General features: G+C 39.3%; 2 protein-coding genes and 1 long non-coding RNA gene across 4 annotated transcripts; 2 read left to right on the forward strand and 1 right to left on the reverse strand.

Annotated features, from left to right (window-relative positions):
• Window positions 1-25259: 25259 nt before the first annotated feature.
• On the reverse strand, window positions 25260-28906 carry LOC111877259 (uncharacterized). Its single transcript, XR_006192825.1, has 3 exons — window positions 28414-28906; window positions 27448-27497; window positions 25260-25658 (listed from the first exon to the last, which is right to left on the reverse strand). It is a non-coding gene; the product is annotated as an uncharacterized LOC111877259 (long non-coding RNA).
• Window positions 28907-50132: 21226 nt separating this feature from the next.
• On the forward strand, window positions 50133-51685 carry LOC111877271 (reticulon-like protein B11). Of its 2 annotated transcripts, XM_023873795.3 has the most exons (6): window positions 50133-50291; window positions 50515-50695; window positions 50911-51052; window positions 51133-51202; window positions 51282-51458; window positions 51594-51685. In XM_023873795.3, the coding sequence occupies exons 1-5, from the start codon at window positions 50240-50242 to the stop codon at window positions 51446-51448; spliced, it is 612 nt and encodes a 203-aa protein (XP_023729563.1). In that variant the 5' UTR covers window positions 50133-50239; the 3' UTR covers window positions 51449-51458; window positions 51594-51685. The 2 variants fall into 2 exon arrangements, with proteins under 2 accessions (XP_023729563.1, XP_042758775.1); XM_042902841.2 differs by having other exon boundaries at window positions 51282-51685.
• Window positions 51686-56182: 4497 nt separating this feature from the next.
• LOC111877278 (protein TIC 21, chloroplastic) lies at window positions 56183-57911 on the forward strand. Its single transcript, XM_023873803.3, has 4 exons — window positions 56183-56543; window positions 56997-57254; window positions 57348-57551; window positions 57622-57911. Exons 1-4 carry the CDS (start codon window positions 56274-56276, stop codon window positions 57727-57729), a joined length of 840 nt encoding a protein of 279 aa, XP_023729571.1. The 5' UTR covers window positions 56183-56273; the 3' UTR covers window positions 57730-57911.
• The last annotated feature ends 14178 nt before the right edge of the window (window positions 57912-72089 follow it).

The raw sequence follows: 72089 nt of genomic DNA on the forward strand, positions 1-72089 counted from the left end.
AGGGTTTGCTATGGGGGTCTTCTGGGAGCAAATAGGACGAAGGAGGCCGCGTTAAGGTGTTTAAATAGGGTGCAAACCCTCGGGTTAGGGTTTTTGTCCAAACAGGGCCTACTCGCCGAGTCTAGGACCCGACTCGTCGAGTCCACAACTTAAACCTCGCGTCTCATCCTGCTTCTACTCGGCGAGTTGGTCCTTCAACTCGTCGAGTCCAAGGCCAAAATGCAAAACATTTTAAAGAATTAATAAAAGAATACGTACCAAGAACCAGGTGCTACAAATCTCCCCCACTTATTTTAGACTTTGTCCTTGAAGTCTGCTGCTCGATCCTGAAACAGCTCGGGGTAATGCCCCATCATCTCTTCCGCCGGCTCCCAAGTCCACTCCGACCCCTTCCGGTGCTGCCATTGCACCTTCACGAGTTCCACTCTTTTGTTCCTCAAATCCTTCGACTTCCGGTCGAGGATTGCCACCGGTTGCTCAATGTAGTTCAGGCTGTCATCAACCTGAATGTCCTCTAAGGTTTCCACTGCTGAGGCGTTCACCAAGCACTTTCGCAGATGAGAGACATGGAAAGTGTTGTGTATCTGACTGAGTTCGGCTGGCAAATCCAACCTATACGCCACCTTGCCCACTCGGGCTATAACCCTGAACGGTCCAATGTATCTGGGGCCCAACTTGCCCCGCTTCCTGAATCGGATAACGCCTTTTCATGGCGACACCTTCAGGAGAACCATATCCCCGTCCTGAAACTCCAGTTCTGATCGGCGCTTATCGGCATAGCTTTTCTGCCGACTCTGAGCAGTCTGAAGCCTGCTCTGGACCTGCTGGATCTTTTCTGTCGTCTTGAGCACTACCTCAGTTCTCCCTATTAGCCTCTGGCCAACCTCGCCCCAACATATCGGGGTCCTGCACTTCCTCCCATATAGCATCTTGAAGGGAGGACGATCAATGCTCGCATGATAACTATTGTTATAGGAGAACTCTGTCAATGGAAGGTAGGTATCCCAACTACCTCCGAAATCTAATACGCAAGCTCGCAGCATATCCTCCAAGGTCTGGATGGTCTGCTCGCTCTGACCATCCGTCTGCGGGTGAAAGGCAGTGCTAAAATGCAGACGAGTACCCAGCTTGTCATGAAACTTCTTCCAAAACGTGGAAGTGAACCGCACATCCCTATCTAAAATCAAAGAAACTGGCACACCGTGCCGCGCCACCACCTCCCGGATATAGATGTCGGCCAACTTCTAGGCCGAGATGCTCTCCTGGATTGGGATAAGATGGGCGCTCTTGGTCAATCGGTCAATGATGACCCAGATCGAATCCACTCCCCGTGCGGTCCTGGGAAGCTTTGTGATAAAATCCATCGTGATGTCTTCCCATTTCCATAGCGGAATATCCAACGGCTGCATCTTGCCTTGAGGTCTCTAATGCTCAACCTTGACCTTCCTGCAGGTCAAGCACCGCTCCACGAACCATGCCACATCCCGCTTCATGCATGGCCACCAATAGTCCAGATGAAGATCCCTATACATCTTCGTCGCCCCGGGATGAATGGAGAACCAAGATTTGTGTGCCTCCTCCATCAGAACCTGGCACACACCCCCGAGGTATGGCACCCACACCCTACGGTGTAGTGTCAGCGATCCTCGGCTGTCATAGTCGAAGGAGGAAACCTGCCCCACGATCCGCTCGCTCTTCCGATGTTCCTCCTTCATGGCCTCCTGCTAGGCCTCCCGAATCCGCTCCAACAGCGGAGTCACCACTGTCATCCTCAGATAGATATCCCTGATCGGCGCTGCCTTGCGGCTAAGCACATCGGCCAACACATTGGCCTTACCCGGGTGATAAAGGATCTCGCAATCGTAATCCTTCACCACGTCCATCCACCGACGCTGCCTCAAGTTTAGATTCGGCTGATCCATGAGGTACCTCAAACTCTTATGGTCCGTGTAGATGGTACAGTGAACCCAATAGAGGTAATGACGCCAAATCTTGAGTGCGAATACAACATCCCCCAACTCTAAATCATGTGTCGGCTAGTTCGCCTTGTGAGGCTTTAGCTGCCTCGACGCGTAGGCGATGACATGCCCTCTCTACATCAATACTACGCCCAAACCTGAGATGGACGCATCGCAATACACAACAAGATCCTCCATGCCCTCTGGCAGGGCTAAGATTGGCGCATTGCACAATCTCTGTCTCAGTCTCTCGAACGCGGACTGCTGCTCAGGCCCCCAACGAAAGACAATGGCCTTCCTTGTTAGCCTGGTCAGGGGTACGACTATCTTGGAGAAATCCTGGATGAATCTCCGATAGTAACCAGCTAATCCTAGGAAACTCCGAATCTCAGATGGAGACTTCGGAACCTCCCATCTCATCACGACCTCCACTTTGGCCGGGTCCACTGAGATTCCGTCCTGGTTGACGAGATATCCAAGGAACTGCACCTCACGCAACCAGAACTCACACTTGGAGAACTTAGCATACAAGTTCTCCTTCCTCAAACTCTCTAGAACCTCTCGTAGATGCTCCTCCTGCGTCTTGGAGTAAACCAAGATATCATCAATAAACACTATCACAGACCGATCTAACATCGGTCTACACACGCGTTACATGAGGTCCATGAACGCGGAAAGAGCATTGGTGAGCCCGAAGGGCATCACCACAAACTCGTGTTGGATAAGGTGTCTAAATCCATAACTATTTCTGGGTGTACTTGACCCGACCCGGCATGGTCCATTTGGGTTGCATGGCACCATGCAATTGGATAGACTAAATGAGAGGAATAACACTTAGAGATTATTAATATATTATAAGTTCTAATATATTAATAATATTATTTGATTAGTTTGATCAAAGAATTAATTTGGAATTAATTAAGTGATCAAAGGATAACTAATTAAATATATGGGTTGATTATGTAAATCATTCATATCTTGTATAATGGGCTAAGAGGCTCCATGGATTATCAAGTTGGGTTCTACCCATAGGATGTTCCATGGGAGTTACAAACCCATGGGTCATGTAAATGAAGAGTCATGACACATTAGGGTTTACATGGTGTAACCCTAGATGTGTCAACACTATATAAGGATCCCATTCTCCACCAAAATCGGCTACACATAAGAAACTAGAGGGCTTGGCCGATTTCAAGAAGTGTGTATTCTCTCAAAAAGTCTTTCCAAGAGCATTTGGTGTTGTGTGAAGCATTTGAGGCATCACACTTGGGGTGCTAGGCTCACAAGGTTTCAAGGAACATAAGCAACAACAAGGTAAGTTATTCTATCTTTCATTCAAGTTAAAATTGTCCCCCATGTATGCTAGATAGGAATATAACCTTGGAAATTCAACTTTGCATGATAATTAGACAAACATAGATCCAAGGTTATTAGGGTTGCATGTACACTTAGGAAGTGTTAGAATGCTCAAAACCCATCAGTGGTATCAGAGCCTAGGCTTGTTTGTTTGTTATTTGTGCTAAAAAAGTTGAAGAAAGTCGAAAAACTTGCTGTCTGACTGCTGGACTCGTCGAGTCCATGGGGGGACTCGTCGAGTTCACTTGTATCTTCAACCTACTCGTCGAGTAGGTTAATGCACTCGGCGAGTAGGGTCGACAGAGTGCAGATTTTCAACTTTAGTTGCTGGAAATGGATTAGAAACATTACCCTAAACTGTTTTTGGTACTTGAAAACTTGTTTTAGATGGTGTAATGTCTTGCTAATTCATTTACAACAACTAGTTATCAAAATTACAAAGTTTTAAGTGTAGTTTTGATTCATGAAAGTGCTTATGTTCATGTTCTTGATCTTATGATGTTTAGATGATCATAGGAATTATTTGTAACCTATGTGGTAGTTTAATTCTTGATCATAATGTGTTTTAATGGAGTCCATAACTTGTCCTCAAGTTATGGAAAACCAAAAGTCACTTGGATTAAAAACCATTAAAAGAACACAAGAGTTAGAAAAATGGAGAGTCTTCATTTTATTACTCTATTAAACTCATAAGTTACAAGAAATGAAAAGTTTTGAAAGTTTACAAAACTTGCCCTCAAGTTTTGGAACAAGTAAAGTCAAGTTAAAACTTTAGTTCCAACCCTTAGAATTTTAAAAGTTAAAATTCAACCCTTATACTTATATTATTATGATTTAATAATTATATATATATATATATATATATATATATATATATGTATATGTATAAGAACAAAGTCGTCTTACCGCTAGTACGCCTCATTCACGAAGCCGGTGTATAAGGTGGGTATAAGGTTGTTGCCTATAAAATGGCAACTTAATGGGTGTCCACTCTCACCCACCGCTTGCTTGATCGGTGGAGGGTCGTTAGCCGAACGGGTAAGACAAGGACTTATAAATTCTCATTAAAAGTATGATGAATATTATAAAGTAACTAAATGTTTTATTAAATTCCCAATCTTAGTTACTTTAGGAAAAATGTGAATAAGGTGCTAATCCATGAAATTACACTTTACACTTTGTTTAAGTCGTTGGTGGAGCGTGTGTGGTTAACCGGCACACTAACTTGGACTTAACAAGGTAGGTAAAGGGTGACTTAAGGTTTATTATAGTATCGGTGGAGCGTGTGTGGTTTACCGGCACATCGATTGAGTGATAAACTTTAAGGGTACCAAGTGATTTGCATGGTTACTTCACACCTCGTTTTGTGATGCTCGGTATCCCAGTCACAAAACTTGGAGGGCACACTCGAGATTGAAACATGCCTTTGAAAAGTTCATTGAATCTCAAAGAATCTAGGAATTTCTAAGAACCAAATCAAAAACCTAATATTTAATATTTCGGTTTTCGTGGTGGAAATTGGTGAATCGTCATTCACCTACCTTTCAAATATGTTATAGCTTGGATTACGGCATACCTCTTCTAAGTTATAATATATTGTGATTAGGTCCTAGCCTTAATATTACATTTGGGAGTTTTATTAAGTACTCTCTTAATATCTAAACTAATCTTGTCCTTTTCTTTCAGATGCCTTCAAACAATGTTGCTTCTGGCTCTAACCCTTATAGCTCCTTTACCCTTATGAACTTGTGTGGGAAAGTCACTTTTGATGGATCCAACTTCAATGAGTGGATCAGAAACATCAGGATGATTACCCGCTACGAGGACAAAGAATATGTCCTTGACAAGGAGCTTAAGGAAATTGATGAGACCACTGCAACTCCCCAGGAGATCGCTGACTTTCAGGCACATGAAAGGGATGCTACGAAAGTGGCTTGCATCATGATGGCCACGATGACAACGGAACTCCAAAAGTCTTATGAGGATTTCTACCCTTATGAAATGCACCAAGATTTGATGGAAAGATACCATCAAAGTGCACGACAAGAGAGGTATGAAATCATCTGCTCCATGATAACAACCATGATGAAGGACAGGGAATCCGTCACGAGCCACATGCAGAAAATGCAAAGGTATGTGGATCGATTGCTGAAGCTTAATGTGAACTTCCCTGAGGAGCTTGCAATAGATATCATTTTGCACTCCCTACCATCGTGCTATGATCAATTCCGCATGACATATCACATGAATAAGGAAGAGGTCACACTCAGCAAACTTCAGGGACTTCTCAAGACTGCAGAAACAGGTCTTAAGGGGAAGTCGGTTGTTAACATTCCTACTCCAAACTCTACTCCGGTTTTGGCAATCGGGAAAAGTCGAGGGAAGAAGAGAAAGAGCTCTTCTAAGGGTACCAAGGCTCAGACCCTTGATGGCTCTTCTTCAAGTGGAACCAAGAAAGGTTCCATCACTCCTTCTTCTGACCCAAAAGAGGCTGAATGTTTCTATTGCCATGAAAAATCTCATTGGAAGCGGAACTGCCCAAAATACCTGCAAGATGTGAAGGATGGGAAAGTTAAACCCAACCATGCAGGTATTTACACTATCATTTCTAATAACTCACCCCATTCTAAATCTTGGGTCCTTGATACCGGTTGTGGTATTCATATTTGTTGTGACTTGCAGGGACTAAGAAGAAGTGAGAATGTGGAGCAAGGAAGAATAAACTTAATCATGGGGAATAGGAAAGTTACACCTGTCACCAAGATTGGAGTTTATACTTTATCGCTAAGTAGTGGGTTAAATTTAGATTTGAATAAATGTTGTTATTCACCAGGAATGGAAAGAAATATTATTTCCTTTCATGCTTTGTAAAAACAAGGGTTTACCTTTTCATTTAACAATGAAGTTGGTTCTATTGATGCTTTCTTTAATAATGTTCTTTATTTTAAAGCATTACCTTGTGATGGTGTGTATCAAGCTGTATTTGTTGTAGATAACTTAGGAAATAATGTTTTGTGTATTGATTATATTAATAATAATAACTTGGATAAAGCATCATTATGGCATTGTCGTCTTGGACATATAAGCAAGAAACGCATAGGCCAACTCCAAAAGGATGGAGTCTTGGAGTCATTTGACCTAAAGTCAGATGATAGTTGCGAATCATGCTTACTTGGAAAAATGACAAAGTCACTCTTCATAGGTTCTTGTGAGAGAGGTGAAGGTTTGTTGGACCTTGTACACACGGATGTGTGTGGACCATTCAAACATGCCACAAGGGATGCTAATCATTATTATTTGACTTTTACTAATGATTACAGTAGATATGGATATGTCTACTTGATCAAGCATAACTTAGAGACTTTCGAAAGGTTTAAGGAATTTAAACAGGAAGTCGAGAATCAATTGGGCAGGAACATTAAGATGCTTCGATCCGATCGTGGTGGTGAGTATCTTAGTTCAGAGTTCCTTGACTATCTAAGGGAATGTGGGATAGTCTCACAATTGACACCTCCCAGGACACCACAGTTGAATGGTGTGGCTGAGAGGCGTAATCGAACCTTGTTGGATATGGTTCGTTCCATGATGAGTCGAGCTTCGCTACCAATCTCATTCTGGGGGTATGCCTTAGAGACTGCCACCCATATCCTTAATCTAGTCCCTACAAAGAAAGTTTCCAAAACTCCTCACGAGATGTGGACTGGTAAAGTACCCAAACTAGACCACATCAAGATTTGGGGTTGCAAGGCTTTCGTGAGACGCGAGACTCATGATAAGCTCGAACCTCGAAGCGAGAGGTGTATTTTCATCGGCTACCCACAGCAATCCTTTGGTTACCTCTTCTACAGACCTAGTGAAAATGTGGTCTTTGTAGCTAGGAGGGCTTTCTTTAGAGAGAGAGAGAGAGAGAGAGTTTATAAGCCAAGGAAACAGTGGGAGGCAAGTTGATCTTTAAGAAATTCAAGAGTCAAGCGGTGAAGGAACTTCAAACCCTAGCACTCAACTTGAGGAGGAAACTCCTGTTGAGCCAATTGACAAGTCTATACCTCTGAGGCGTTCCACAAGGGTTAGGAATGCTCCTGAGCATTACTATGGATTCCATATTACTGCAGAAGGAGATACACTTATCAGTGATGAGACACTGATAGGTCTGGATGAACCTAACAGTTACGTGGAAGCCATGGCAGGCCCTGATTCAGCCAAGTGGAAAGAGGCAATGGACAGCGAAATACAGTCCATGTATGACAGTCAAGTTTGGAACTTGGTTGAGAATGTACCAGGTCGTAAGACAGTAGGGTGCAAATGGGTCTTCAAGAAGAAGACCGACATAGATGGTAAAGTACAAACTTATAAGGCTAGACTGGTTGCAAAGGGCTTCTCTCAAATTCCTGGAGTGGACTATGATGAGACCTTTTCTCCAGTAGCCAAGATTAAGTCTATTCGGGTTCTGTTAGCCATAGCTGCATTTCATGACTATGAAATATGGCAAATGGATGTCAAAACCGCTTTCCTTAATGGAAAGTTGGCTGAAGATGTTTACATGAGTCAGCCAGAGGGTTTTGTCAGCAACGAGTACCCTAATAGAGTGTGTAAGCTTGAGAAATTCATTTATGGATTGAAGCAAGCACCTCGTAGATGGAATCTTTGCTTTGATGAAAAGGTCAAGGAATTTGGCTTTTCTAGGAGTGAAGATGAGTCTCGCGTGTATGTCAAGGCTAGTGGGAGTATAGTTAGCTTTTTGGTGTTGTATGTGGATGACATACTACTCATAGGAAATGACATCCCAACTCTGCAGGAAGTTAAGTCCTGGCTTAGGAAGTGTTTCTCTATGAAGGACCTAGGAGAAGCTACCTGTATTCTAGGGATAAGGATCTTGAGAGATCGGAGTAAAAGACTAATTGGACTTAGTCAAAGTACCTATTTGGATAAGGTGTTGAAGAAATTCAGCATGCAGGACTCCAAGAAAGGAGAGTTACCCATCCAGAGTAACGCTAGATTGAGTAAGACACAAAGCCCTAGCACTGAGGCTGAGATAGCAGAAATGATTCGAATACCTTATGCTTCGGCTGTAGGATCGATCATGTATGCTATGACGTGTACTCGACCTGGTGTAGCCTTTGCCCTGAGCATGGTTAGCAGGTATCAGGCGAACCCTGGCAAGGCACACTGGACTGCGGTAAAGAATATCCTCAAGTACCTACGGAGGACTAAGGACTGGGTCCTTACCCTCGGTGGGAGTGATGACTTGAGAGTTGTAGGGTATAGTGATGCTAGCTTCCAGACTGATAGGGATAATTTCCGCTCTCAGTCGGGCTGGGTCTTTACCCTAAACGGAGGAGCAATTTCTTGGAAGAATTCCAAGCAAGAGACAGTGGCTGATTCAACTTGTGAATCAGAGTATATTGCAGCTAGCGAGGCGGCAAAGGAGGCGATATGGCTGAAGAACTTCATTGGAGACTTGGAGTTGTACCAGCTATTAAAGACCCAATGGAAATTTTATGTGATAGTGAAAGCGCTGTTGCCTTAGCCAAAGAACCAAGGGATCACGGGAGATCCAGACACATCGACAAAAAATACCATTTTATTAGACATCGAATAGAAGAAGGACTCCTCGTGGCAAAGAGGGTATCATCGGATGAGAATCCGGCAGATCCCCTCACGAAGGGACTGACTCGGGTTAAGCATCTCCAGCATGCTCGGAGCATAGGGCTGAAGGATGATATTAGATTTAGTAGTTAGATAACCTCGAAATTTGTAAAGTGTAATTGACATTAGATGATGAATAAAAGGTGTTTTATTTATGAGTAAAGTGTTGCTATCTCTTTTCGATCTTTTACTAAATTTCTTTTGCATGTTTTGACTTCCAGAATAATTTTGTTTGGTATAACATATTATTCAAACCTCCACAGTCGGTCATATGTCGGAAGTAGGTATGAATCAAGACTGTCATGATTGGTTGTAGAGGTCTAAGGTGTTGGACAAGGTTACAACAATCATGAGTGCTCATAAGTTCTGAGCATTGGACTCAACCCACGCTCACTGGAATCACTTCATGGAATTCTATCTCGAGTGATCGTGAGACGGTAATATCATATAAGTCTTCAAACCTAGAGATATGATTTGTTACTTACAAGTTGGTTATGCATTGATTGTACGAAAACGCATTGGTAACTCGATGTTATAAAACGTGCCTTTGTGTATAATTCAATGAGTGGTAGAACAAACATATGAGTCAAAGTTTATCTGTTCCTTCTTGGATTAGAAGCTGATATCTGGGCCCCTCGATGATTTTGTTTTGACCTATGTACCAGGCCCGGTCAGAACTAAGTTGATGTGTTCAATTAAGTTCTGTGTCAAACAAATCGGAAATCGGGAAACAAACTGCTGGACAATAAGTAAGACATTGTTCCATGTATTTGTCCGGCTGATATCTAGAACGGAGGATTATATGATCCCTTATCTTAAATGGCGTACCATCATCTTCTCAGTTCCGAGAAACCTTGAAAGAGCTATGATTGCCGATCGGTTCCTAAAGTACTAGAGCTATAGTTATTAGACTTATCCAAGTGGGAGACTGTTGGATAAGGTGTCTAAGTCCATAACTATTTCTGGGTGTACTTGACCCAACCCGGCATGGTCCATTTGGGTTGCATGGCACCATGCAATTGGATAGACTAAATGAGAGGAATAACACTTGGAGATTATTAATATATTATAAGTTCTAATATATTAATAATATTATTTGATTAGTTTGATCAAAGAATTAATTTGGAATTAATTAAGTGATCAAAGGATAACTAATTACATATATGGGTTGATTATGTAAATCATTCATATCTTGTATAGTGGGCTAAGAGGCTCCATGGATTATCAAGTTGGGTTCTACCCATAGGATGCTCCATGGATGCTCCATGGGAGTTACAAACCCATGGGTCATGGAAATGAAGAGTCATGACACATTAGGGTTTACATGGTGTAACCCTAGATGTGTCAACACTATATAAGGATCCCGTTCTCCACCAAAATCGGCTACACATAAGAAACTAGAGGGCTTGGTTGATTTCAAGAAGTGTGTATTCTCTCAAAAAGTCTTTCCAAGAGCATTTGGTGTTGTGTGAAGCATTTGAGGCATCACCCTTGGGGTGCTAGGCTCACAAGGTTTCAAGGAACATAAGCAACAACAAGGTAAGTTATTCTATCTTTCATTCAAGTTAAAATTGTTCCCCATGTATGCTAGATAGGAATATAACCTTGGAAATTCAACTTTGCATGATAATTAGACAAACATAGATCCAAGGTTATTAGGGTTGCATGTACACTTAGGAAGTGTTAGAATGCTCAAAACCCATCAACTCTTAGTGGCCATAGCGCATCCAAATCGCAGTCTTCTGTACATCCTCCTCTCTGACCCTCATCTAATGATATCCTGAACGCAGATCAATCTTGGAGAACCAAGATGCTCCCTGTAGCTGGTCAAAGAGGTCATCAATCCTCGGGAGTGGGTAACGGTTCTTCACTGTTACCTTGCTCAGCTCCCGGTAATCTATATACATCCGATCCGACCCGTCCTTCTTTCTCACAAACAGAATCGGGGCTCCCCAGGGTGAGCTACTCGGTCTAATGAATCCCTTGTCTAACAGCTCCTGTAGCTATGTAGACAACTCCTGCATCTCAGGAGGAGCCAACCGATACGGTGCCTTGGCTATCGGAGCCACACCAGGGACTAGGTTGATCCTGAACTCCACCTGCCTCTCCGGAGGTATCCCTGGCAACTCCTCGGGAATACATCTGTAAACTCTCGCACTACGGGCACACTGCCCACCGTTGCCTTACCCGCCTCCCGGGTGTCCATAACATAAGCGACATATCCTGCGCAACCCTGCTGAGGGTAACGCCTAGCCCTCGCTGCTGAACATACCGCTGGTCCTTGATGTGGCCTCTCGTCCTGAACTACCAACTCTCCCCCACTTGGGGTCCTGATCCAAACCATCTAATGTGCGCAATCTATCACTGCCCCATTGGGGCTCAACCAATCCATGCATATAATCACCTTGTTCCCTCTCAACGGGATAAGAACCAGGTCCACCAGATAATGCTCCTCGAATAATCTTAGCACACAGTCTCGGAATACCGCCGATGCTCACACCGATCTGTCATCTGCAATCTCTACCTCTAAAGGGCAATCCAACATGCCCGAAGACTCAGGGAACTTCTTGCTAAGCGCAAGAGAGACAAACGATTAGTAGCACCCGAATCAAACAATACCTGAACTGGAATACCGTTCACATGGAACGATCCTAAACATAGCACATACATAACATATCAAAATCACAACAGCATATCATAATAGCATAAATAAGAAGTCATACCCATCACCACATTGGGTGCATCGCGTGCCTCCTCAGTAGTCAACTGGAAGGCCCGACTCCTCACCATTAGAGCCTCAGTCTTGGCCTGCCGTCCATCAGTAATCCGCAGGGTTGTTGGGGCTAGCGCCTTCACCGGCTCTGCTGCTGTCAAATGGGGGCAGTTGGCCTTCTTGTGGCCCCTCTGGTTGCATTGGAAACACAACAACTCATATGTATGAATAACCGGTGCAGGGGCGGTACAATCCTTGTTGAAGTGCCCCGTCTTGCCGCACTTGTAGCAACCCGACGATCCCAATCTACACGCCCCCTCATGTGGCCTGTCGCATTTTCCGCAGCGGACTGGTCCTGACTAGCCTTTTGGCCTACCATCTGATCCCTTAGGCTTCTTCCCTAAAGCCTCAGTCATTTGCCCCTCCTCTACCTTTCTCTTCCAGACATGCTCCAGATCGATCTCCCTCTCCCTTTCCCTGGCAATCATGTAATCCAGGGTAGGGCAAGCTGAAAAACTAACATGCCCCCGAATGTCGGCTCGCAGCATGTCATGATAGCGGGTCCTCCTCATATCCTCATCTCCCGCATACTGGGGCACCAACAATGCCCTCTCCCGGAACTTGGCGGTGATCTCCGCTAAAGTCTCCGTAGTCTGTCTCATGTCCAAAAACTCTTTGGCCAGCTATTGAAGCTCTACAGCTGGCGCAAACTCCGCCCTGAATCTGGCCACAAAGTCTGACCAGGTCATAGCCTCCACAACCCAGGCTCCCAATGAGTCACCAACAGACTCCTACCAGTCTCTAGCTTTGTCTCTGAAACACCCTGCTGCATATCTCACCTTCGACCCCTCGGGGCAGAAGCTGGTCAGCTGTGCAGACTCAATATCTACAACCCATCGTCTGGCAGCAATGGGGTCCTTCGCCCCAAGGAATTCAGGCGCACCACTGCCCCTGAAGTCCTTAAAGGACATTGTGCGAGATCCTGACTGGCTGGATGCCATATCACTCCTGAACGCCCTGAGGTGATCCTCCGTCAGCTCAACTATCCCTTCCTTGATCGACCCGAAGATGATGTGGTCGACTCAAGGATGCCTTTGGTGATCTCGGACGCGATGAACTCGCGTAACCTCTCATCCACTGGTTCGGAGCCTGAACCTGAACCCAAACCCAATCCCTCTCCGGAACTGCCAACTGCTGGCCTAGAATGTAGTACCACCATTCTGCAATACACCATGACAACCATTAGTGATACTAGTACATCTAGAGGGATCACACCCATCACAAGTTCCTTGGTCTTGCCTCAGCCCTCCATAATTCGAGTACGGATCCTCTGCTTTCAGTAGTACGGGCCCATACTACCTTCCACATCTATCCATTCTTTCCTCAAGGACTACCTTGACTCCACCAAGTCCCTTTATCCCGTGCTGATCTCTGCTTTTCTAATCCTAGGCTTACCCTAGGGAATTCTCTGACTCCATCCTAACCGGTCCTCAGCTGCCGAAGGCCTCCTAGTAATGCCAATTAGCCATTACCTAACTACCATCACATGTGATGAGGCTCAGATAATCCTTCAAGTAAAAGACTCATCCCTACAACGGTTAGACTCAAACGAGAGTTGCGCAATAGGGCCAAATTCAGCACTCTGGGATTATTCAATCCTAATCACATTTGACGCGACGTACTCACCTAATGGCTAACTCCCATCACTCAGAGCCCTACAAGCACAAAGCAAGCAACATTCGGACACAGGACACTACTCAAGCGACTCTATTCTCCTAACGCGAAACTGTACCAGCATACAATGTTGTGCTCATACTACCAGGCATAACCTAACACGCTATCCTTTTATTGTCTACTCAATACTATCATGCAATTCTCATAAGCTGAAGCACAAAAAGCAGGCACATAAGGCATCATTCCTAGATCATTAGTCCTATTCTAGCATTTTGTTCTACTGCAACTGATAAACATAATATAAACTTGTATGGGTACTTTGGGGAATACTTACTTGAGCTCGGCCGGTTGCACACATCACACACTTTGATCTTTCTTAAAACTCTTTACTCAAAGTCATTTTCTTTGTAAGAAATCTTTTAATCCCTCGATTTGATTCCAGACACCCCCAAGGGTGTGTCTGAATCCCTCAAACCAAGGCTCTGATACCAACTTGTAACGACACAATTTTCACGTCCAAAATTTTCATTTTTGATTAAGTGTTTTGCAAAACATTTGTAACAAAATATAATCCGATCATATCATTTAATAAAAACATGTCTTGTATCTAAAAATCGAATCGTAATAACATAATAATGTCAGAGTACAAATCCCATAATAACTCATAGTGAGGAAAACAAAGAGTGTCTGTATGATGTGCTGCTACCGCGCCAGCTCCTTCCCCTTCGCTGAAGAGGTACCTGAAACCAAAACTGTAAACTGTAAGCAAGAAGCTTAGTGAGTTCCCCCATCGTACCACAAAACATACAATCTCATAGCATATATACTGTCGGGCAATTCTAGGGTGCCCGACCTACACGGTACGGCCATTCTGGGGTGCTGACCTACCCGTACAACCATTCTGGGGTGCCGACCTACCAGTGCGGCCATTCTGGGGTGTCGTCTTACCCGTGTCAGGCCATTCTTGGGTGCTGACCTACCCATGTCAACCCATTCTGGGGTGCTGACCTACCCGTCGGTCCTAACAACCGACCCTCAGGGACTATTCCACCCCCTACTGCTACTATCACATATAACATATCATGCCAGCATATAAACATATCATCACATACTGTCAGACATATCTGGGGTGTCTGACCTACCCTTCGGTCCTGACAACCGAACTCTACTACTATCACATATAACATATCATGCCAGCATATAACATATCAGGTAGTAGCAAACCTAGATGATATCACAAAGACAATCATCTAACATACAACTCCAACTGGTGGGCCGGCATTGTGGCCGTAGACCCACCGCTACTGGAAGGTAACTCACCTCGAACAAGTAGCTGCTGATAATCCGTGTGGGAAGTCTCTGTCTGCTGCTGCTCTGGAAATCCTCCGGCTACAATCCCCACAAACACTTAGTCAGAAACTGACATCTACTCTTAGGGTAAAATGACTATTCTACCCCCAACCAAGTCCACGTCAAAGTCAACTTCAAGTTGACCCAACTCGCCGAGTTGGGCCATCAACTCGTCGAGTCCCTGACCCTTTACTCGTCCTCATCTATGACCCCACTCGTCGAGTTGGGTCGTCAACTCGACGAGTTCTTCTCTCATATGAACATCACATGAAAAATCATCCGACTCGCCGAGTTGATGAACAACTCGTCGAGTTCACCTTCATCTGATGAACAAGTTCTGTCCTCGACTCGCCGAGTTGATGAACAACTCGTCGAATCCATCTTCATCCTTAAGAAGATTGTCTTGGAATCGTCGAGTCTGCTCATGCACTCTCTGAGTCCCATGAATTTCCTGAACAATGGCTTAGTCCAGAACGTTGGGTCACTCCCCGGGACCCCCTTAAAACCTTTACACACTCAACTGGGTCCTTTTGACCCACGACTGATATGGGATAGAAACCTTGGACTCGCCGAGCCCAAGAATGGACTCATCGAGTTGGTCACATCCTCTCACTAAATCTTCGATTTCTGATGTACAACGCTTGATCAAAAGATAGATCTATGCCTCTACAATCAATCTAGCACGTAAAGTTACAACCTTTACGTGCTTGCATGGGACTTTGAGCTCAAAAGGTCCTAAAACAAGCTCTTATAATGCATGGGGTCTTCTTTGAGTGCAAGAGCCACTCCTTTCTGCCTTGTAACCCCTCTAAGGACCTAGATCCGAAACATCAACCCCAAACCATGCTTGCAATCATGGTTGCTGACCAAAATTGCTTAGAAAAGCCCTAAAACTCCACAAAATGGGATCTATCAAAAGAACAAACGAGGTATAGACATTATACCTTCTGTAGACTGCAAATGATGCTCAAAATCGGATCCTTCTAGCCTCCTCTTGATCCTTCAAGCTTCTCCTTACTTCCTTGGGTCACAAAAGCACCAAAATCACTCCAAATGCCTTAGATTGCTTCAATAACGGCTAGAGTTTGCTATGGGGGTCTTCTGGGAGCAAATGGGACGAATGAGGCCGAGTTAAGGTGTTTAAATAGGGTGCAAACCCTTAGGTTAGGGTTTTTGTCCGAACAGGGCCTACTCGCCGAGTCCGGGACCCGACTCGTCGAGTCCACAACTTAAACCTCGCATCTCATCCTGCTTCTACTCGGCGAGCTGGTCCTTCAACTCGCCGAGTCCAAGGCCAAAATGCAAAACATTTTAAAGAATTAATAAAAGAATACGTACCAAGAACCAGGTGCTACATATGATATGAATGGTCAATTGAAAATTAGTATCTCATACCATCAGGCTTGGCGTGCGAAGCAATATGCACTGGTGTTAAAGGGTACGAAAGAGGATTCTTTTACCAAACTTCCTGCTTATTTCCCCAATTTGGTCAAACATAATCCCGGCACGGTGACACATATTCGAATAGATGGTGAAGTTCAGTTTGATTTCTTGTATGTCTCACTTGGTTGCTCGGTTAGTATTACAATATTTTATTATTATTTTTTATTTTGGTGTTGATGGGATATGGTCCACTAGCGTGGCCTAGACTGCTCTAGCGCGCCAGCTTGGCCTGGCGCGCTCCTGCCAGCCCTGCCTGGCGTTCCCTTGCTGGGGACTCCCTTGCCAGCCCTTGCTGAGGACTCCCTTGCCAGCCCTGCTGGGGACTCTCCTGCCGGCACGGCCAGGTGCTCCCTCGCCTGGCACTCCCTTGCCATCCTTTCCTGGTGCGCACCCGCCAGCCTTTCCTGGTGCGCGCCCGGCGCCTCCGGGCGGCCTCGCCCAACTCCTTGCTAGTTGGGCCTGAATGGGGCTGGCCCAAGGCCTAACCTAATTGTCCCCTATATAATGAACAGTACTTCCTCCATGGAGAGGGACCTTCCCCGAGACTCTTCCCCCATGGCTCAGCCGCCACTACACTCCGGCCGGGTGGCTCAGCCGCCACCCGCCGCCGTTAGCCACCACTAGCACCAAGATGGTTCTCTCCAGCTATGAAGGGCCATCTCAGATTTTCTAGCTGATCTAACTTGACCGTCAGAGCCCGCTCCCGGGGCACAGTCCCTGGGGCGGCTCTAACGCCTCTCTCTGATGGTGACTCGCAGATCTCCGCCGTAGCAGAAGACCCGAAGAACCGCCAGAGGTCCATGTTCCATCATTTGGCGCCATCCCGGACTAGAACAAGTGGCAAAAGCCTCAGTCGGTTTCAAGCTCGTTCTTGCCAATATCTGTTCAGATTTGTTGTGCCTCAGCTTAGGTTCTTTTCAGATCTATTCATTTCTAGCACCACTTGGTTCAGATCCTTTTGGCTTTGGCCAAGATCTGTCCAGATCCGTTTGGATCTTGCCAAGGACTTTTCAGATCTGTTTTGCCATATTTTAGATCTCAAAGATCTACTTCGTATTCAGATCAGATTTGTAGAATTTTTCGTTTTTCAGTTCAAATCTCCAAATTTGTTTTCATTTTTAGGATCTGATCTCAAGATTTGTTCAAGTTTTTAGCTCATGAAGCTTGCAAAGAGATCTTGGATCTATTTTCGTTTTTATATTTGAGTGAATATTTCAGCAACTTGATGGAGAAGACAAGAAACTTTTACAAGTTTTATTCATTTAATCAAGTTCATGTTATCAAAAAATCGAGTTTTTCTGCATTTTTTGTTCATACTTTCAAATTTTACTCAGCAAGTTGAAGAACAAACAATATTTTACAAGTATCATCTCTCGTGTTTGCTCATTACCAAGAAAATCGGTTTTTGGTTCCTGATTTCTCATGTTCAACTTCATTCAATTTGTTTATTTGATGCTTCCTATGGAAGCTTAGAGATGGGAAACAAAAGATTTTTAGGTCTGTGAAGCAAACTGAAGAGTAAGGAAGGTTTAATGAGAAGAACACTTGGTTAGATTCGTTTTTGTTTAAAATGGTGAGGATTTTTATGAGTTTCTCACCATCTTTGTTCACATTTTTGACGTTTTTTGCAAGCAACCTGAGAGTTGAAGAAATTTTGGTAAATATTTACTTCATTTTCAGTTTATGTTGCAAAGAAATTATTTTCAGTTTATGTTTTTCTTTGCAAAACTTCCTTGAAGTTATTTATTTAAGTGTTTTCTCTTAAGCTTGGGAAAAGAAAAAAAACGAAAATCTTCTCAGATGTAGTTCTTGTTCATATTCTGAGGATTGGTTCAGCAAATGGGGAGGAAAAGAAGTTTTTAAGAGTTTGTATCTCATTTTCAGTTCATGTATTACCAAAAATCGTTTTTAGATATGATTTGTTATGTGCAATCCCATCTTTGCAACAATTGTCTGTACACCTAGTTGTGTTGCTTGTACATACCTCAAAGCTTTTAAAAAAAATGAGAAGAAGAGATGAGCTTTCACGGGTTTTTAGAAAATCACATTTGATGTATGATTTTCAAGTTTATTCAACTTATTTAAAAGCTTGAAAGTAGAAATAAGTTTTTGTGAAATTTTATCTTCTCAGATTTCAAGAAACTCATTATCCATTAGAATATTCTTATATATTCTCAGTTTAGATACTAGGAGCTGCTGAGATTTTTTAGCATGTTTGAAAGGATTTGTTCAAATCTATTTCTGTTTATATTTTGATGGTTTTATTTAGCTTTGAGAAGAAAAAAAAAACTTTTATGATTTTTTACCATCTTTTAACTCATATATTAAAAAGTTATCTCAGGAAGTTGTGTTGTAATTTTTGTACATTCCAAAACACTAGTGAAAGTTATTTTTACTTTACAGTGTTACCATTTTATTTAATGGTTTTCAAAAAAAAAAAAAAAAAAAAAAAAAAAAAAAAAAAAAAAAAAAGGAAGTAGAAGAGGACTATCGGGTGTTGTGTACATAAAAACGGTTAAAATACAAAATACTCCATGTGGACCCAGCTGGTCCAATTTTTGCGTAAAAAAAACAGGGAAGAAAGTAGTGTATATAGTATACTAAATGTCATCCAACTCTCCACATATAGAAAAGAGAAAGGAATTGGGACCCACCGGGTCATCTCACGTTCTCGGGCAATCAAATACTTCCCCAAATCCCAATCTTCTCTCGCCGGAATCACAACACCACCAATCGCTCCACCATAGCCGCGACACCGTCCGATGTCCATCACGGTTGCATCACCTAGCACTTTCAGACTTCAGCGGATAGTGCCCAGTCGTAGTCTCCGGTCATCTCCGATTCAAACTACAACTCGCAACCCCTCGTAACCTCCCCAGCAACGCCGCCAACTAGAGCCAAGGCTCCGCCAGTCAATCAAATCAAGATATGAGCAAAGTCGCATCTCCGCTCCGATCTCCCTCCACGGCTCCACGAAATAGCTCCAACAACCACTGCACCTCAGCCCTGAGTAAAGCTCCAACCACAGTGCCCATCCCTTCTAAATTGACGACGACTTCCTTCAAAAATCAGCGCCACCAACAATGAAGTTAATATTCTGACCTCCTTCCCCAGTCGGTGATTCTCAGGCGGGGAACCACCTAAATTATCACTACTGTTATCACCTAATCGCCTTCCAGCGATGACCTAAACAGTCCATCACCGGCGAAGACCTTCCTCCTCCGATCTTCTTCTACACCCAACGACTCCAACGGAGGGGCCACCGAGACCTTTCGTCATCTACCCAAATGATGAGAGTCCAGATGTAATTTGTGCCCGTGTGAACCAGCTGCCGACGGATACCATCTATTTGTTCAAGAATGATAAAAAAAAAAAAAAAAAAAAAAAAAAAAAAAACTAGGGTGGACCACCAGGTGTTATACGTTCAAACCAAAATCAGCATTGGGCTGGTCACTTACTATGGACTACTAACTACGATTTGGGCCTTCCACACATCTATATATGGAGTATGAACTGCTGAATCCATTTTAGCATTTTAGGCTTCTCTTAAGCTAGATTCTTAGTTATGTGAGGCTAAAAGAAAATGATGGGCTTGTTTTTGCAAAATAGATCCAGTCAACTAGACGTCCAAATTCCTTGTGTTGCAATTAGCCCAACAAAGCCCAACTTAAGAAGACGAGTTGCATTCAAGAGCATTCGGATTTAAAGAAAAAAAGAATCAAAGCTGGTGTGCTCCAATCTAGTCAAGCTAAATCTGATTCTATAAGATGTGGTTTGACATCTACAAAAAAAAGGGGGGGAGGAGAAGAGTAGTACATTACTACTACTACTCGTGAAGCGTTTCGAAATAGCCATCAGTAACTGCGCTGCGCGGTCATCAGTAGCCGTGTTGACCGCTCCCAGGAAATCTAGCTACTTCGCTCTCACCATCCATGTTGACCGGCCCCCACTAGTCTCGCTACCCAGCTCTTGTCAACACTTGCATCGCCTAACTCTTTCCAGCAGCTATGTATATCAGCCTTCAGCAGCTATACATCCATATTTTCCCTTTCTTCGCCTCCTCCAAAGAAAAAAAGGGGGAGAATAGGTTTGGTACGACACCATGCAGAAGTGATTATATTCCCAGGGGAAAGAGTTAAAGTACACAAAGAGCTGACACCATGAATGATGGTGTATCCCCGAGGTGAAGTTGATATTCCGGATCGAAAGAGCAGCCCCGTGGTTCAACCCTCGGTAGTCGCGTTGCCCACCTATCACTAGCAGCTCGCTATCCAGCTCTCGATGGCGGTCTCGCTACGCACCACTTGACGGTAGCTACACTATCAAGCTCTAAGTAGCACCGCCACATAGCTCTCCGCAAACAGCCAAGGCACCGAGACACCAATTATTAGTGCGACTAGCGATGCAGCAAAGCATCAGGGTACAATTCCACTTTAACTCAAACTTATCACACGAGCTAGACACACAGATTGTAGGGTGCTATGCCCAATCATGCGGGGTTCAGTACCCTCGCCTCGAGTCGCCTGGCTTCTCAGCCCGACTCCATTACAGCGGCACGCTCCGCAGGCGAGGTTCAGCACCCTCGCCCCGAGTCGCCTGGCTTCTCAGCCCGACTCCATTATAGTGGTAAGCTCCGCATGCAAGGTTCAGTACCCTCACCTCGAGTCGCCTGGCTTTCTCAGCCCGACTCCATTATAGCGATAAGCTCCGCATGCGAGGTTCAGTACCCTCGCCTCGAGTCGCCTGTCTTTCTCAGCCCGACTCCATTACAGCGGTAAGCTCCGCATGCGAGGTTCAGTACCCTCGCCTCGAGTCGCCTGTCTTTCTCAGCCCGACTCCATTACAGCGGTAAGCTCCGCATGCGAGGTTCAGTACCCTCGCCTCGAGTCGCCCTGGCTTTCTCATCCCGACTCCATTACAGCGGTAAGCTCCGCATGCGAGGTTCAGTACCCTCGCCTCGAGTCGCTCTGGCTTTCTCATCCCGACTCCATTACAGCGGTAAGCTCCGCATGCGAGGTTCAGCACCCTCGCCTCGAGTCGCTCTGGCTTTCTCAGCCCGACTCCATTACAGCGGCAAGCTCCGCATGCGAGGTTCAGTACCCTCGCCTCGAGTCGCCTGGCTTCTTAGCCCGACTCCATTATAGCGGTAAGCTCCGCATGCGATGTTCAGTACCCTTGCCTCGAGTCGCCTGGCTTTCTCAGCCCGAATCCATTATAGCGGCAAGCTCCGCATGCGAGGTTCAGTACCCTTGCCTCGAGTCGCCTGGCTTCTCAGCCCGACTCCAGTATAGCAACATGCCCCGACCATTCCACACGATGCTCTTCCGTGTGATTTATCTACGATCATCAGCAGCCAAGCCCGATCCATTCCACGTGAGGCTTTCCCGCACGACACCTCCATGATCATTGGCTGCTAAGCCCAAGCTATTCTCATAAGTCGTGCATCACAAGCTTCTTCCACACCATGATCTTGGTGCTTCCCCTCTCACAGTCATCATGGTTCTCTTGTGCTTGGACGATCGATGAAGTGTTATTCACATTACAACCTGCTATAGTGAGGATACTCTCCAGCAATAAGGTCATCCCGACAGCGGCCCTGCTACCTACGACCCCACAACACTTCTGTTTCCTGGCTCTCGGAAACAGTCCTGCTGCGTAACCCTGCCTGTAGCCTCATCGCGTATCCCACGGCACCTCTGTTTCCTGGCTCTCGGAAACGGTCTTGCTATGCAGCCCCACCCTATAGCCTCACTGTCTATCCCTCAACACTTATGTTGTCTGGCTATCGACAATAGTCTTACCACGTGACCCTCGCTAGCAACCTAGTCGCCCAGCTCACAGAATCTATTCCTCGCCTCCTCTAAGAAAGGGGGGGGGGGAATAGGGTTGGTACGCCGCAATGCAGACTATATAGATGGTTACTGGTGACATCTCATCTCACATGGCTACCACAACAATCACGTCGGGTAACAGTCTCCGGGACTGAATGGCAAGCTTACGGTTCTTAGTTACCCCGCCCCGATGCCTTGCCGACATCAGTGTCGCGTAACACTCTTTAGCAGCCTCGGTCTGCATGATCGCAGCAATAGTTAAGTTGCATCTCACCGACCGGCTCGCACTCCTCTCAATGAAGGAGTATCAAGTCAACTCAAGCAGCGTTTGGCTCATCGCATAACCCCACAGCCTTCGTGGGCAAGGTTCGGTCATTTCTCTTTATTATTTAAATGCTTTGGTGCCTTATCTAGTCCGATCTGATTGTCAGCAACCCAATCGCATCAGACTAGGGGAACTTGACGACGCACAGTTTATATGACTAAGTCCGGTCCGATGTCACTGGTCACATACCAATAACACCAGACTGGGGGGACTTGATGAGAAATGGTCCATTAGCACGGCCCAGACTGCTCTAGCGTGCCAGCCTAGCCTGGTGCGCTCCCGCCAGCCTTGCCTGGCGTTCTCCTGCCGACCTTGCTGGGGACTCCCTTGCCAGCCTCGCTGGGGACTCTCCTGCGGGTTTATATGACTAGTTCCAGTCCGATGTCATTGGCCGCGTACCAATAACACCAGACTGGGGGGGGACTTGATGGGATATGGTCCACTAGCGTGGCCTAGACTGCTCTAGCGCGCCAGCTTGGCCTGGCGCGCTCCTGCCAGCCCTGCCTGGCGTTCCCTTTCTGGGGACTCCCTTGCCAGCCCTTGCTGAGGACTCCCTTGCCAACCCTGTTGAGGACTCCCTTGCCAGCCCTGCTGGGGACTCTCCTGCCGGAATGGCCAGGCGCTCCCTCGCTTGGCACTCCCTTGCCATCCTTTCCTGGTGCACGCCCACCAGCCTCCCCCCGCGCCTCCGGGCGGCCTCGCCCAACTCCTTGCTAGTTGGGCCTGAATGGGGCTGGCCCAAGGTCTAACCTAATTGTCCCCTATATAATGAACAGTACCTCCTCCATGGAGAGGGACCTTCCCCGAGACTCTTCCCCCATAGCTCAGCCGCCACTACACTCCGGCCGGGTGGCTCAGCCGCCACCCGCCGCCGTCAGCCACCACTAGCACCAAGATGGTTCTCTCCAGCTATGGAGGGCTATCTCAGATCTTCTAGCTGATCTAACTTGACCGTCGGAGCCCACTCCCGGGGCACAGTCCCTAGGGCGGCTCTAACGCGTCTCTCTGATGGTGACTCGCAGATCTCCGCCGTAGTAGAAGACTCGAAGAACCACCGGAGGTCCATGTTCCATCAGGTGTACCTAACTATATTTAGTGTATTTGAATAGATATACAATGTATTGTAGGTACGCGCTTTTATCAATTGTTGTAAGCCGACCCTTGTGGTAGATGGAGCCCACCTAAAGGGCGAGTTCAAAGGTACCATGTTACTTGTAGTTACTAAGGATGGAAAAGATCAAATATTATCGGTTGCATATGGTATATGCAAAAATGAGTGTATATATTCTTGGACATGGTTTTTTCAAAACTACATGATTGCATAGGCAATATGGAGGATCTTACAATTATATATGATAGGTCTCCATCTATAGCGACATTTGTTTTCAACATTTTTCCTCATGCTCATCACGGAATATGTGGTCTCCATTTGTATTTCAACATAGTAGCTAGATACGGGAAAAGTAAGACAGTTAAAGGAACTTTTTGGGAGGCTTGTAGATCCTATATAGTTGATGATTTTAATGTTGCCATAGACCTTATGCAAAAGACAAAAGAACTAGTGTGGGAATACTTACAAAGTATAAATCCTGAAACTTGGTCTATGGCACATTTTAGAGGCAACCGATACAATCTTATGTCGTCCAATAGTGCGGAGTCTATAAATGCATTATCGAGACATGCACGTAAGGTGTCGATACTCATGTTGATCGACTTTTTTCATGCAACAATGCAACAGTGGTGGTTTCAAATACGTAACTTTGCAAGTAGTAAGTTGTAATATTAATGTTTGTGTTAAATGTTGTTGATCTTAACTGTGTAATTTTCTCTATTTTTTAGCGGAAGCAACGACAACACTCACCCCTTGTACCGATGATATTGTAAAATAAAATAAAAATACTTTTAGTAATTAGGATGTTTGCATGATCTTAAGTAAGAAATGTGAGGTCAAAAATGGGACACAAAACGTCATTGTTGATTTCCAACAAATGACATGTACATGTAGGCATTGACAACTTGACGGAATACCTTGTGGTTATGTCATAAGAGTGATAACAATCAACAATTACCGAGACTGCTCGATGTATGCATTAAAAGCTTACCATACCGAAACATTAAGGAGAACATATGATGAATCATTAAACCCTTTTCCAAAGGCATCGAATGGGAGATCCCCGATGATTTGATGACTGTTAGGCCACCTATAATGGATAAACGTCAACCAGGCAGGCCAAGAAACATAGATTGTATTCCATCCCAAGGCGAGGATCCAATAAGAAAAGAGTGTTCTGCATGCAGTCAAGAAGGACACAGAAGAAAAAATTGTTCGGGAAGGGCGTCCGACAGTGGAGCAATTCGCATGAGAATTCCTACTATGGAGACGAAATTTAATATTAGGGCTTCTGCGAGTTGTTCATAGAGCTATAACACCAATTATGATTTAAAACTACCTTGAATTGAAGATTTGTTAATTTATTATCTATTGTAAGGCTGGACGGTATCATAGCGGGAAACGGGTGAAGGAAGCTTCCCTCACTCTGGAACATCATCCCTTGGGTGAGGGAAGTAACCTGTGGGAAAAAGGTGGGGGGAGGGGGTGCCGCACTCTCTCTCTCTTCATGCTATTCGACAGTTTTTTTATTTTATCTTTTTTAATATTTATAAAATTATATACCTACTAAAAATATATAAAAAAATATATCAAAATTCATGGTTTTTAATTCCCTATAATATGAGTATAATATATGTATGAAATATATTTTAAAAAATAATAAAAAAAATAGTGAGGGGAGCCCACCCATTCCTTGAGTTTTAAGTGAGGGAAAGGAAAATGAGGGAAAGGATGGTGTGGCCCACAAAAAATGAGGGAAACATCCATCCCATACCCTCCACTCTAATGTTTTTATTAATTTCTAAGATTTTGTTCTTATGCTTTTATATTTTAATTTAGTTTGAACATCAGAAGAGCAAATGAAGTTTTTATACATGATCTTTAAAAATACTTGGGTATTAACGGTAAACAAGCATATTAATCTAAAAAAAACATATAGCAAACCCTAGACATGCTGATCTTACAACAATTTTTAACTAGTTATTAACCTCAGGGAACTGCAATGGGTACTTCTCTTTCTCGATTTTCATATACCCATCCCTAATTCTCATTTCATCTTCGAAACGATCATTTTGTCACATGTCACCCCTTTAATCCACCTTCTTGCCACGTGTCACTCCTCTAGCATTTTACTCCCTAATTTTCCCGCCCATACCTCATTGCTTCAATGTTCAATCGACCAATCATGTCCTAGAAATCAGCTTTTCAGTTTTCAGTATTTAAAGGGATTTGATATTATATCCAAAAATACCTACAATCAAAACCATAATAATAATTATAAATAAGTCAAACGCATTTAATCTGAAAATATCCTTTAAATCTTTCCTATATTCAATCACGGTATCCTTTAAACCAGCAATTCAGTTTTCAAACATATTTACTCTATCCCTTAAAATCTGCATTTATTTTTTGAATTTATTTATGTTATACCGAATATACATCCTTTTGATATCATTTATAAAAGCCTAACCCCAAAACAAGTTTATTTTGTTTGGAATTTCATCTTCATTTTGCGTCTTTATCTTCTGATTCCAATCACGGTCTGCACCAGTGGAAAATACCATATTCATTCACAGGAGTTCAATCATTCCCGTAAGTTTATAAAAAAAACTACTTTCAAATTATTTGTTTCTTCTTGTGTTGTTCTTTTTCTATGTGTGTTTTTTTTTTCACATTAGTTTCTATATTGTAGTGTATGTCTGTGTGTGTGTGTGTGTTTATGTTCCTGTTTATGCATGTCTATGTTACTATGTGTGTTGCTTTTTTCTGAAATAAATTATTATGTTTGATGGTCAATTTCCGTTCCTGTTTAGATATGTTGCTTTTTTTATGAAAATAAAATGAAAACTTTATTTTATAGCATCTTACATTCACAATCATCCCATGTATAGCATTGTACTTTAAAAGTTGTTGTGTTTGAGTTTGTGTCATGGTCGATTTCTGTTCCGATTTGTGTGTATATGTTACTGTGTTTGTATCTATGTTCTTAATATATTTCCTCATAACTTATGATATTTTTTTACACGTATAACAACCTACTTTGACTGAAAATCTTATCACTTATTGTTATTTTCTTGAATTAACTTATTATACTTCAATTTACATGTATAGCAACCTACTATGACTGAAAATTACAATATAAGAATTCCATTTTATACCAACTTTCTTCTGAAGTCAAAAGTGTGTGTGTTTCGGATCCTATATGATGTTTATTTGTGTTTTTCTTTGTGTTATTCTGTTATTTTCAACTGTGATGTTTATCTATGTTTTTCTATTTTTCTGTAAAAGGTTGATCTGGTATGACGAAATGTAATTAGAAAAAAAGATATGGAATGGTCTGTTATTATATTATGTTTGTGTTAATGTATTTATGTACTAAAATGGCTTAATAAGAAAAAACAAAAAATGATTTTGCTTTGGAAAAAAATCAATTTATGACAATTATAGCAACGTACCTTCAAAACACACTGTTATAAATTTAACTCGAAGTTTGATTTTTTTACTATTAAATTACGCATTAAACACAAATCAATTCATTTTCAATTTTTTTTCTTATTAAGGAATTGTGGTATAGAAATACAGTAAGACATTTTCCCAATTGTAACAATGTGCTTTGAAAGTACATTGCTATAATTTGTATAAATCAATTTTTTTCCAAAAAAAAAAAATTAAAATCATTCATTTTTGGTTTTTTCTTTTTTAGACATTGCAGTGCATCAACAAATTATAACAAACCTAAAAATGATAACAGGTCATTCCATTCATTTATTTATTCAATTAATTTCATTTTGAAAATGAATCTATCCAATTATTCCTCTAAGCCAACATAATATGATAACAGACCATTCCATTCCTTTTTCTGATTCCATTCCATCAAACCAAAACAACCTTTATACAAATGAATGCTTTTAAACAAAAATAAACCAGGAAATAATGTGTTAAATCTGTAATTAAATCAGGTAATTGGCTACATGAAATAAATGTGTAAGTTTTTTTAGTAAATTTAATGCGTTTAGAGCAAATAAAAAGTATACACATACCTTGAGTTTAAAACTTCCAACATCTTTTCCTGATATTTATTGCCAAGAACCTGTAAAAGACATTAATGCCCCCTCATCCACAAAATTGAAAATAGCTTACAAAGCAATGAAAATGAAGTAAAATGGTTTGAAAAGATGAGTATGTTAAAGTATATATTTCTCTTTGTTGTTGTTCTTGGATCAAGAAACCCTTTTGCTGTATTCCATAGTAATTTAAATCCACTACCAGTATTTACTATGAACATCTCATGCAGTGTCTTATTAGAAAAAATCACTAAAAAAACCAATAAATGTAATTTTTTTTAATAAACTCCCCATACACATCACACAGTTCATTAAATGACACCTTATTCATCATATCTAGAATGAACTTCTACCCGTCAAAGCCAAGTTCCACATTCATAACAAGATCCATTCCAACAATATTTTCATCTCCAATCTATGAACCAGTGAAAAAATATATATAGTTTAGTGATTGCATCCAACAAAACATCCTACACATGGTAATTTATATCCCCCAAAATCATATTTACATAAAGAAAAACAAAATAATAGTTTAATTGTCCATCAATAAACATAAATGTACATTAGTTTTCTTTAAAACTCTTTGGAGTGTGTAAATAATCAAAACAAATCCTAACCGTGTACCAACATAATCATGTATGCTGTTAAATAAATAAAAATCAACCTTTTTTACAACAATGTATTACCCAAACATTTGGCAGTAATACATTGCAAAAATATCGCATTTTAAATTTTCAAAATTTGAACTTATGTTACTGTAAATACGTCTAACTAGCCAAATTTCCACCACTCTCAAGTATTTGCTATTTCATTGCTTTCTACATATCCGACTGGCTATCATCTCTACCAAATTTTTGCACATTAAACAAGCAAACTCATTTTCTTATGTCAAAAATAATGAAGAATGAGGAATATAAGCTTTTCTTCTATGTTGAATCTTACCGTCTTTTATGTTGTACATTTGTTGCTTCAAATTGACAGCTCCAATGACCGATTGCATCAGCTAAGCAGAAATATTTATTTAATTTTCTTCTATCTCCATCTTCATACTACAAATGGAACCTACTTTACACCATACCTTTATTCAGCATCTACCAATTCCAACTGTACGGTTGAATCCAACTCAATACCACAATCTGAGATTTTCGTTCTGCTTTTAATCGACATGGATCAATTTCCAAAAGGGATTCACTGAATATTATGATGTAATCGATTGCAACTGATGCTTCTGTGATTATATTGACGGATTTGGAGATAAATATTTTCATAAAAATCAACACGAAGGAAAGTAGGTTGGTGATGATAGATAAACAAAACCCCAATTCAATTAGGGCAAAAAACCCTTCATATGTCGATTAATAGGAAGAAAAAGTTGGGAGAGACGGAGTGAGGTTTTGCTGACAAGAGGGTGGTGGGTATGTTGGAACTAATTAAAAGATTGGCAGACTTTTTTTAAAAATAAAAATAGAAATAATAACTTTTATAGTATATTATTATTAATATTAAAAGGGTGAAAAGTTTGTATGGATTGAATAGAAAAAATAAACAATACATTTGAAGTTAATAATTATTCAAAAAAATATATTTAAATGCACATATTTATTTTTCCTTTTAAACAAAGTAATGTTAATTCTATGACTGTTTGTTTTAGTTTTTTTTTTTTCGGTTTATATAACTTTTCTATTTCATAATCATATTAATTTAAAATAATCTTAATACATTTACCCGGTTAAATCATCAAACATTGATCATATCATTATATGTTATTTTTTTCCTTTGCTTCATACAAACTATTATTTTGTATCATATTATTGTACATCTAATTACTTTTTTTAGTTCAGATTCCGATAATATAATAGACTCATGTAAGTTTAAACAGAAGATAAAATTAAATAACTTATATCTGCATAATAACAAAAACATTAATTTGTCTACAACATCGATTAATCAAAGTTCATCGACTACAAATGTTACTAACCCAACTTCTAAATATTTGAATAGCCATATATGATTTAGATTTATGAAATGCATTTTTCTTTATAGATTATTATTTAAAAACATATATGCTTTTAAGTTTATAAAAAATTTCTTATTATTGGTCAATCATTACCTTATGATTTATTTATGTATATTTTTTTCCTTTCTCATCTGTGGTATCCACGGGTTATAACCTAGTTTCTTTATATAATCGATTACAATTTTATGGAATTTTATTAAGAACATGGAAATCCTTAAAAAATGACAAATGGAAAATAAAAATTCTAAAAATCTCACAAAATGATAAGTGTCAAAATAAAGGAGAAGATGACATATGGCAAAAAAACCTTCATTTATTAAAAAGGATAACACTGATTAAAAATTACGATCCCCACATCCTCACATTGGACTGCTTGTATCTGACTTCATGTTCGACGGTTTGGAGTATGCCATTTGGATCCATTTTCTTTAACGACGTAACTTTTCCAGGAAACACATATACCCTTTGCAATCATCCATAGATTCTTCTTTAGTTTAACTTTGTTCATCATCCTCATGAACAAAATTTCTTTTATTCAAAAAACCCTCCTCATTGCCTCTTTATTTCATCATTAATCTCCTTAATTCTAATTTCCCTTGTAAGTTTTCTTGTTCCCTTTTGATGCTCTATTTCTTCATATAATCTTAACCCTGTAAACAGAAGAAGTGTGACGTGCGATCACGGGCAAGTATGTGGGTAGTGTAGATGGATTTAATTAGGTAACGCTCTTTGATTTCGTTCAAGATTATTTTGCTTTGATTAGTACCTAATTCCCACCTTTATTTTATAGTTGTTCAACTCAAATCTTCAGATGGATTTATTTGTTTATTTCCCTTTTAGAAAGAGTTAAAAGTTGTTATAATACTTGAATTCACGTGCGGTGCAAGAGAGATGATATTGTTGCATTCTTTTTCTATTGATTATGTTGTATTTTTTTTATTGTTGTAGAAAGATATTCATTGTATCACATCATGTTAATGTTTTCTATGAAATATTTTGTTTGTTTGTTATCATTCAAAATTTTATATTTCCATATTAATTTTTCTATGAAATATTCTGTTTCTTTATTATTATTCAAATATTTACATTTACTCCTTCCTCTTTTTATTAAACATTAAGAAGCATCCAAACTTGAAAAAAAAACTTGCATGTGATTAATCGTGAATGTATTCAGAGGTTAAGATTTAGAAATTTTCAAAGCAGCCATCATATCCAAGTTCCATATGTATAGAGTTATTTTTTAGATGATCCACTCTTTTGATATTGTAAAGTCATGAGCATCTATCGAGTATGAGTCAAAAATGCACCTTGAGACCATGATAGATGGTACGTTGGCCCAGTAACGTAAGCACAAAATGTTGAAAATCAAACGAATAGACATGCAAGGAAACCGATAAATAATATTGAGAATTATATGTCGATTAGTTGCGAAATACAGATCCAATTATTATTATTATTATTAGATTTACCAAGTTTCGTCCAAAACCAGATCAATCCTTCACGATTTGATCTGATTATAAGAAAGGAAGAAGAAGACTCTCCTGTAATACAGGGTGTTATTTTGTATCATAATTGCCCATTTTATGGTCTGATTCTGTTTCCTTTTCTTTAGACCTGGTTGTTATAGTTTCCTTGTTTTCTCTACCTAATCTGTATTTGTATTGACGGTTCCTTAGTATTCAATAGAAGTCTTTTTACCAATTTCTTCATGGTATCAGAGTGGATACTTTTCTTATATTCAAAACCCTAAAATCACAATTTCACCATGACCAGCGGTGAGCAGAGTAAATAGAAGAATGAGGGGGAGTCCATAGACTCAAACTCACCATTCTACATACACGTTTCCGATTATCCTAAACAGATGCAAGTAAACGAGGTGCTGACCAATTCCAACTACAATGATTGGGCACAAGAGATGACAAATTTCTTGTTTGCCAAGAACAAGATTGGTTTTATCAATGGCTCGATAAAGAAACCAGAAAAAATGAATCTACTTACATGGCCTGGATGCGTTGCGATGCAATGATAAAGGGTTGGCTCACCACAACCATGGAGAAGGAAATATGTAGCAGTGTCAAGTATGCTAACAGTGCTGCTGAGATCTGGGATGATCTAAAGGAGAGGTTTGGCTAGGAAAGTGCACCGAGAGTTTACGAGTTGAAACAGTCACTCACGGGTACTCGACAAGATGGGACTTCCGTCTCAACCTACTACACAAATTTACGAGGACTATAGGATGAAATTCAATCTGTATTACCGATTCCCCATTGCACGTGTGAAGGATGTAAGTGCGAGCTTGGAAGAAAACTTGTTGAACTCAAAGAGAAGGAGAGAATGTACGAGTTCTTGATGGGTCTTGACAGCGAGTTTTCTGTGATACGGACCCAGATCTTAGCAACAAAATCAGCACCAAGTTTAGGGACGGCTTACCACCTGGTTGTGGAAGATGAACAACAAAGAGCTGCTTCCTTTAACAAGAAGACGATCCAAGAGGCGGCTGCCAGTCAAGCTTTTGTTCCAGCCAAACGTGAAGGACAACAACAAAAGAAAGGGGCACAAAGGACCAATAAAGGTGCTCTTGATAACAAAACTGAACATTGCACCTTCTGTGGGAGAGATGGGCAAAACCGGGAAGGGTGTTTCAAACGAATCGGATACCCTGATTGGTGGCCTGGAAAAGTAAAGGGAGATATGACAAAACCTAAAGCAGCTGTGGTTCAAACGAGTTCAAGTCCCATTCCTGGAATAACAGAAGAACAATACAAGATGTTCGTTAAACACTTCAGTGGTAACAACAACGTCAATGACTCTGAAACGAAACAGGAGGCAAATATGGCAGGTAGTTTTGATTTAAATTATGAGTGGATCGTTGACTCAGGAGCAACTGATCATATAACCTGTCAAAATAAATTGTTCAAGAACATAACTACAGGTGTTAACGAGGCTCCTATCACCATTCCTAATGGCGATGTCATTCCTGTAAAAGGGAAAGGTGAACTTTTTTTAAGGGAAGCGATAATGTTGAAAGGCATACTATTTGCACCAAACCTCAAATGCAATCTTTTGTCCGTTCATCAGCTAACAAAAGATCTTCATTGTGCCATAACCTTTTTCCCTGATTTCTTTGTCATACAGGGATTGGAGTCGAGGAACTTGCTTGGAGTGGGTAGGTGTAGCGGAGGTCTTTACCGATTAAAGGGGATAAAGGATGAAAGAAAGGCGATGGTGGTTACTGCTGATATATGGCATAAAAGGCTGGGTCATGCTTCCAACATGAAATTGTCTCTGGTTAATTCGCTTAGAAACATCTCTTTTGATTCTGAAAATAAGACTTGCGATTCTTGTTTTAAGGCAAAGTTTGCCAGAATGCCTTTTCCAATTAGTTCAATAAAAACTAAAGAATGTTTTGATTTGATTCATTGTGGTGTGTGGGGGCATATATAACACCTTCTTTTTCGAGGTCGGCGTCCTTTTTAACCATTGTTGATGATTATAGCAGAGCTGTTTGGATTTACTTAATCAGGCAAAAGGATGAGGCCAGTGCTTGCCTAGTTGATTTTTACTACTTGATCAAAACTCAATTTGGAAAAGCCATCAAAGCTATCCGATGTGATAATGGAGGGGAATTTACTTCAAATTACATGCATGATTTCTACACTAAACATGGAATAATTTTAGAAACTACATGTCCCCACATCCTACAACAAAATGGGGTGGTCGAACGAAAACATCGACATCTACTTGAAATTGCACGGGCTTTGAGATTTGAAGCAAGTTTACCGACCAGATTTTGGGGTGAATGTGTTTTAACAGCAGCCTATATAATAAATAGACTACCGTCTCGGGTTTTAAACAACAAAACACCCTTCGAAATACTTTTTAAAAGAATTCCTAACTATGAGCACATGAAGGTCCTTGGGTGTTTGGTTTATTATAGGAACACTAACACAAAGGGTGATAAATTCGAACCAAGAGGGAAACCTGGTGTTTTCATGGGCTATCCCTATGGTACTAAAGGGTACAAGGTATATGATATTGGACAAAGGAAAATGATTACATCAAGAGATGTAAGATTTATGGAAGAAGTGTTTCCCTTTTCCAACATAGAACAAAAGGAAAACGTCAAAGACAATGATTTTCTCAAGGACATGGTTGAAACTGGAATGAATAAAGAGGATCAAGTGACAGAGGGAGTTAATGATTAGGCCTTCCCAGTTGAACCTAATTACATTGAAAGCAATGAGGTTGATCCCACTCAAGGCTATAGGCAAAGTGAATCACAAGAAGTTAGTAATGACCATGAAGGAGACCTTGATTTGCATGAAACAAATACCAACTTGCATGAAACCATCCAACGTGAAGACGTCTTGAGTCATGATGATGAGGTGCAAAATGTTAGGGAAAAGAGAAACAAGTCTCGACCAAGACATCTAAATGACTATGTTGTTAATCTTCCCCCTTCGGTAGACCACACGCAACCTCCTGCTGATCAAGCGTCCTCGACGGTACACCCTCTTGCTCATTATCTTTCTTATGATAAATTTTCTGAATCTCACAAAGCCTTTCTGGCGGCCATCAATTCTCACGATGAGCCAAAAAGCTTTTATCGGGCTTCACAAGATCATGAATGGAGGGAAGCCATGAAAAGGGAGATTCGTGCTCTCGAGCAAAATGATATGTGGGTTCTTCAAGACTTACCATCGAGAAAGAAGGCCATAGATTCCAAGTGGGTCTATAAGGTGAAGTACAAACCAAATGGAGATGTCGAACGATACAAGGCGAGACTTGTTGCGAAGGGTTTCACTCAAATGGAGGGTGTGGATTATCATGATACATTTGCCCCAGTTGCGAATTTGGTGACCGTAAGAACGCTTCTTGCTCTTGAGGTCAATAGAAATTGGATTATTCATCAACTTGATGTGAATAATGCATTCTTGCATGGTGATCTAGAAGAGGAAGTGTACATGAAAATTCCTCAATGTTTCTCCACCAAAGAGGAAACAAGAGTGTGCAGATTAAAGAAATCGATATATGGCCTGAAACAAGCTTCACGTAATTGGTACCAAAAATTTACTACATCCCTTATTAAACTTGGATATCGTGACTGCAAAGCAGATCATTCCTTATTTTTATATAAGGTGGATGACATTTATGTTGTTGCGTCAATATATGTTGACGATGTTATAATCGTTGGCAACAACACTGAAAAGATACAACACACGAAAACCCAGTTGGACGAGATGTTCAACATTAAGGACCTCGGGAACTTAAAGTATTTTCTGGGAATTGAAGTAGCTCGCACATCGAAGGGCCTAGTTCTTAGTCAAAGGAAATACACTTTGGACATTCTTGAAGATAGCGGTTTTCAAGGATGTCGACCAAGTTCATTTCCCATGGAACAAAATCTCAAGCTTGATAAAGGAGATGAACAAGGGAAGGTTGATGAAAATCAATACAGAAGATTAGTAGGGAGACTTCTCTACTTACAATCCACAAGACCGAACATAGCCTATTCAGTTAATGTCCTAAGCCAATTTGTTTCTGATCCTAGACAAAACCATATGGATGCTGTCACTAGAGTGCTTCGCTATCTCAAGTCCACACCTGGGCAAGGTATCCTGTTGCCAAAGGATGGAGGAACCAATTTGGTTACATATTGTGATTCGGATTGGCTTGGGTGTCCTTAATCTCGACGTTCAAGAACAGGCTACTTGCTTCTTCTAGGAGGAGCTCCAATATCATGGAAGTCCAAGAAACAATATGTGGTCTCTCGTGCTTCGGCTGAGGCAGAATACCGTGCCATGGCAACAATCGTAAGTGAACTTTTGTGGGTTCGTTGGTTACTCTGTGAGCTCGATGCATAGCCTATTGGTCTGACTCCCCTCTTTCGTGACAATCAAGCGGCCAGGCATATTGCTAACAATCAGTGTTCCATGAACGGACCAAGCATGTTGAAATGGACTGTCATTTTGTTCGTGAGCGAGTTGAAACTAAGGAAGTTAAACCTTTATACATCAACACCAAACATCAAATCGCAGACCTGGTTACCAAGCCTTTAGGTGCTCAACAACTTCAATCTCTTCTGGTTAAGTTAGATTCTGTAAACCTACACACTCCAACTTGAGGGGGGAGTATTACATGGTGTTATTTTGTATCATAATTGCCCATTTTATGGTCTGATCCTGTTTCCTTTCTTTTGACCTGGTTGTTATAGTTTCCTTGTTTCTCTACCTAATTTGTATTTGTATTGACGGTTCCTTAGTATTCAATAGAAGTCTTTTTACCAATTTCTTCAGACGACTGATCTTGAACTTCAAGCAACTACACGGATCGGACTCCTATCCTTAAAGTTTTTTACTTCGCTTCTACTGGCTATAAGCAATAGAGTAAAACCCCAGGATTTAATGCAGATCTATCGATCTTCCAACAGCACTGGAAATCGACAAACACAAAGCGAATACTCGGAAACGGAAGAAAAACGCAGAGAGTGGGAGGGAGCTCTAAATTTCATGAGTGCGTCAAATGGCTCCTAGGGAGCAGTATTTATGGGTATCGGAACCCTAGAAGGCATGAAACGGGCCCCCATAGGCCGGCCCCAGAAACCCTAGGGCGATGACTTTCTCTCCAAGCAAGTTGTTTCCTGATCCTTCTAGAATACCCTGATGACTTATCCTCCACGAAGTCAACGTCGGTCAACCATTTGACCAGATCGGTCAAATCGGCTTGACCTGCACTCATTAAAAATAAAAGTTTCTCAGCTCCCAGCGACCGATGTGTCATGCGAAGTGCCAAGTGCGCCTAAATCGCGCCATTTCGTGCACTTGTGGCATCGGCTAGTGCTAGGCTAGGCTAGGCTAGGCGCACGCGTGGGCTTGGCCTATTCCTTTGATCCACTAAAGCCTTTGAAGGCCTATCAAGGGAATAAGCTTATAAACCCACAAAAGTTTCTTCCCCCCACCAATGTGGGATACAATGAAATTGCCAACTTGCAATTCCTTTATATATATATATATATATATATATATATATATATATATATATATATATATAAAGTTCCAACAATCCGCCACCAAGTTGGTATGTTTCCTTTCACTCAGACAGATGATGTCACTTGGGTGTCACGAAGATTAAACCCTAGTTTAATGAGAACAAACAAGAAGAGACCGATTCAATGGTATCCTTATAGGTTTAAACCATGAACCTTAATGACCTCTCCGGTTTACCCCCACACATCACAAGTCATCTTTGTGTTCTCCCTGAGCGCTAATATGGCCATGCGCTATAACCCCTTTTCATAATCCCTTAGAAGATAAACCACTAATCTTCACTTGAAGCGGCACCACCTCTAGATCATATAGGCAAAGTTTTACAACATCTTTGTTGCTTATATGTCTCCAAAACTTTGTTAAGAGTCGAAACTCAACCTCGTTCTCGGCAACGACGTATTATCCTACCTCACATGGATCTATCAATAATGATAGTACCTTCTATCGTTAGTGACTTCGTTGTTACCCTTTAAACTTGAGAATTAGGAGCACTGATGTCAAGTTGGGTTTCCATCACTAAGCGATTCTATTGTGGTTTTAGACCCATGACTTTCGTGGTAGATGAAACCAAATCTCTCGTCAGAGGTTTGGTAAACGGATCTGCCAAGTTCCTACTTGTCTTGACATAGACAAACTTGATGGTACCACTTTCAATTAGTTGTCTCACAAAATTGTGTCGCACACCTACATGTCTCGACTTCCCATTATAGACCGCATTATATAATTTAGACAGTGTGGCCTCACTGTCACAGTACATGGGTTTTGAAGGCATAGGGATATCCCACAAACGGATATCTATAAGTAGATCTCGAATCCACTCTGCCTCTTTGCCCACTGCTGCTAAGGCAATTAACTCTACTTCCATCATTGAATGAGCTATGCATGTCTATTTCTTGCTCGCCCAAGAAATAGCACCACCAGCTAGAGTATAAATCCACCCACTTGTGGATTTTGAATCACTAGTGTGATCAATCCAGTTGGCATCAGAATAACCTTCAAGCATTCATTAGATGATGAATACGTCAAATCAAAAGAACTTGTCCTTTTCAGGTATCCTAGTACTCTACCCACTGCCTTCCAGTGCTCCGTCCCTGGATTAACAGTATACTGACTCAGTTTTCTTACATCGAATGCGATGTTAGGTCGAGTGCAGTGAGTAGCATACATCATGCTTCCAACTGCACTAGCATATTCTAGTTGAGCCACTGCTCTACCAGAATTCACCTTTAGTTTCACACTTGAATCAAAAGGAGTGTTGAATTCTTTAATGTTCAAATGTTGAAACTTTGTTAGAATTTTCTCTATGTAATGAGATTGACTCAGAGAAATCTGACCACGAGTCCTTTTCACCTTGATACCAAGAATTGTATCAATTTCTCCAAGATCTTTCATCTTAAAGTTCAAGGATAGATATTTCTTCGTCTCAAGAATACATTCTAGGTGAGTGCCAATGATCAACATATCATCAACATAAAGACATATAACTACTATGTAATCGGATGTATGTTTAGAATAAATACATATGTCAGCACTATTATGCTAAAAACCAAAGGCAGTCACAGTGGTGACAAATCTCTCATGCCACTGTTTAGGAGCTTGCTTCAACCCGTACAAGGATTTAACAAGTCTACACACTTTATTTTCCTGTCTAGGTATCACGAAACCTTCAGGTTGCTCCAAGTAAATCTCCTCCTTGAGATAACCATTTAGAAAGGTTGTCTTCGCATCCATTTGATGAATGTACAATCCTTTCAAAGCTGATATTGCTATGACAGTTCTAATAGAACTAATCCTAGCAACTGGGGCATAGGTATCAAAATAATCGATACCTTCCCGTTGCCTATAGCCCTTAGCAACTAATCTTGCTTTATAGGCAGATATAGATCCATCTGGATGATACTTTCTCTTGAATATCCACTTAGATCCTATGGGTTTCTCCCCATGGGTAGATCAGCTAACTCCCAAGTTCCGTTACCCATGATTGAATCCATTTCATCATTGATGGCTTCCTTCCACAAAGAAGCATCTCGATACATCATGGCTTCAGTAAAGGTCTTAGGATCATCATCCAAATTAATGGAAAAGATGACCTCTCTCGTCACTTTCTTTTGTGTTCCTTCGACAAAATAAGAATAGAAATCATCTCCAAAACTTTTCTCTATTCTAGCCCTAGTACTTCTCCTTGGTTCCTCCATAATAGGAGGATGTGGGAGTATTTCTCGAGAAGTACTTGTAGATGTTGTATGACTAGAGTTTTCTTCATCCCCAAAAAACTTGTCCTCAAAGAATTCCACATATCTGGATTCCACAACAACACCCGAATCAATATCCAATAACCGGTAAGCCTTGCTATTTTGAGCATATCCAATGAATATACTCTTATTAGCTCATGCTCCCAATTTGGTTCGCTTAGGATCGGGAGTCCGATAATAAGCAACACACCCTCACACTTTCAAATAGTCTAAGTTAGGTTTTCTACCTTTCCATAACTTATAAGGGCTTGTAGGAATCACACGACTAGTGATCCTATTATGAACATAGAAAGCAGTCAACAATGCTTCCCCCCACACATTGTTTGGTTGACCCGATTGGTTCAACATACAGTTGACCATCTCACAAAGGGTTCGGTTCTTTCTTTCAGCCAAACCATTATGTTGGGGAGTATATGGTGAAGTTCTCTCATGTTTGATTCCATTCTCTTCACAGAATGTGTCAAACTCTAGGTTGAAATATTCCCTGCCTCTATCCGAGCGAAGAATTTTGATGTGTCTTTCAAGTTGATTTTCGACCTCAGCCTTATACCGCTTAAATGCATCAAAAGCGTCATCTTTTGATCTCAACAAATAAACATGTAGATATCGACTGAAGTCATCACAGAATGTGATGAAATACCTTTTTCCTCCTCGAGTAAGGATTCCTTTTAATTCACATATATAAGAATGAATCAACTCAAGCAATGATGTGTTTCTATTAACTGATGGAAATGGTTTCTTAGTGAACTTTGATTTCACACATGTTTCACATTTTTCAAAATCTTTTGTGTCATATTTTAACATTCCTTTAGTTTGCATTTTTTTCAATGTTTTTAACATTAGTATGTGCTAAACGTTTATGCCATAAAGAAATTGAACAAACAAAATAACCAGAAAAGTTCACTTCATTCACATTAGCAACCAATCTACCAATTACATCATTTTCAAAACTTGACACACTAGCAACACTAGAACTACCACTCTCAACATTAGGACCACTTACATTACCCTCATCACTAAGGCACAAACAATACATCCTTGAACAATTGTTCGCCCTCGCAACATATCTTCTGCCTTTAGTGATCACTATTTTGTCTTTCTCAAGCACCATCTTGAACCCACCCTTGTCAAACTTGTCCGTAGAAACCAACCATTTCTAGATAGTAGGAACATGAAGAACATCTCAAAGGGTTACCCATTCACCACGTGTGAACTTCACACGAACATCACCTCTTCCTAGAACCTCATCTCTGTGACCATTAGCACAAACAACGACCGTCCCATGTGGCATTGGACGGTAAGTGCGGAAGTTCTCTCGTTGCCCACAAACATGCACGGTGGCTCCAGTGTCCACGAACCATCCTCGAGCACAGATTGCTCGGGTAAGGGAGGAGATCATAAAAATCTCTCCTAGGTTCACACTTGCCACCATGTCAGTCACCTGCTCGACTACATGTGCAACCGGTCCTGATTTGCGATCTTTGCATTCTCTCGCATAGTGCCCAATCTCTCCGCAGATGTGGCAAGTTATGGTCCTCTTTGGCTTTGAGTTAGGATTATGATGACCCGGTTTCTTGAAGCTTTGTTTCTTGGGTCCTAATTTCTTCTTGTTTTGTCCCCCAAACTTGCCTTTATGACTAGAACCCCCAGCTGACACATGATGCACACTCAATCTGACTTTACCACGCTTGTCCCTGATGCGAGTTTCCTCCTCAATGTGGAGGTGTTTCATCAAATCATCTAAGGAGTACTCCTCAGACTTATGCATCATTCTCTTAGAGAAATCTTTCCACGAGGGTGGCAGTTTTGCGATAATCACACCAACCTGAAAGAGTTCTGGAATAGAGATGGAGAGTGCTTTCAACTTGTTGACCATGACTTGGAGTTCATGCACTTGCTCCATGATTGATTTGTCATCAGCCATATGAAACTCTAGGTACTTAGACACAAGGTACTTGTTAGTACCTTCCTCATGTGCCTTTACTTAAGTTCTAACGCATTCCATAGCTCTCTTGGATCTTTGACCGGCGAGTAAAGATCATAGAGCCAATCAGATAGGGAGTTTTTGATGTGACCCACACACAGTTCCTCAGACTCTCTATGCAGAGTCCTTTGCTTTTCCAGTTTTGTGATGACCGTTGGATCCACAGTTTTCCCCTCCTCGGGAATTGGATTATCAGGAATTGGTGCTAGTTCTGGATCCAACACAAAGGCAAGCTTCAAGACATGAAGCATGAACTTGACCTTCTCGGCCTAACGGGTGTAGTTCTGACCATCGAATTGGTTGAGTTTAGCAAACTCTTGGTTCATGAAGTGGAGGCTAACAGTAGTGTCCATTAGTATGTTGATTTATCACAATAATAAAAACCTTTAAGAATGTTGAAAATCAAACTAATAGACATGCAAGGAAACCAACAAATAATATTGAGAATTATATGTCAATTAGTTGTGAAATACTGATCCAATTATTATTATTAGATTTACCAAGTTTCGTCCAAAACTAGATCAATCCTTCACGATTTGATCTGATTATAAGAAAGAAGAAGAAGATTGTCTTGTTGTTGGACGAAATTAAATGCAAGACAAAAAAATAAAACCGACCTGTTGACGGCTGATCTTGAACTTCAAGCAACTGCATGGATCAAACTCCTGTCCTTAAAGGTTTTTAATTCGCTTCTACTAGCTGTAAGCAACAGAGTAAAATCCTAGGATTTAATGCAGATCTATCGATCTTCCAACAACATTGGAAATCGACAAACACAAAGCGAATACTCGGAAATGGAAGAAAAAACGCAGAGAGTGGGAGGGAGCGCTAAATTTCGTGAGTGCGTCAAATAACTCCTAGGGAGCAATATTTATAGGTATCGAAACCCTAGAAGGCATGAAACGGGTCCCCCATAGGCCGGCCCCAGAAACCCTAGGGCGACGACTTGCTCTCCAAGCAAGTCGTTTCCTGATCCTTCTAGAATACCCTGATGACTTATCCTCCACGCAGTCAACGCCGGTCAACCATTTGACCGGATCGGTCAAACCGGCTTGACCCTCACTCGTCAAAAATAAAAGCCAAGTGCCAAGTGCGCCTACATTGCGCCATTTCGCGCACTCGTGGCATCGACTAGTGCTAGGCTAGGCTAGGCGCACGCATAGGCTACATCGCGCCACATCGCGCACTTGGATCGGTCAAACCGGCTTGACCCGCACTCGTCAAAAATAAAAGCGAAGTGCCAAGTGCGCCTACATCGTGCCATTTCGCGCACTCGTGGCGTCGGCTAGTGCTAGGCTAGGCTAGGCGCACGCATGGGCTTGGCATATTCCTTTGATCCACTAAAGCCTTTGAAGGCCTATCAAGAGGCCTAACTTGAAATTCCTTTATATATATATATATATATATATATATATATATATATATATATATATATATATATATATATATATATATATATATATATATATATATATATATAAACACAAAAGACTACACAAAAAGGTATCACCCAAGATTCATATCACATTGTAGCTTCATCTTTGCTTATTACGAAGATTGTACTTTTAAAAATCCATGATAACATTCTACCTTAATTTATCAAAATACCTAAATTACCTTCAATTATGCTTTATGGGTCGTGATTAGCACGGGTCTAAATTTTATCTAGTATATATATATATATATATATATATATATATATATATATATATATATATATATATATATATATATATATATATATATATATATATATATATATATATATATATATATATATATATATATATATATATATATATATATATATATATATATATATAGGGTTAGGTTCATGTGAGACGGCCTAATTTTGTGAGACCGTGAGACACATTTTTTTATTTTATTTTATTTTATTTTTTTAATTTTTTTTAGTTAATTCAAGTTCCGAAAATAATATTTAAAAAAAGAATTTTTTGATTTTTCCATTTATTTTTCATTTTAAATTTATTTTTATAATATGTACAGTGTAATATTCTATTTAGAATATTTCACGTATTTTTCAAAAAAAAATAGGATTTTTTTTAGTTAATTTAAGTTCCGAAAATAATATTTAAAAAAAGAATTTTTAGATTTTTCCATTTATTTTGCATTTTAAAATTATTTTTTAGAATATGTCAGTGTAATATTCTATTTAGAATATTTCACGTATTTAAAAAAAAAAAGCGAGATTTTTATTTATTTATTTATTTATTAGTTAATTTAAGTTCCAAAAATAATATTTAAAAAAAGAATTTTTAGATTTTTCCATTTATTTTGCATTTTAAAATTATTTTTTAGAATATGTCAGTGTAATATTCTATTTAGAATATTTCACGTATTTAAAAAAAAAAAGCGAGATTTTTATTTATTTATTTATTTATTAGTTAATTTAAGTTCCAAAAATAATATTTAAAAAAAGAATTTTTTTGATTTTTCCATTTATTTTGCATTTTAAAATTATTTTTAGATTTGGTCTTACAGTTTCACAAAATTAGAATGGTCTCAAATGCACCTGAACCTCTATATATATATATATATATATATATATATATATATATATATATATATATATATATATATATATATATATATATATATATATATATATATATATATATATATATATATATATATATATATATATATATATCGCATTGATTCCTTTGCACGTTTAATAAATTGAAATTTTAGGATTTGAATATATATATATATATATATATATATATATATATATATATATATATATATATATATATATATATATATATATATATATATATATATATATCGCATTGATTCCTTTGCACGTTTAATAAATTGAAATTTTAGGATTTGAAATTTTCCTATCAAGAGAAAAATAGAAAAATTAATGCATCCCCATTAAAATAATAAAGAAAATATGTGCTTGTATAATGTAAGTAGATACTCTTCATCATGTTCTTTAGCCAAATATTGTTGTTTTTCTATCTTTTCAATTGCAATATTATTCATGATAAGATCTTTTCTCAACTATCAACTATCACAAAAAAATAAGGATTTTTTCAGTTTCTTGGATTTTCTATTAAAAGAAAATTGAAACTTAATCAGTAATCTCTAAATATTATTAAAAGATAACCCTTAATTCATCAATGAAGTAATCAGAGCCCTTGATTATATTTCAATCCTATGAATTCCACCCTTAGATCAAATTGCTAACATCATCTTCCCAAAATATAATCCAAACATTTAATTATAAAATCTTTAAATTTAGCAATTACATTTCAAACATAATTACATTTAATTATAAAATCTTTAATTATAGAATCTATCCATATTTTCTAAAATATATTTCACAATTCGAGCATAATTACATTTAATTATTGAATTTTTAAAATCAACACTTATCTTATCGATTAAAGCATATCATTTTATTTATATATAAGATATCAGTTTCTCCATAAACCTGGCCAAAAAACATTAATAGCCGCCCCATCTTTCTTCTCTATTTTTCTCTCTTAAACCATAATTCTCTAATACTCTTCGTCCTCATGTCAATGGTTGTGCTTCAATTGATGTTTTGTGTGTTCATAACAGAATGTAGCACCATAAGGTGGTTCCTTTTTGCTCATGTATTCTTAGTTTGCGTATTGCCTCTTCTTTGCATCTTTAATTATCACACCTCTATTTTGGTTTCACACAAATCTCTACAAACTGAAACATGCATCTCCTTCAAGACATCTTTTGACAATCTATGCCATCATTAAGCCTAATTAATATTGTCCATAATTTAACTCCCTTATTTATAGTTTTTCGCTTCAAAATTCAAACCCGTTCAGTTTTTTCTTTTTTAAAAAAGTCATTAAATAAGCATACTAATAATTATGTTATCTTTAGTATATATTAAAATAAAATTCTTATGACATCATCTTAAACAATCTGAGCCGTTGATTCTATTTCAATCCTATGTTTTTCACCCTTAGATTGCTGACATCATTCTCCCAAAATGGAATGTATTTAATTCCAATAAAAGTTTTTCACAAAATTAACTTAAATCCGTTGAAATGGATTGTATTTAATTCTAATAAAAGATTCCCAAATTTTAAATCTTGAATTTTTGGTTATCAAGGTTTTAAAATGGTCAACTTTAAAAACATATTACTAAAAATCATTTCAATTAAGACATTATATATCAACCATTAATATAAATCCGTTTATATTAGCAAAACATTAATATAAAATCCATTTTTATTAGGAAAACCATTAATACCAAAAAAATCAGATTCAAATTATCACATATACGATTCATCTTTGAATCTGCGGCTCACACTTATTTTCAATCGTTGCTTTTCTTCAAACCTTCTCCTACAATATCATTCTTAATATGAAGGGTAAATCGGTAATTTAAATTAAAAATGGATCAAATCGGTTGTTGCTACTATTTCTATTTGTTTGATTATCTTAACGTGGTTACTATTTCTGACCTTATTATCGAATATAATAACTTTATATTATACCATTTTTAGGAATGTACTTTTAAAGTAAATTGTTATATCATTTTTAACAATAACCTGTTGTGACTTTTTCATGTTTTAAATGTCTCTTTTAATTTATCTTTTATTCACTATTAATGGTAGGGGTATGCGCGGTGCGGTTTGGTGCGGTTTAAAGTCAAAACCGCAAACCGCACCGCATATGCGGTTTGAATATTTTAGAAACTGTAAACCGCACCATAGATGTTCAAAACCGCGTTATGCTGTGCGGTTTGCTGCGGGCGGTTTATGCGGTTTGGTTGCGGTTTAATGAGTTGTTCAACATTAAATTTATCAAAAAAACCAAAAAACTGACCTAGTTAAAAAAATTGATTGCTTTCATTTTATAAAAACAAATACAATTTTTAAGTTAAGTCGTTTGTAAAAAATTGTGATTCATGCTAGTATAGTTTTGTAAGTGTCATTGTTATTGATCTATATTGCCGTTATAGTTGCTATATTCTTGTAAATCGTTGGATCTTCATCTAATAGTGATTTAATGTTACATTATAGATATTTGGTTATTGTAAGAAATATATTTAAATACATCGTTTCTAAATCGTGATTTGAAATTATAATAAAGTAAAGAAAAAAAAGTATATATAAAATGACGTGTGGTGCGGTTTGAACCGCGGTTTTATAAATACAAACCACAAACCACACCGCATAGTGTGGTTTGATAAAATGATGAACCACAAACCGCATCACGAAATTCTAAACCGCATTATGCGGTGCGGTTTGGTGCGGTATGGACGGTTTGTGCGGTTTTTTGCACACCCCTAATTAAGGGGATGGATTTTATAAAAAAATTAATCTAGAAAGGGTTAAACTATAATTATTCTAATTTGTATATATTTATGTACAGTAAATACAACCATTCAAAGATTGCTTTCTATGACTAACAAAATTATGTTTCTATTTTTGAAATCTCATAAAACATTACATAAGTTTTTTTTGGCTTAACATATTACATCATTCAGTCTAGATAAAACAACAATGTATAACTTTTCATATTAAATGCGTAACCTATTAGCTTGGACTCGATCCTCAACAATCTCTACAAACTGCAATAACTATGTGGTTTTTTTTTTTTTTTTTTTATTTTTTTTTATTTTTTTTTATTTTACAAATTATAGCAACATATATACTTACCATGAAAAAAAACTTTTAAGTTTAAAGTAAAACTTATTTTTTTACCGATAACAACAATATACAACACTTAATATCAACATCCTTGCCTACCAGTTTCTCTAAATATTAATACATGAACTATATCAAAAATAGGCTAAGAAGTTAAAATCTAAATTAGGAATGATCTTATTTCCTTGAATATCAAATTTATGGTATTATAGAAAAATTTTAATTTGATTCTTAAATTTTCTATGTGGTCGTATTTATATGGTAGAATCAAATTATATAATTACAATTAACATTTATTTATTAAACTTTGTGTATAGGTATGAAACAATAATAAATATATTTTTAAAGGAACATTATTCAAAACAATTTACATAATCTAAATACATGTTAATTTAGTTCATTTCCTACACTTTCTTGTAAGATTGGATTTTTTTTTTGTCATGTTACATTCAAAAGATGGGTTATTAGAACAGGCACCTTAGGTGTTTGACGAAATATCTTAAAGAATCTGACACAAGTTCTCTACACCCACCTCACAACCTAGTATAAATTTTGGGTTTTTTTTTCTAAATTTTTAGCATCATGTGTTTTTGTTGTTTGCAACTTTGTAATCTTATATGTTTTTTTTTGTCTTGTCCTCAGGTTTTTCTATCTCTGATAGGGATTCATTTTTTATATTTATTGTAAACTATCGATTCAATCTATTGCACTTTGTTATGGCTTTTATCAACGTCATAAGATTCTATTGTCCATTTCCTGATCTTTTAGAAAAAGATATTATAACTGTATTACCATCTACGACTGTGATACTCTATTTTGTTGATTAAGCGATCTATGATTTGGCTAGGATGGTTTTTACAGATTATGTTTGGACTGATAATTGTTTCTGTCATCAAAAAATACATCCAACAAAAAGTGAAAGACGATTTTTTTTTTTTTTTTAAATTAATACCATCATCTAACTATAAAGGATCTATTTTCAACTTTGATGATATGTAACATAGTTTTGGTTGAAATTTTCAATTTTTCGGCATATAACAGGTTATGACTTAAATAGTGATATTAGATATTTTGGCAATCAGGTTTTCTTCGGTTCTTAAATTATTTTGTAGAAAGTAAACCAATTTGGTATTATTGATCTCAAAAAAGGTAAGTCTCATGTCTCTTTTAGCGTATCTATTGAGTTTAGAAGTTTCTTGTCTATATTTGTTTTTAAAAAATGTTAAATCTTGATTTAATGAATGTGATAGTTTCGTTTTTATTACTTCTTTTCATAGTTTATTTTTAGTTAAAACCATCTCATTTTAGTCAATCTTCATGCATATTTTCTCTTTTTGTCATTTTTCTCCTTTACCGGGTGCTTTATAGTCTTTTGAGCTTAATTGCAGGATTTACCGAAGACTATTTGTTATTGGAGGCTTAGAAGGATGCGGGACTTATGGAGGCATGTGATTTGCTTGTGGACTTGAAGTGGTGCGATTGGGCTTGGTGCTTGCGTAAAAGAAGAAATCAATTTGGATTTAATTTGTAGGCAAGGATGATGATGAGGCGACGCATAATCGAGCTACAAGAAAATTTAAGGAGTATTGGGCCAATCATTAGAAGGCTTTGGAATGGCAAATGGGTCCTAAAGAGTTATGATTGTGGGCTGAAGTTGAAGAAGTGAAGATTGGGCTAAAATGCATGATTAATGGCCCAAGTCTCACATTCAGCGTGACCCACACGGTCCGCATGGACTCATACGCGGTCCGCGTGAATTGTTCTGAGCTGATTCCAGGTTTAACTTGTTGACTCTATTTGTGGAAGTTTGGTGGATGACTTTTGGCACCTTTTTGAATCCGGAAATCAGCTCCATTTTGCTGAAGATTGGAGCCATTTTTGTGGGGAATGACTTGAAGAACACACACCATATTCTCTCTCAAAGAGCCTTGGAAGATTTGAAGAATTTTTGGAAGATTAGTGTAATTTCCTTTCATATTGCATCTAAGACAATGTTTGATACCACTAAACTATATTGTTTTTCTTTTACTTTGGCTATGCTTGGCTAAACTTTCATTTGGTCGATTAGGGTTTAACCCATGGATGATTATTTGCTTTGAAGACTTATCATTACATTTGTGTTTGATGTTTATGGGAATGTTTTCTAGTTAAACATCTTGTTGTGTTTATTTATCTTTGATCATGAGCTTGGATGAATGAATGCTTGTTTTTGTTGACTAATTTCTTGGTTAAGTAATAGACCTTCAAATTAGTAAGCAACAAATGGTTTATATGTTTGTTTTCATTTCATTTAGACCATGGAAATGTTTCCTTCATAATGATAATGTAAGCATTTGATTATCTTTTGGACTTGGTAACTCTTACAACTTAAAGCTAATTGATTTTCACAAGATTTTATGCTTCATTGATTTTGTGACTTCAATTAAGGAAATGTGTTAAAAGCTCCTCTAACCATTTTAATTTCTAAGAAGAGTTGAGGCAATTTGTGCTTATGAATTGCTATAATCAGGTTAAACCAATTCACAAGTGTTATTCCATTAAGTCTAATGATAAGTCAATCATATCATCCATGAGATGTACCCCAAAATCAACCAATTTCACTTCTTTGAATTTAATCAAATCTTTTACTTGTTTACTTGTCATATTTTCATTCTAGCTAGTTTTAATTTTTGTCAAACAATCAAAAGAACTAAACACCCCCTCCCCCCCCCCCTCTTTTTACTTTTAATTTTATTTTGCAAGTATTTTACAAAGAGATTTACATAGAGATTTAAATTGAACCAATCTCCGTGGATACGATCTCTTTACCACTATACACTATTTTAGTGTAAAAGATTTAGGGTTATTAATTTTGTTGGCCTCGACAACCACCAGAATGTAAGTCAACAGGTAGTAAAGGTGCAAGAAGAGCAAAATATTAAATATGGGATGATCATGGTTATGTCAAGCCAAAATAAAATTCTAAAGTAAGAAATGCTAAATTCAAAAGGTAAGCACTTGCAATGCAGAATACATATTATGCTTCCCAAATAAATAACCAAAAACTAACCTCTTTGTATCATAATAACAAGTAAGTTGTGTGTTCCAAGTATGTATTTTGACATTTTCAATGAGTCAATGGCAATATCTAAATCGAGCAAACATAACTGCTTTTATATTTATTGATTAGAGTTTCTTTATATTTAATATTGTGGGGGGTTTATGTGGATCATTTCAAATGAACATAAATAAGTTGCTATTTTTTGAAATAAACAATTATATTTCACAATATACCCATAAAATAACAATGTATTTTGAAAGTACATTGTCAAATGTTGGATTATACTTACGTAGACCCGTTCTCGTGCATGGTCAACTATATGTAGTTGTTTTCCGTGTAACAAGTAAAAAAGATTTGAAGTTACTTTGTGACGAGAAAGGTCGTTCAACTAATAAAAAAAATATTGTTTACAAAAAGGTCCTTCAACGACTATATATGTTTGTCGATTTCAATGTATTTTCTATACATTTCAATAATACCAATAACCCTGGTTTTTTTAATTATTCTGCCATATCTATATACATTTATATATTATTTATGTGTGATAATCTAGTTTTTATAAAATAACGATAATTTTCTAAGTCTTTTCATGGATAATGATAATAATACAGTTTATCATATCTCAAGTCTCAACGTTCGTTTAAACTCCTCATACGTTACATTTTATGCAAAAAAGAAAACCTTTTGAAACGCTTTACATACCAACCCCCTTCAAAAATCTCCCTCCTCCCCCCTTTTGTGAGAAAAAACCCTAATCGCCATGAGCGAAGTTGATCGGATTTCTATCTACGACGCTCTAGGAGGCGGCGCAGGTGTGGTTCTCTATCACTTTGCATCTAATCGCAAATTCATTCTTCGATTCTACTGCATGTTAACATCAATCTTGAAAACGATTTAAATACATTACAGCTTTAGCATTCTATTGATCAGATTAATTTTCGTTTTATTTCTCTCCTCTAATTTGATTGATTGATCGCGATATATTTTTCGTTCTTGATGTCACTCTGTGAATTAAGTTGTTTATTGGTGTTTCAGTTGCGGATACATTGCTATGGAGGAAATGCTACGGAGGAGTTGTGATCTTAATTGGTTCAACAGTCGTGTGGCTCCTGTTTGAAAGAGCAGGATATAACTTCTTAGCAATATTCTCCAATTCTCTACTCCTTTTGGTTGTTATCCTCTTTTTCTGGGCAAAATCTGCGTCTCTTCTTAATAGGTGCGTGCATCCTTCTCTCAATTTCCATATAACTCAATTTTACTGTTTTTGCTGTACGTTTTTGGATCAAAAGTTGAATCAATCTTCAAATAACAATTGCAATTGTGCTTTATCGCAATTAGATTAATCTACATAGATCAGTACTTCCTCTTTCTCAATATTAGGGTACAGTTTCTAATTTCAGTACAATTTGATGATGTCTGTTTTACTTGTAGACCTCTGCCCCCAATCCCTAACCTGGACATATCAGAAGAATCGGCTCTCCTAGCTGCTGATGAGATACGATTGCGGATTAATACAGTTTTATCAACCTTGCATGAAATTGCAGTTGATGGAAACTTGAGAACTATAATTTTGGTACAGTTTCTTGAAATCTCCCTTACTCATTCAACAATTATGTTCTTAATAGCTTCTGTAATCTGGCTTAAAACTTTCAGGTTGCTTTCGGTTTGTGGTTGATTTCCTTTATTGGTAGTTTGTTTAACTTTCTTACACTGATATACATTGGTAAGCATTCTTTTCATATCCCAACATGTCTTCATTCCATCAAACATTATCTTGACACCATTTCTTGATTTCACCTCAGGGGTCCTTCTTACTTTCTCAGTCCCTATCCTATATGAAACATTCCAGGCTCAAGTAGATGAAAAGTTGATAATTGTACACAAGAACATGAGTGGGGTATTGAAGAAAGCTGATCTCATCTTACAAAAAGTTCCAGTTTCTCAAAGGAAAGAAAAGAAGGCTGAATAATAGAATGAAGGTAAGCATACAACCTTAGTATGTGGAAGAATTGACAGACATATCACATATGGAATCATGAAAAAAGATGACACTTTGTTTTTGCAAATCTTTGATTTGTCAAGTTTATGCTAATCATGGCTTCTTATTATAATAGGATGGAAGCTTTAGAGTTAGTTTTGGGAATTACTTGTGTGGGCATGTACTTTTGGTTATATTCTGCTATAGATTGGAGAGAACTTTTAATGATTGGAAGGAGTTATAGTACTTGGTGAAGTATTTGTTGGAATTTTGGCACCAAAGAATTGTTGATTCACAATGTTTCATTGAAACTTCCAACATCTTTAATGAATTACATTGGAAGTTTTAATAAAAGCAATCTTCACAAAAAAAAAAAAAAATCATTTGGGGTATTGTTATGATTTTAATTGTAAAGAATTTGGTTCAAAATAAATTTAATTATATACTCCAAACTATGGAACTCGAATATAAGCCGTTTGATAAATACTTAATGCCTAAGATCATTTGGCTTTGTTATGAACTCACCTCATCTATATTGATTTCACCTCAATGTAGGGAGGAGAGTGGGTTCAAACCCGGACCGGTAGACCCGGACCCGGAAAACCCGGAAACCGGTTAATGGAATTTTTTAGGACTGGAAACCGGACCGATATATAGGTAGCGGGTAAAGTGGGCATAAGTGGAATAGGTGTGGTTAGCTTAGAAGTAGATTAGATTTGCCGGTTCAAAAAAAAAAATCAAAGTGGGTCGAATGGAACCGGGTAAAGTGGGTCTAAAACCGAAAAACCCGAGGAACCGGGTAAAGTGGATCGAATGCATGTTTTAAAATTTCACAAAATACAAAAATAAAGCTGAGAAAAAAAAATTTGCAGCTTTGATATCCCAACTTTGGGAAACTATAAATTAATGAATATGAAACCAAAAATGATAAAATTATAGTTTAAAATCATGTACAAACTCTATACTACACTTCAGAAAAAAAAAACCACATGCTATTCCGACTTCAAACGAATTAGATATGTATGTTTTAAATCTATCACAAAATACAATGAAAGTGAAAAGCATAAAATTTCAGCTTTGATATCCTGACTTTGAGAGGCTATAAGTCAATAAATAAACACCAAAAAATAACAAAATTATAGTCTAAAGTCATATACAAACTATAAACTATATTCTTGAAAAAACCTCATGTCAATCTGACTTCAAACGAATGAGATATGAATGTTTTAAAACTATCACAAAACTTAAAAAAAAACTGAAAAACATAAAATTTCCAGATTTGATATCTTGACTTTGAGAGACTATAAGTCAATGAATATAAACTCAAAAATGACAAAATTATAGTCTAAAATCATATACAAACTATAAAATATACTATGGAAAAAACCTCACGCCAATCCGATTTTAAATGAATGAGATATGTATTTTTTAAAACTATCAAAAAAAAAAAAAAAAAAAAAAACTGAAAAACATAAAATTTCCAGCTTTAATATCCCGAGTTTGAGAGACTATAAGTCAAAAAATATAAACAAAAAAATGACAAAATTATAGTCTAAAATCATGTAAAACCTATAAACTATACTATGGAAAAAAAAAACCTCATGTCAATCCGACTTCAAACAAATGAGATATTCATGTTTTAAATTTTTCATAGAAACCGGTTCCGGTTCCTAACATGGTTCCGGTTCTTAAACCTGGTTTACCTGGACCTGAAGGACCCGAAACCTGGATTACCCGGAACCCGGATAGAGCTATTCTTTAAACTCGGGACCCGAACCAGTTTTACATATATCGGTTTTAACGATTCCGGTTCCGGTCCAGTTTTCCGATTCTATATCTCATCCCTACCTCAATGTCTGTGATTGTGGTTTGCTGTATAATTTGGTTTTATATTAACTCAAACTTCTATAAATAGTTAGTCTAGCTAATATAACCACGCATGATATGCTATTAAAAGAACATTTTTGGATAGAATAACTAAGTTGGTTTTAGTATTTGGGAAAATGACTTAAAGAAGTAACAGATTATTAAAATTATACAAAAAATATCATTGAACTTTTTGATATACTATTAAAATAACATTTTTGGATAGAATAACTTGGTTGTAAGTATTTGGTAAAATAACTTAAAAGAGTAACAAAATATTAGAATTATACAAAAAATATCATTGAACTTATTTGTGAATATGTATTATAAACCAACTATAGCTTTTGTGTATATATATATATATATATATATATATATATATATATATATATATATATATATATATATATATATATATATATATATATATATATATCCCCATTAAATTTCACCTTATTATTATTATTATTATTATTTTTTTTTTTTTTTGTAATTTTTCCATTAATCTTATATAATTTGTTAAAAGAAAATACCATTTTGAAAAATACTTATTATTACATACATGAAATGTATTTTCACATATAAGCTTAGAGTATTTTAATGTATGAATATGTATTTTTACATATATATAAAATATTTTGTCGATAAATGTATTTTTTGATGTATAAATAGACATTTCAATATATATATATATATATATATATATATATATATATATATATATATATATATATATATATATATATATATATATATATATATATATATATATATATATATATATATATATATATATATAATGAAGTTTAATAGGAACCTATTATTAACCATTGTACGAAAAAACCAATTTTTTTTTTCAATTTTTAGATTTTATTTTTTTATCAAAACAAAAAAAAAATACTAAAAATACAGAAATTCATAACTTCTTATTATTTTTCCAATGATATCAAATTCGATAAAAAAAATTTATATATCAAATTCACAGTGTGAATCTGAATTCACACGGTGAATCTGAAAAATATATAATTTATTTTTTAGCATTCGCAATGTGAAATTATGAATTTAAATATTTTTAGTTTTCTTTTTCGATAAAAAACAAGTTCTAAAACTTAAAAAAATATTCATATGTCAATCTTCTATCCTAATAAATGAAGATACATTTTGGCACATGTCAATCTCTCATAAGTTTTGACATTTGTCATTTTCTGGTATTTTTTAAATAAATAATATCCATAGGTAAATTTTTAGGTTTTTTTAATTTTTAAAATTAAAAAGACACATAATACATATAGTTATATAATTAAAGTATTAAATGTAATAAATATGATCATAAATTGCAGTAAATATGTTTTTTTCTTCCTTATTTTAAATTTAATTTTAAAAATACTTAATGTTTACACTTTGATATTTTTAGCAGTGTTTGTGTAGGCGTCGGAACGTATATAATGAGGATTCGAAATAGGTTGAGTCTGTAAGGGTTCGAAATCTGAATGGTTTTGTCTCTCTATGCTAGAGTGTATAGTCCTTGTATTTACAAGACACTTTTTGTTTTTGATGCTAGAGTGTATAGTCCTTGTATTTTTTTTGTTGAGTCTATTGTACCCTACAAATAAGGTAGGTACTATAGTTGGTTCTTACGGGGCCAAGATTCAGTACGCGCAACGTACCAAGACTTACGCTCGACGTACGCATCCAAGACCCAAACTTTCTATTAAGGTCTTAATGCTTTAAGACCCAACATCCAACTTTAGATCTAAGCCCAATAAAATGTATTAATCCATAAAGTTGCAAACTTTATGCGTTTGCATGTCTTAATAAGTTCCAAAACCAACTTAAACATTTTATCCTCAAAGAATGGACACCAACCTTTGTATAGTCCAACATAACCCATCAAGATGACATTTTTATACACTAACACTATCAGAAATGATAAGATCTAATATTCTAAGCTCTTGGAGTAGCTCATACTCACAATGATTACTCAAGGGACCATAATATAATAAAAGCAAGCCCTAAACTAGATCTAACACATAGAGTCATCAGGGTATGAGCTTTTACCTCAAATAAGCTAGAAAGAGTGAATAATCTATGGATCTACAAGCTTCCTCTTGTCCAATGTTTCTCTACAAATTTTCTTCTTCTTCTTCAATCTTCAATATGCACCATAAACACCAAAACACACACTCAAAGGTCAATCTCTTGGGGAAATGGATTAGGGCATCGAGCTATAGCCCAAAGAGACAATGGATGTTGATAATGAGAGGGCTTGGGGAACTTAATGTGTTTAGATAGAGTGCAAACCCCAAAAATTAGGGTTTGCCCCTGACTGCCGTACGCCTAGCATACCAGGGGGATATCCCGCCTCATGCATGCATTGGAGTACGCCCAACGTACCATATGTACGCGCATCGTACTCGGGTTCAAGAGTCCAAATGTATGAATTTAATTAATTAACATTTACCTGACATATCGGGCGTTACAAATTTGAAAGTTGATTGCCCTGGATTTTTTCAACTAAGTAGATACATAGAGGAGAGATAGGCGGTGGAAAGGATATGGGTGAATTTAGATGAAGCGGTGGTTATCTATTGTTGATGAATCCAAAACGGTAGAATAACATAACACGTGTGTAGACTCGTATCTAACATTGGCCGACCACTACCATTGACCAGATATGTATATATAAATTTACCAATGACAAAAACTGATAAAACCAACAAATAACAAAAGTCTAAGGGCAAAAATAAAAATTGACCCAATTTTACTTTCACAAAGGAGGTTCAAATTTTATATCTTTATATAATATATACTTGCATAAAAGATATTTATATTACTTTGGGAATAAATATCTTTAAGAAAAAGAAAAAGAAAACCCTGTTTGAGTGTTTGGAAAGCAAGGAGACCATTCTATCTACTCCAGTCGACGAACATAAAAACCCGTAATTCCAAAATGCTAACCAATCTGCTGCCGGCAGCTCGTTCCGGCAGTGCACCGTCGCCCTTGGCAGTAGCTAAACCTTCACTACCTTACCTCCACCGTCCTCTCTCCGCCCTCAATTTACCCTCTTCTCTCTCATCGTCTGCTTCGCTTTCCTTCGCATCCTCCTCTCCCTTTTCGCTTCACCTTTATCGAAATCGAATCAAATGCCCTAATAAGCTCGCTTCAGCTCCCATTTCTGCGGCCTACAATGAAGATCCCGAAAAGGCAAAACTCGCTCAGGTATTTGATCAACAGCCACTTTGAATTCCGTAGTTTCGTTTTCTCTGGATAGTTACCCATATGATCTTCATAGGGTTTTTCAATATATACGAATTGATATTTGCATCAAACATTTCTGTTTAAATTTCAAATAATCCGTAAATTTGAGCCCAAACGACCGATTCAAGAAGTTGTTGCCAACAACCACGTCCATTGAAGTCTGAATAGGGTTTTGAGATCTTTCAAGTTCTAATTTAAAAAGTGATTGTATAATACATATGTATTCTAAATTGAATTCCATGTAATTGTTTAGTAACAATTAGCATCTTTCATTTAAACACCAAATTCGTGAAAATCATCCACCATTATCTAAAATAACCCAAGCTACAACTCAAAACCAGTTAAATCTTTGTACAACTACACTCCCTTGTTGAAATCTAATCATTTTGTCATGAACTATTCACTATCGTGTAGGTTGCAAAGAGATTAGAGACCACTTCACGAAATTTCAAAAGATTGGGCAGCTTAGGGTTTTGGGGACAACTAATATGCACGATTGTATCTGCAGTAATCCTTTCATTTTCCATTGTAATCACCGGAAAAATCACATCACCAGCCACATTCTATGCCACTTCCGGTGGCATCATCGCTGCTTTCCTCTCAGTCTTCTGGTCATTCGGCTACATTCGTCTCTCTGATAGGCTCCGCAAAACCGCCAATGACCCTGCAAAGGTATGTAACATCTTCATAAAATTTACAACTTTCACCATCATCTTTTACCAATTTAACAATTAAACCCCAAATCTTTATACTATTATCATTCAGGCCCCACCTCGTGCTGATGTGGTGAAAAGTTTGAAAAATGGGATAGCTTTGAACTTAGTGGGTATGGGTGCTGCTATTTTAGGGATGCAGGCCACTGTAGGATTCCTGGTGGCTAAGGCTCTTACTACTTCAGCTACACCATATTACCAAGGTACCCCTCCTGGGGTTAGCCCTGTTCTTGCTTTGGATGTGTTCTTGGTTCAGGTCAGATTTGTAATTTGTTTATTTATTTATTTATTATTATTTTTTTAATGAATTATTTGATGATTTATAGGCGAGTGCGAATACGATCTTGTCACATTTCTTGGGGCTTTTGTTTTCGTTGGAGTTACTGCGGTCAGTTACAGTGCCAGAGAACACACCGGTTCCTAGGGCGGCTTGAGGTTTTTCGTGTTTTTTCCAGGGGTATTATGGTAATTTGCTTTTGGAACAATTTGGTGGACATTTTGTAGTGTGGTTTAAGTTATATAACTAGGGTTGTGGTGTTTTCTTCCCATGAGTTAAAGAAATGCAGGAAATTGAAGGTTTATACAGTGATAATAAATTTGTTGGGTGTGTTGATCACATTGTTTTTATGAATGTTGTTGCATACAACTTTTTTGAACTTTTAACTGACAACTGATTTAATTGCTTCTTCAAACTTTTCTACTTTTTTTGGGTGGTGTTTTTCGAAAAGCAAGACCCATAATTCTCTATTTTATCGTGTGGACAAATATCTAGATAAAGAAATCTAGTTAAAATTTTATTTCATGGACTAGGATTAAAACCATGAACTACAACATGGTTATGTGGTATGTATTATGTTTTATAAAACTTACAAACACAACACAAAACAAACATAGTGAATGAAATCAAAATTATTAATCTAAGTAATTGTTACTAATATGCAAAATAAACTAATAGATGATTACACAAAGGGATAATGACTTAAAAGGTTAATGAACTTTCAATTTTGTTTCTATTTAGTTATTGATTTTTTTTTGAATGATTTGAAATGTTCACATTTAACCTTATGACCAGTCATAATGATAAAATGTAAACAATTTCAAATGATTTAAGGGTAAATTAAGTACGAAAAAAAGTTCAGTGAAAACATAAAAACAAAATTAAAAATTCGTTACCCGTTCAGGTCATTATCATAAAAAAAACATATACATGTTCGGAACACAATTTTTAAAAGCTTCTAACAGAAAAATTCTTTTATACTTTTATAATCTGACTTTTATATATGTTACTATATTATTATACAAACATTACTATTTCTTAAAATAAATTTAAGACATCCAAAAGATTAAACAGTAAGTACAAGTATTTAATACATAAATCTTATCTTTCTATAATAGGTCGACAAAATAAAAAATCAACAACAAATACAGGATTCAAGGGATTAAAAGGCCGACTTGCTGAATTTGTCCCTTAAAACACGTTTTGAATATTTTGAAATTTCCTTAATCTTCTATTTTTCTACAAATTCCCCTACATAATTTGAGGAAAGTAAATTAGGAATTTGAAAAATCCCTTCATCATCCCCTTATCTTGGACATCCTTCTTCTACAAATTAGTATTTACATCCTCTCTCTCTCTCAGATGATGAACTCGGAAATCCCTAATCTATACTCTCAATTCTAGAATCTGGGATTCATGTCGGCCTCCTCTCCATCAGTGATTGTAGCATGTACATGATTATCGCCTAAACCTCCACTATGATCAAGAAGAAGTCATTTTTGCGTTTGATTCACCATGTTTGTTTATTTACCGATTTTTTATTTTTTCTTTAGGGCAAACTGAAGCATACCATATATCCTCTCTATCTCACTCGATCTATGTCTCTGGAAGAACCACCGTACCACCTCTATTCTCTGTTCAAATCTAAGGTAAAAAAAACTTCTTTTTCATCTCTTATATTGAAGAAATTACAACTAAATTTCCTTTTCATCTCTTATATTGAAGATATTGCAACCAGATTTCCTTTTCATCTCTATTCTCGAGCTTGAAGGAAAAGGCGAACCCTTGTTCTCTCTCGCCAATTGACCAAGAGTTCTTAGTACTGGTTTTAAAACCAATGACGTACTTTTTTGTAACACCGTAAAAATTTAAAACAATTTTTCGCATTTTCAAACACATTTTTACAAACTCATTCATAAAATGTCATAGTATCATGTCTTTGTTTCACAAAACATCTCCCAAGATCGAAATACATAAAATCCCATGTGTCTGTACGAATCAAGTCGGCGCCTTCCCGCGGTCATCACTGGTACCTGAAACACATAACACATAACACTGTAAGCATAAGCTTAGTGAGTTCCCCAAAATACCACATAAACACATATCAGCCACTCAAGGCTGTAACTCTGTTGACTGTAACATACACGTTCTGAAATTGTGTATTGTTATTATTAAAAGTGAATAAAATTGAGTGTTGAGTTCTAACAGCTAGTTTTTACTAGAAATGAAGTAAAACTATGTTTAGAATCACTCATAAAATGTTGGAAGTCTTATGAGATTCCAATTAATAGCCAAATCATGAAAATTTAGCGAAAATATAAAATTTGAAATAAGTAAAATTTTATTATTGAAAGTTGTAGATAATCTCGTTAGAAACATTTAGGCGAAAACCTCATCGAAATCCGAGTTATAACGAAGAAGTTATGACCAAACGAAGATCCGTGATAAATCCGGAAAATACTTTGTCACATAAAAATTTAGTTTTCGATAAACTAATTTTTAGCCTTAGTGATGTAAATGAAAGTTGTAGAACTCGTGAAAATAATCAACTTTCATATAAAGACCGTTTGAATCTGATTTCGTATGAGGAAGTTATGATTTTTCGAAGTTTCAGCTTAGCAGTAAACAGCTAAAAACTCGAATTTTAGATCGAGTGATTTTTAGCCGACACAACCTAAACGAGAATTGAAGGTCTCGTCATTAGTAGTGCAACGGTAAAAAGTCTGACGAAAACGGACGTCGGATGAAGAAGTTATGAATTTTTAACGGATTTTCCTTTCCCGGTCTGTTAAAAATAATAATATTAAAATTAAAGTCAAAATTAGCCGACGAAGTCTAAACGAAAGTTGTAGAGCATAATTTTAGCTACGCGTGCATATAAAGAACGTCAAAAACAGAGCTCGTATGTGAAAGTTATGGATTTTAGAAGTTTTTGCACAAAAACCGAGAAATCTCGCATACGTGGACTTCGGCCACGTCACCTTCGCTCTACACGTGCCACGTGTTCGAATTGCTGAGTCATCGAGGCCAGCTGGCGAGGCGTGTCGCAACCCTCGCATCCGAAGTGTATGTCCAACCGCGGTCCGACGCGTGCCCAGGTGACTCCTCGCATACGAGGCGCTGGACCAATCCGAAGCTGACGCGTGTGTATGCCGGTGTCCGAGCTTCGCTTGAGACGCGTGTCCCTCCTCCCTCGCTGCCAGCTGCCTTCCCGTGTTGACCTGCGAAGCGAGCCACTTGGAGCCTTGCATGCGAGCCACGTCCGAGCCACACAGCAGCCTCGTGTCCCTCGCTGCTGATGCCACCGAGCTGCTTCGCTGCCTGGTTCCTTCTCAGCCGACCTTCGGACCTCGCCTATAAATAAGGAGGCTGCGAGATCTTCCGACTAGAATCCTAAATTTGGCATTTTTGGCCCCTTTTTCAATATTTTCACTATTTTAAATTGCCCCGAAACCCCGGTAACATTTTTAAAGCCCGGAATATGCCCCGAAGTTCCCGGAGAGTCCGAAAAATTTATCTTTTCGGTTTTGAAGCTCTACCTTTTTAGAGTCCGGTTTTTAGCTAATTCTCCCGGTTTTCAACAAATAAAGCCATATTTGGAGCCCATATGCTGCTCAAATTACTACTTTAACCCCTAATTATTTTAAGGTGAGTTTAATATATAGGAACAATTGTATGTTATGTGTTATATGTACTACGTGCTTTTCAGCGTTATTATTCCGGGTTATTTTCCCGGGTTATTTTTATTCGCTATTTTTAATAGCAAAGATATACCTTTGACCTTGTGATCAGTGAAAGGACTTAGATTCACGATGGTACTGGTATGTAGCCTCTGGCCATGTAGAACATGTCTCGTAAGAGAATGACTTCTATTTTATGGCATTGGCATAAGGTTAGATAGGACTGGTATGTAGCCTCTGACCATGTAGAGCATGACTCCGTAAGAGAATGAACTCTATTCTATGGTATTGGCAAATGGTTAGACAGGGCTTTAAGCCTGAAATCTACCAAAATGTTAATCCGAAGTTGTATATCTTCTGTGCCGTTTGGGCCAAAAGCTTTATTCATGCATATCAAGCATGGAAATTGTTATGTCTCATTGATCGTAAATCTTTGAATCAAATCTTGAGTTGATATTGAAAGCGTGACATATGATACGCATATGCTATTGTTGTTCTTGTTCCCTTTTGCTTCTGTCATATTGATATATATATATATATATATATATATATATATATATATATATATATATATATATATATAAGGCATAAGATTATATTGTATCTATTTATTGAATTCACTAAGCGTTATCGCTTATCCCTCTCAATATTTAACAATTGCAGGTGATGAGTATCCAATATAGTTTTATACTGCTGAAAGATTTAGAATAGTTAATACTATTTCTATGTATTTTAATGTTCATGTATGTATATGAATAGTAGATTCCTGGGTAGATATGAAATGTAATAAAACTTAGTCGGTTTGTATCCAATCCTTTGTAATCACTTTATCTATATAAAATATTGTTTTATAAATATGCATGTAGCATGTTTCGAGGAAGTAACTTAAGAATAATGTTGGAATAGTATGAAAGTTTGGGTCTTTCATAAATACGAAAGTTGGGGTCTTTCATTGACCCTCTGGTCGAATATCTCTATGGGACCCTTTTGGTCCCATAACTCTGTGGACCCACTGGTCCTAACTCTATAAACTCTGAATCATGCATATCACATATCACAATAAATCACAACTCGTAGTATCATACAAACACACTGGCATATAACTCTAGAATACTCTGTCACACAACTCTGTTACCACACTAGGTAAAGTATAGTGAGAAGACTCACCTCAGGCGTCTCGGTAAATCTCTGACTCGGTTGAAATATTTCCTAGTCTCCGCCTATTCACATAAAGTAAATACTCTTATAAATATAACTCTCGAGACTAGACTCAACCTGCCATTGGCACCCTTAGAAGGGTAAAAGACTATTTTAACCCCCTCTCGACACAAGTACTCCATTGTTGACTAAACCCTAAAAGTCAATAAAAGTCAACGGTCACACTTTGACCCTACTCACCGAGTGCACCCTGGTGACTCGGCGAGTTCACACATGTTCTCTAACACTTTGTCCCGCTTGGCACGCCGAGTCCCTCCCTATGCTCGACGAGTCATACCAGGCATGAATCGCGGGGCCACCCCGACTCAACTCGCCGAGTCTCAAGAACAACTCGGCGAGTACCGCTTTGAACTCCAGTCCTCTAACCCCCTTCTGACTCACTGAGTCATCCCCCAACTCGGCAAGTCTACTCACTGAGCAATTTACGTGAAACCCTAACCCTACTCGCCGAGTCTCAAGAACAACTCGACGAGTTCATGCCATGCACAAACTCTACTGACCTCCTGAGGTCAGATCTGTTTCCCTAAACCATAGATCTGGCCTTCCCAAGCATGAATGTCACGTAAAGTCCAAAACTTGATGCTTGTATAACAACAACAAGGCATCAAAAGGAGATTTAGTCCCAAAAATGGCAACCTAAGTCCAATAACCCCAAACTGATCCATAAAGCTCCAAGGGTTAAGGTCTCTGGACCTCTTTGAGTCTAGATCCAAGGCACAAACTCGAAGAGGGACCATTTGCTCCACATAATCACTCTCCAAAGGGGTTAGAAAACCCTAACTCTAATGATCAACACAAAAACTGAAGGAGGTTCGAACTATTACCTCAAAATGAAGTCTCTAAACTTTGGAACTGCTAGAATCGCACCTCCCCTTTGCTCTTGGTCACCTCCTTCTTGCTAAACCAAAAGTACAAGGATCAAAAGTGACTTCTTCTTCCTCACAACGATTTGGCTCACTTAGGGTTCTCTCAAGGGACTGGTAGCCGCAATGGGAGGCTATAAGTGCCCTTGAATAGGCTCCAAACCCGGGGGATTAGGGTTTCATTAAACAGCGTGGACTCGTCGAGTCCATAAATGGACTCGCCGAGTCCGGACGTGAACCCGGATGAACATCCGCGACCCTACTCGGTGAGTCGTGGCTCCAACTCGCCGAGTTCCTCCACAAACTCCAAAATAATTAAATAAAATAATATACCTGGAAATCCGGATGTTACAATTCTCCCCCACTTGAATCAGACTTCGCCCTCGAAGTCTCACTCTGGAAAAAACTCCGGATGCTGCTCACGCATCTCACGCTCCGGCTCTCAAGTAAGCTCTGACCTTTTCCAGTGTTGCCACTGGACCTGCACCAGAGGCACTTCTTTGTTCCTCCGAACCTTGATATTTCGATCGCTGATCGCCACTGGTCTCTCAACATAATTCAGGCTCGAATCCACCTGAATATCTTCTAGTGGCACTACTGCCGACTCGTCGGCTATACACTTTCGCAACTGCGACACGTGGAAAGTGTCGTAAATCTGACCCAACTCTGCAGGTAGATCCAACCGGTAGGCTACCCTGCCTACCCTCGCGGTCACCCTAAAAGGACCGATATATTGGGGCCCCAACTTGCCGCTGTTTCTAAATCGGATCACTCCTTTCCAAGGAGAGACCTTCAAGAGTACAAAGTCGCCGACCTGGAACTCGAGCTCGGACCGGCGCTTGTCCGCATAACTCTTTTGATGACTCTGAGCGGTCAATAACCTCTGCCTGACCTGTTGTATCTGCTCAGTCATCTGAAGCACGATCTCTATACTACCCATCACACGCTGCCCGACTTCTCCCCAGCAAATGGGGGTCCGACACCTTCTCTCATACAACAGCTCAAAGGGTGGTATACCAATGCTCGAATGATGGTTGTTGTTGTAGGAAAACTCTGCCAGGGGCAAATACGTGTCCCAACTCCCGCCGAAATCCAACACACATGCTCGGAGCATATCCTCAAGCGTCTGAATCGTCCGCTCGCTCTGTCCGTCAGTCTGGGGGTGGTATGCGGTACTAAAATGCATCCTAGTACCCAATTCCTCATGAAATTTCTTCCAGAATCTGGAAGTGAAACGCACATCTCGGTCTGAGACAATCGAGATTGGCACTCCATGCCGCAATACCACCTCTCTCACGTACATCTCCGCCAACTTCTCCGCGGAAGAGCTCTCACTGATGGTCAGGAAGTGAGCACTCTTTGTCAACCTATCCACAATTACCCAAATTGCGTCGACTCCCCTAGCAGTCTTTGGCAATTTGGTGATAAAATCCATGGTAATCTGTTCCCACTTCCACTTGGGAACCTCCAACGGCTGCTACTTACCATGCGGTCTCTGGTGCTCGGCCTTAACCCTACGACATGTTAAGCATCTCTCAACAAACCACGCGACATCCCTCTTCATACAGGGCCACCAATACTCCCTCTTCAGGTCTAAATACATCTTAGTGGCCCCGAGATGGATCGAGAATTTCGATCGATGAGCCTCCTCCATCAAAATGATACGCATCCCGCCCACGGACGGTACCCAAATCCGACCCTGAAATGTCATAAGCCCCCGGCTATCGGTAACGAACTCCGATACCAGCCCGGCAACTCGTTCCCTCTTCTGGCTCTCAGGCTGCACAGCCTCAGCCTGGGCCCCACGAATAGCATCCAAAACCGGGGTCATCACCGTCAATCTCAAACACACATCTTGCAATGGGGCGCTCTCCGGCCTACGGCTCAGCGCATCGGCTACAACATTAGCCTTGCTCGGGAGGTACATGATGTCACAATCATAATCCTTGACCACGTCCAACCACCTCCGCTGACGCATATTTAGGTTGGGCTGATCCATAAAATACTTCAAGCTCTTGTGGTCCGTGTATATCGTACACTGAACCCCGTACAGGTAGTGTCGCCAGATCTTGAGAGTGAACACTACTGCTCCCAGCTCCAAATCATGAGTGGGATATCTCGACTCATGAGGCTTAAGCTGCCTCGATGCATATGCTATCACATGCCCCCTCTGCATAAGCACCACTCCCAATCCGGATATCGATGCGTCACAATAAACCACAAAATCCTCCATTCCCTCCGGAAGGGCTAACACCGGGGCTTCGCATAGTCTCTGGCGATGTGTCTCGAAGGAGGCCTGCTGCTCTGGGGCCCATGAAAAAGCAACACCCTTCCGGGTCAACCTGGTGAGTGGCACGACGATCTTGGAGAAATCCTTGATAAATCTCCAGTAATAGCCTGCCAGCCCTAAGAAACTCCTGATCTCGGTGGGTGACCTCGGCACCTCCCAACTCATCACTGCCTCAACCTTGGCCGGGTCGATCAATACCCCTTTCTGGTTAACGAGTTGGCCTAGGAACTGGACCTCTCGCAACCAGAAATCGCACTTGGAGAGTTTAGCATAAAGCCTCTCCGATCTCAGAACCCCGAGGATCTCCCTCAAATGCTTCTCATGCTGCTCTCTGGATCTCGAATACACCAAAATGTCATCGATGAATACGATCACCGAACGATCCAACATCGGCCTGCACACTCTGTTCATGAGATCCATGAACACCGCCGGTGCATTGGTGAGTCCGAAAGGCATCACCACAAACTCATAATGTCCATAACGAGTCCTGAACGCTGTCTTCTGGATGTCCTCATCTCGCACCCTTACCTGATGATCCCCAGACCTCAAATCGATCTTGGAGAACCAAGATGCTCCCTGCAACTGATCGAACAAATCGTCGATACTCGGAAACGGGTAACGGTTCTTGACCGTCAGCTTGTTCAACTCCCGGTAATCAATGCACATCCGGTGTGAACCATCCTTTTTCTTGACAAAAAAGATAGGCGCTCCCCATGGCGAGCTGCTCGGCCGAATAAACCCCTTCCCCAGCAACTCCTGAAGCTGCGAGGATAACTCCTACATCTCTGGAGGTGCAAGGCGATAGGGCACCTTGGCGATACGCGCGGCCCCCGGGACCAAATCGATACTGAACTCCACCTGCCTCACGGGAGGCACACCCGACAACTCCTCCAGAAATACGTCCGGGAACTCCCGCACTATCGGAACCTCATCAACTGACCTCGGTCTCTCGAAATCAACCCTCGTATCCATCACATACGGTACAAAACCCACACAGCCCTACTGTAGACATTGTCTTGCCCTAGCGGCCGAACAAAATGCTGACCCAGAACGTGTACCCTCACCATACACCGTAAGAACTCCCCCACTAGGGTCTCGTATGGTCACCAGCTGTCGCTCACAGTCGATAACCGCTCCGAATCTGCTCAGCCAGTCCATGCCTACGATGACACAGACATCTCCCATCGCAATAAGAACTAAATCAATCGGGAACTCAACACCGAAAATCTCGAGTACACACCCTCGGATCACCTTTATGGCATATACCGCCCTCTCGTCAGCTATGGAAACTCTCAAAGGTCGACTCAACGCCTCACGACTAACACTGATATGCTGACTAAAAGCCAAAGATACAAAAGACCGACTCGCACCCGAGTCAAATAACACCAAGGAAGGTACATAACTCACAAGAAAAGTACCTACGCATAACATAATATAAGCATAATATCTCAACATTAAAATAAATATACGAAAGAATACATACCAGCCACGACATCGGGCGCTGCGCGGACCTCCTCCGCGGTCAACTGAAAGGCTCTCCCTCGTGCTTTCGGTGCCTCGGCCTTCACTGGTCGGCTCTCAGTAGCTCTGTAGCAGCAGGGGCAGATCCCTGAGATGCTCCCTGTGCTGATCCTCGCAACTGTGGACACTCTGCCTTCCGGTGTCCGGTCCGGTTGTAGTGAAAACATACTGCAAACCCTTTGGGGCAATCCTTGGCCATATGCCCCTCCTTGCCACATTTGTATCAAGACCCTGCTCTACACACCTCATCATGGCTCTTGCCGCACTTGCCACAAGTGCGGCCCCTTTGGTTCCCTGATCTCGAATCAACGGGCTTGGCCCGCTTGGCTACCGTATGAGACTGTACCGGTCGCCGATCCCTCCCCTGAGACTCAGCCTCTTCCCTAGCCTGGGTCTCCAGCTCTATCTCCCTCTTCTGGGTATTTTCCTGAAGCTCGGCAAATGTCCGGTACGTCGAGTTCGCCACGAACTCTCGTATATCCCTCCTCAAAATGCTCAGATATCGGCTCATACGTGCCTGCTCGGAGGACACGTGCTCTGGGCAAAACATCGTCCGCTCATGAAACATCCTCGTAATCACTGTAACAGACTCAGTACCCTACTTGAGGGTCAAAAACTCCTGGGCCAAACGCTCCCTCTCCACCTGGGGAACGTACTCATCTCGGAACATAGCAGTGAACCTCTCCCAGGTCACTGCAGCAAGCTCAGCAGGCGTATAGTGTGCCGTCACAAACTTCCACCAATCCTTCGCCCCCCAAGCGAAGCTGGTTCAGCGCGAACCAAACTCTCAAATGCCCTGGAGATGAGCAAGTAAAGAAACACCCCTCTATGTCTGAAATCCATCTCATCGTCGCAATCGGATCCTGGGTCCCGTCAAACTCCAGTGGTTTTGTATTGCTGAACTCTCGGAACAGCAACGCATCACCACCCTGCGGCTTAGTCGCAGCTATAGCTGCAGTGGCCGCAGCAACAGCAGCCTCATAAAGAGCAGCGTACTTCTCATCAAATGTCTCTATCAACGTGGTCTTGATAGAACCGAACATCTCTGGTATATCTGCCCCGATGGCCGCAGCCACCTCCTCCTGGATGATCCTACGGATCTCCTCATCACTCGTACCGCTGCCCCCTGGTGTGTGGCGTGTGCCAACCATGATCTACCTCTCTCTGAAATACAACACAAGAACAAATATCAGGGACTCACTCGAGTATGCTCACACTCGAAAACTCCACCCTACTTGTCCTTTGGTACTCCAAGGATTCTTACTTGAGTTGTGCACTGACCCGGTGTCTTTAGTAGTACGGGCCCAATACTACCGTTCACACTACATCAGCATTCACCCCAAGTCCTCCTCCCAGAGTCCCAAATCCCAAGTACTCTACTCTCTCTAATCATATGATACTCGCTAGCAGATCTCTCATAATCTCCTCGCTGCTACCTAAACACTCAGAAGTATCCCTAGCAGCAAGACTCCTAGACTCAGGCATCACATATCAGGCCACTCTAGTCCTAATAAGAATACCTAGTCTACTCTAGCATGCATAGCATAGCTCATCATATAACATATCATATCATATCTCATAACACTTATTGTAATGGTATTTTGGGAAATCACCGTTCGGGTGCTGGCTGTTCGTACACACGACTCTGCTCTGTTTGTCTCGAAAGTTCTTCTTTTGAAAACTTATTTTATTATCGAAATTTCCTCAAATCCTCAGTTTGAGTTCAGATACGCCCGAAGGTGCACCCGAATCCCTCAAACCAAGGCTCTGATACTAACTTATAACACCGTAAAAATTTAAAACAATTTTTCGCATTTTCAAACACATTTTTACAAACTCATTCATAAAATGTCATAGTATCATGTCTTTGTTTCACAAAACATCTCCCAAGATCGAAATACATAAAATCCCATGTGTGTGTACGAATCAAGTCGGCACCTTCCCGCGGTCATCACTATTACCTGAAACACATAACATGTAACACTGTAAGCATAAGCTTAGTGAGTAATGAGTTCCCCAAAATACCACATAAACACATATCAGCCACTCAAGGCTGTAACTCTGTTGACCCTCTGGTCGAATATCTCTGCGGGACCCTCTTGGTCCCATAACTCTGTAGACCCATTGGTCCTAAGTCTGTAAACTATGAATCATGCATATCACATATCACAATAAATCACAACTCGTAGTATCATACAAACACACTGGCATATAACTCTAGAATACTCTGTTACCACACTAGGTAAAGTATAGTGAGAAGAATCACCTCAGGCATCTCGGTAAATCTCTGACTCGGTAGAAATATTTCCTAGTCTCCGCCTATTCACATAAAGTAAATACTCTTATAAATATAACTCTCGAGACTAGACTCAACCTGCCATTGGCACCCTTAGAAGGGTAAAAGACTATTTTACCCCCCTCTCGACACAAGTACTCCATTGTTGACTAAACCCTAAAAGTCAATAAAAGTCAACGGTCACACTTTGACCCTACTCGCCGAATGCACCCTGGTGACTCGGCGAGTTCACACATATTCTCTAACACTTTGTCCCGCTTGGCACGTCAAGTCCCTCCCTATGCTCGACGAGGCATACCAGGCATGAATCGCGGGGCCACCCCGACTCAACTCGCCGAGTCTCAAGAACAACTCGGCGAGTACCGCCTTGAACTCCAGTGCTCTAACCCCCTTCTGACTCACTGAGTCATCCCCCAACTCGGCAAGTCTACTCACTGAGCAATTTACGTGAAACCCTAACCCTACTCGCCGAGTCTCAAGAACAACTCGGCGAGTTCATGCCATGCACAAACTCTACTGACCTCCTGAGGTCAGATCTGTTTCCCTAAACCATAGATCTGGCCTTCCCAAGCATGAATGTCATGTAAAGTCCGAAATTGATGCTTGTATAACAACAACAAGGCATCAAAAGGAGATTTAGTCCCAAAAATGGCAACCTAAGTCCAATAACCCCAAACTGATCCATAAAGCTCTAAGGGTTAAGGTCTCTGGACCTCTTTGAGTCCAGATCCAAGGCACAAACTCGAAGAGGGACCATTTGCTCCATATAATCACTCTCCAAAGGGGTTAGAAAACCCTAACTCTAATGATCAACACAAAAACTGAAGGAGGTTCGAACTATTACCTCAAAATGAAGTCTCTGAACTCTGGAACTGCTAGAATCGCACCTCCCCTTTGCTGTTGGTCACCTCCTTCTTGCTAAACCAAAAGTACAAGGATCAAAAGTGACTTCTTCTTCCTCACAACGATTTGGCTCACTTAGGGTTCTCTCAAGGGACTGGTAGCCGCAATGGGAGGCTATAAGTGCCCTTAAATAGGCTCCAAACCCGGGGGATTAGGGTTTCATTAAACAACATGGACTCGCCGAGTCCGGACGTGAACCCGGATGAACATCCGCGACCCTACTCGGCGAGTCTTGGCTCGAACTCGCCGAGTTCCTCCACAAACTCCAAAATAATTAAATAAAATAATATACTTGGAAATCCGGATGTTACATTTTTGCGAATAATTTCCAACTTTGTGTGTGTCTGATGGTTACTTTACTTATTGTTATCCAATTTTAGTTTTTGGATCTGATCGTATGCGATTTTGTCATTTTCACTCACTACCTGTCTGTCGCTTATCTAATGAACCAAAAGAAAAACGATTTTAGGGATTTTCAATGAACATGGCTTGGTCTAATTTTGGGGTTTCCAGCAAGAACAAGTTTCTTCGTCTCCTCTTTTTCTATCCAAACCCTATGGTTGATTGTGTGGTCAAATCTTTCACAACAAACACCAACCGGTAAGGGATCAGTTATTGGGGTTTCACTAAACAGCGTGGACTCGCCGAGTCCGGACGTGAACCCGGATGAACATCCGCGACCCTACTCGGCGAGTCTTGGCTCCAACTCGTCGAGTTCCTCCACAAACTCCAAAATAATTAAATAAAATAATATACTTGGAAATCCGGATGTTACATTTTTGCTAATAATTTCCAACTTTGTGTGTATCTGATGGTTACTTTACTTATTGTTAACCAATTTTAGTTTTTGGATTTGATCGTATGCGATTTTGTCATTTTCACTCACTACCTGTGTAACACCGTGAATTTCAAAATAATTTTTCGCAATATAAAAAGAACATTTCCCATTTAATTTCATAAAAACATTAAGTTTCAAATTCCAATCTGTATCATACAAATCCCAAGATCACATAAATATATCAAAGTCCCCTGCGTGTGTACAGATCAAGCCGGCGCCTTCCCACGGTCATCGCTAGTACCTGAAACCACAACACTAACACTGTAAGCAGGAAGCTTAGTGAGTTCCCCAAAATACCACACATAAAGACACATATTAGCCACTCGAGGCTATACCGAACTCTGTGAACCCTTAGGTTCTAACTCTAGGAACCTTCCGGTTCCAACTCTGTAACATGCACCGCATAATTCACATAGAAATAATGCAATATAACGCATAGCATACACATATCATACACACACTAACACATAACTCTGATTACCTACTCAAGGTAAAGTATAGTGAGAAGACTCACCTCGCGAATATCAAAAGCTAGCAAATCCCGAAGTCACTCGTGCTCGATCCGCCGAGCTACAATCTCCCTATAACATCATACATCTCTTATTAACACTTTTATCCACTAAGTTTGACTATCCCTAAGAAGTTAAACATAGGTCAACTTGACCGGACTCGGCGAGTGCACAAGGGCAACTCGGCGAGTCTAGACGTATCCGCCGACTCCATAGGATTCCCTTCTAACTCGTCGAGTGCTTCCCCTGACTCGACGAGTTCCACCTGGGAGAGTCGCGGGGCCACCCCGACTCAACTCGCCGAGTTTCAAGAACAACTCGGCGAGTCCCAGCTTGACTCGACCAACTGCCAAAACCTTTCCAACTCTCTGCGACTCACTGAGTCGCCCATAACTCGGT

Source organism: Lactuca sativa, chromosome 5 (genome assembly GCF_002870075.4).
Source record: "Lactuca sativa cultivar Salinas chromosome 5, Lsat_Salinas_v11, whole genome shotgun sequence".
In the NCBI taxonomy this organism is placed as follows: Eukaryota; Viridiplantae; Streptophyta; class Magnoliopsida; order Asterales; family Asteraceae; genus Lactuca; species Lactuca sativa.

Coding starts and splice junctions, on each gene's coding strand:
- LOC111877271 (XM_042902841.2), top strand. CDS start 50,240: ATGAGCGAAGTTGATCGGATTTCTATCTACGACGCTCTAGGAGGCGGC. Junction 51,053..51,132: donor ACTTGAGAACTATAATTTTG/GTACAGTTTCTT, acceptor TAAAACTTTCAG/GTTGCTTTCGGTTTGTGGTT. Junction 51,203..51,281: donor TCTTACACTGATATACATTG/GTAAGCATTCTT, acceptor ATTTCACCTCAG/GGGTCCTTCTTACTTTCTCA.
- LOC111877278 (XM_023873803.3), top strand. CDS start 56,274: ATGCTAACCAATCTGCTGCCGGCAGCTCGTTCCGGCAGTGCACCGTCG. Junction 57,255..57,347: donor CCGCCAATGACCCTGCAAAG/GTATGTAACATC, acceptor ATTATCATTCAG/GCCCCACCTCGTGCTGATGT. Junction 57,552..57,621: donor TGGATGTGTTCTTGGTTCAG/GTCAGATTTGTA, acceptor GATGATTTATAG/GCGAGTGCGAATACGATCTT.